General features: G+C 41.2%; 2 pseudogenes across 1 annotated transcript; both read right to left on the bottom strand.

Annotated features, from left to right (window-relative positions):
- Positions 1-48,523: 48,523 nt before the first annotated feature.
- Positions 48,524-49,464, bottom strand: LOC134756942 (olfactory receptor 7E24-like; annotated as a pseudogene). The gene has a single exon (XR_010130436.1). The product of XR_010130436.1 is annotated as an olfactory receptor 7E24-like (transcript).
- A 15,294-nt stretch (positions 49,465-64,758) lies between these two features.
- On the bottom strand, positions 64,759-65,592 carry LOC101136302 (olfactory receptor 7E24-like; annotated as a pseudogene).
- Positions 65,593-72,089: the final 6,497 nt, after the last annotated feature.

The following is a 72,089-nucleotide window of genomic DNA, read 5'->3' as shown; positions in this document are numbered from 1 at the left end:
ATTGTTTTGGCAGTACAAGATATTTTGGAATCCTTCAGATTCCTTAAGAATTTTTTGATGATGTTTTTCCTTTCTTCAAAAACACCTCTGGGATGTTAACAGGGATTGCTTTGAATCTGCAGATCACTTTGGGTGGTATTGCCATCTTAACAAAATTAAGTCTTCCAGTCCATAAATACAGAATATCTTTCCACTTATTTGTGTCTTCTTTAATTTCATCAGCAATGTTGTATAGTTTTCAGTGTACAACTCTGTAGCTACCTTAGAGTTCATTCTAGTTTTATGTTGCTGTAAACAGAATCATTTTCTTAATTTTCTTTTCTGTTCCTTGTTAGTATATTAAAGCAAAACTGCTTTTATGTGTTGATTTTATATCCTGTAGCTCTGATGATTCTGTTTATTAGTTTCAACAAGTCTTTTGTGGAATTTTTAGTGTTTTCTATATGTAAGATCATGTCATCTGCAAACAGAGATAATTTTACTGTTTCTGGCTGGGGCTTACAGTACTGTGTTGAATACAAGTGCTAAAAGCAGGCATCCTTGTCTTGTTTCTGATCTTAGAGGAAAGACTTCCAGTTCTTCACAACTGAGTATGATGTTAGCTGTGGGTTTTTTTGCATAGCCTTTATTATGCTGAGATAGGTTCCTTTTATTCCTAGTTTCTTAAGTTTTTTCATCATTAAAGGATGTTGAATGTTGTCAAATACTTTTTCCATATCATTTTAGGTGATCGTGTGTTTTGTTTTGTTTCTCTCCTTGACTCTGTTTTTCTCATGATTCTGTATTATGTTGACTAATTTTCATATGTTAAACCATTTTTGCATTCCAGAAATAAATCCCACTTAGTTATGATGTATAATTTTTTTATACGTTGCTAGATTCAGTTGGTTAATATTTTATAGATAATTTTTGCATTTACATTCATGAATGATATTGATCTGTAATTTTCCTTTCTCAAAATGTGTATCTAGTTTTGGTACTAAGGTACTAAGTTGCCCCATACAATGTGCTAGGAAGTTCCTCTCTACTTCTATTTTCTGGAAAATATTGTAGATAATTTGATGTCTTTTTTTAAGTAAGTGTTTGGTAGAATTTACCAGTAAAACCACTGGACCTGGTGCTTTCTTTTCTGAAGTGTTATTAATTATTGACTCATTTCTTAAACAGATATAGGCTTACTATGATTATCTGTTTCTCCTTGTATCAGTTTAAGTGCATTGCATTTTTCATGGAATTGCATCTTTTACCTAAGGGTTGTGGGAATAGTGTTGTTCATGATATTTTTATTATCCTTTTAACAGTTATGGGATCTGTAGTAAGGGTCCCTCTTGTATTTATGATATTAGTTATTTGAGTCTTCTATTTTTTTTCTTGTTAGCCTAACTGGAGGTTTATCAATTTTATTTATCTTTGCAAAGAACAAGCTTTTAGTTTCATTGGTTTTCTCTAGTGTTTACCTCTATTTCATTGATTTCAGCTCAAATTTATATTATTTATTTTCTTCTTGCTTGCTTTAGGTTTATATTATTTGTCTTCCTCTAGGTTCCTAAGTCTGAAGCTTAATTTATCAATTTTTGAAATTATTCTTATTTTCTTTCTTTTTTTTTTTTTTGGAGATGGAGTCTCACTTTGTCGCTCTGGCTGGAGTGCAGTGGTGCAGCCTCGGCTCACTGCAACCTCCACCTCCTGAGTTCAAGCAAGTCTTCTGCCTCAGCCTCCTGAGTAGCTAGGACTACAGGTGTGTACCACCGCACTTGGCTAATTTTTGAAGTTTTAGTAGAGATGGGGCTTCACCATGTTGGCCAGGCTGGTCTCGAACTCCTGACCTCAGGTGATCCACCCACCTTGGCCTCCCAAAGTGCTAGGATTACAGGTGTGAGCCATTGTGCCAGGACTAAAATTATTTTTCTTTTCTGATGTATGCATTCAATGATATGTTTCCCTCCAAACACTGCTTTCTGTGATGCAAAATTTTGACAAATTGTATTTTCACTTTCATTTAGTTTAAAATATTTTTTAAAAATTCTTCTGCCACTACTTGACTGTGTGTTATTTACTAGTGTGTTATTTAATCTCTAAATATTTTTTGAATTTTTCAACTGTCTTTCTATTACTGTTTTCTAATTTTATGCCATTGTGGTCTTAGAGCATACTTTATATGATGTCTAGTCTTTTAAAACTTTTAAGATGTATTTTGTGGCCCAGAATACGTTCTATTTTGGTGACTATTTCATATGTATTTGAGAAGAATGTATATTCTGCTATTATTGCATAAAGAATTATATCAATGTCAATTAAATCCAGTTGATTGACGGCCATAATTTTAAATCTATTTACATTTTGGGGTATTTTTTAAAATAAAATCTGTGATTATCTATCTTTTAATGAATGCCTTAGATCATTCACATTAAAGTGATTGTTGATGTAGTTGTGTTAATGTATACCATACTTATAACTGTTTTCTATTTGTTGTTTCTGTTCCTTTTTTTCTTTTTCTTTTGTCTTCCCTGTTTTTTTTTTTTTTTTGGCTTTTTTTAATTCAATTTTAACTCCTCTTAATGTATCAATTATATTTGTTTTATTTTTAAGTATTTACCCTAGAGTTTGCAATATGTATTTACATCTAATCTAAATGTAATAATTCTCAACATTATACTGCTTCACAGGTAGTGCAGGTAACTTCCAACAGAGTATTCCCAAGTCCTCCTTTCTACCCCCTCTAGCAGGGGTGTCCAATCTTTTGGTTTCTCTGGGCCACACTGGAAGAAGAATTGTCTTGGGCCACACATAAGATACACTGATACTAACAATAGCTGATAAACAAAAAATCTCATAATGTTTTAAGAAAGTTTACAGATTTGTGTTGGGCCACTTCAAAGCTGTCCTGGGCCACAGGTTGGACAAACTTGCCCTACGGTATTGCTGTCATTCATTTTATTTACACATAAGCGATAATTACCCAATGTATTGTTGATACTATAATGTTGAACAAACCACTATCTATTAGATCAGTTAAGAATGAGAAAAACTAAAGATCTTTATTTTACCTTGTTTCTTCTTCAATTCTCTTTCTCTCTTTATGTAGATATGAGTTCTGACCTATATCATTTTTCTTCTTTCCAAAGAATTTAACATTTCTTCCAAGGTAGATCTTTAGTGACAAATTCTTTCAGCATTTGTTTGTCTTGGGATGTCTTTTTCCTTTACTTTTTATTTTTATGTTATTTTTCATTTTACTTTCCTTTTGAAGAACAATTATACCAGATACAGAATTCTCGGTTGATAGTTTTTCCCTCAAATCTTGAAATATTTCACTCCACTCTCTTCTTGCTTGCATGGCTTCTGATATCATTCTTATTTTTGTTGCTCTGTAGGTAAGGTTCTTTATCTCACTTCTGGTTTCTTTCAATATTTTCTTTTTCTCTTTGGCTTACTTCAGTTTAAATGTAATATACCTAAATGTAGATTTTCTTGCTATGAATCCTTCTTGGTGTTCTCTGACCATCCTAGACCCTGAGTGCCCTGTTTTGGTGTCTGTCATTGATTTTGGAAAACTCTCAGCCATTATTCTTACTTCAAAAATTCTTATGCTCCTTACTTTCATTCTTCTCTTTCTGATATCCCCATTATGCATGTTATAATTGTCCCACAGTTCTTGGATATACTGTGTGTTATCTTATTGCTGTTCATCTTTTTTTTTTTCTCTTTGCACTTTAGTTTGGGAAGTTTCCATTGGCATATCTTCAAGCTCACTGATTCTTTCTTTGATCTTCTCAAGTGTACTGATGAGCCCATCAAAGGCATTCTCCATTTCTTTGACATTGTTTTTGATATCTAGCATTCTTTTGATTCCTTAGTGTCTTCACCCAACTGCTTGCACTACAAGTCTGTTTTTACATGATGCTCACTTCTTTTTATTAGAGTCCTTAGCATATTAATGATAGTTATATTTCTCGTCTGATAATTCTAAAATCTCTCCTAGCTGTAAGTTTGGTTTTGATATTTGCTTTGGGTCTTCACAGTTTTTTCTTATGTTGAAGCTGGAAATGATGGATACAGTAATAGGAGCTCAGGTTAACAGGCCATTATTGTGAGGTTTTATGTTTATCTGGGTAGGAGTTAGGCTGTGTTTAATGTTTGCTTTAGATATAGACGTAAGAGGCTTCCATTTCCTTTAGTTTCCCTGTTTTGATCTCCTCTGTTGCCTTTGGGTTTTCCTAAAAATTCTATCTTAAGTAGAGTTCGTGTCTTGCAGCTCTCTCATTTGTAACCCGCAGTTACTTTATTGGAGTTCTGTTGATATGATGGTAAGATGTTGGAAAGGTTAAGAAAGATTCTGTAATCTCCTCATTAAATGTCTGTTTTTTTAGTATGCCTAAGTCCCTGGATTGTGACCTTCAGAGACATTTCCTAGTCTTTTTATCCCCTTATGTAAACTAGAAAGGCCAAGGCCAGAGAGGGCTTGAGACATCCCTTCCCACTGCACTCCCCCTAGGTGAGTAAGGTTCCAGCAAAGTATTTTCCCGGTGGGCAAACTCCCGCCTTTGAGAATAGGAAGCTCTGGTGCTATCTCAGAATGGTTGCTTTTCCCCGTGCCCTGCCTGAAGCATAAGAGGATTTTTCTGCCACCTTTACCATGAGAGCTTGGTCACAACAGTGCGGTGCCCCTCCCTATCCCAGGAATGTTTTAACTCTCAAGCTAGTATTTATTTCAGCCTCTTGCAATTTTCCAGTTGCTGTTTAAGTGCCCTTTGCAGTTTCTGGCTCCAGTGATGTCTGTGGTCCTGGTAAGCTATGACTCTCCATATCACCTGTCTTTTCATCTTTTGACATGCAGTAGACCTTCTAGTTTCTAGACCATTTATGGAGAATTGTTGTTAATCCATTTTGGAAGTTTTTTCTTGATGTGAGGATTGGAGTGAGAACTTCCAAACTCATATTGGAGTGGAAAGAGGATGATAATTTTAAACAATTCTATTTCCTGATGTACAAGAGTAAATCTCGTTCAAAATTACGATCTTTATGTTAATTATTTACCCCATAAGTAAATTAAAGGTAGCCTGGTGTTCAGCCTCCACTTCGCTCTTTCTGTTGTTCTTTCTTGAACTGCAGAGGGTGAAAAACCAAAAAATGTTATTTTCTAGGCTTCCTTGCAGTTAGGGTGCTGTAGGTGATTTCAGTTCAGCTAAAAAGCTGTGCTCACTTCAGATCTGGAAGGGGAAAGTGAAGCTGTATTTCCACTGATTCTACTGTTTTGACTGCATTTGGTCATGAAGACATCTGTTTTTTGTTTGTGTGTGTATGTGTGTCCTTTTTTCCCTGTGTTAGCAATACCATCATGCCCTGCATAGTAACATTTTAGTCAACAATGGACTACATATATGACTGTAACCCTGTAAGATTATATAGTAGAGATAAAAAAAATTCCTATCATCTGGTAACATTTTGATGATCCTGACAATGTATAGGCCTACGCTAAGGTAAGAACTTATCTTGTAGGGTTTTTCTTAAGTTTAAAAACTAAAATGAAAAAATTCAAAAATAGGGAAAAGATTATAGAAAACAATACAAGGAAAAAAGATATTTTTGTATAGCTGTAAAATGTGTTTGTGTTTCTAGTTAAATGTTATTACAAGGGTCAAAAAATTAAAAACATAGTGTATAAAGTTAAAAAGTTACAGTAAGGTTAATTGGTTATTGAAAAATTTTTTTTTATTAATTTAGTGTAGCCCAAATATCTAGTTTCTATAAAGTCTACAGTAGTGCACAGTAATGCCCTAGGCCTTCACATTCACTCACCACTCACTTACTGACTCACCCAGAGCATCTTCCAATCCTGCAAGCTCCAGTCATGGCATGTGACCTATATGGGTGGACCATTTTTTAATTTTTTTTTTTTTTTGAGATGGAGTCTCGCTCTGTTGCCCAGGCTGGAGTGCAGTGGTGTGATCTTGGCTCTCTGCAACCTCTGCCTCCCGGGTTCAAGTGATTCTTCTGCCTCAGCTTCCCAAGTAGCTGGGACTACAGGCACCCGCCACCATGCCCAGCTAATTTTTGTATTTTTAGTAGAGACGGGGTTTCACCATGTTGGCCAAGCTGGTCTCTAACGCCTGACCTCGTGATCCGCTCACCTCAGCCTCCCCAAATGCTGGGATTACAGGCATTAGCCACCGCACCTGGCCTTTTAAATCTTTTATACTATATTTTTACTGTACCTTTTCTAGGTTTAGATATGTTTTGATACACATATAGTTACTATGGTGTTACAGTTGCCTACAGTATTCAGTGCAGCAGCATGCTGTACAGGTTTAACCTAGGAGCCATATATAGGCTCTATAGCCATATAGGAGCCAGGTTTAGCCATATAGCCTAGGTGTGTAGTAGTCTACACCATCCAGGTTTGTATGAATACACTCTACGATGCTCATACAAGGACAAAATGGCTTAAGGGTGCATTTCTCAGAATGTATCCCCATCCTTAAGCTATGCATGACTGTAATTGAGTTCTACTATCCATTCACTAGCTTTCAGATGTCAAGACACAAGAAATCTACTTTGTTAGTTCAGTTCATGCTGGAGCTGGTGGTAGGATCAAAGGCTGAGATCTGCGTGAGGCTGCTCATGATGATAGCATGATATGGAACCAGCAATGCCCTCGTGTGGAAGCCGCAGCAGCTCCCCTGCTGGCCTGACTTGAGTGTGGTTCTTGGAGTCCTGAATGTTCAACCTAGAGCAGTAGTTCTCAGCCTGACTACAAACCAGAGTTGCCTGGAGGGATTGTATGAATCCTGCCATCTGTGCCCCAGGTGGTTACTATTTTACACTTTGGGAGTGAATTCAGCACCTCTCTTTGGTGGATACTCATGCAGAGGGATGGAGGGCTTCTGATCTAGAATCTGTCTCTTGGGCCCTCCCAACAAACCTGTAAGCTATTTGCTTTCCCGTAATACTTATTTTCTTACTGAAACTAGCTGAAGTAGATTCTGTCTTCTGCAACTAAACCCTGACTAATACACGTATTTGGCAGACTTCCAGGTTTTATATAATGACTTATTTTCTCATCTAGACAATTGCTGATTTAAATAATGTTTCAAGCTACAAACTTAAAGAACTTAAAACATGAGAAGTTACAAGAAGGCATTAATATGAAGAAACAGAGTGTTGTCATTTTTCCCCTTGTCAAGGATAGGACTTACATTATAATTTTATATCATCGTGTTTCCTGCAGTTTCACTCTGGTGTAGCTTAAGGATAATGGCACACTGCGGTATTAAATAACAGCACTACAAGGCATTTTCAGTGCAACGATACAGTTCCCACCATAAACAAGAGCAATCAAGCCTGGTCCTCGGTCAAACTGAAGAGTGGTCCCAATGTCTCTATGTCATTCCTCAGTGGTCCTTCCTGACTCCAGGAGTTAATTTGCTTTCCTTCAGGAGTCATCGATTTATCCACTAAGTTGTTAGCTAATGATGCTCTCTGAGTCTTGGCCCTGCTGAAGGCATTGAGGGAACATTTATAGAAATAAAGTAAAAAAAGAATGACTCTTGACTTAATAGAATTTTATACCTTGGCAAGCCAATGAAGGAAATTATTTTGTGTGATTGAGGGTGAAGACAATATGTCAACATTTCCAATCCCTTTTCAGAGTCTGTTTTGACAGGAGCTTCTTCTTCTAGCCATTAATTAAGTTGCCCCTAACATGAGTGGTCCTTATAACATGCTGAGAAGTTTTGGATACATGACATGAATTTTCCAAAAGAGTAGTTCATAGGATGCAACTCCTTTGCGCAGCATAGAGTCTATGTAGTAAAGGACCTTTGCCACCTGTCACTTGCCTACATTTCTAGGATTAATTATCAATATTATCTTAGTTAAAGCTTAATGAAAATGTAAGTATTGTTGCTCTTTTACCCCTTTGTATGATTGCACATGCTATTCTCACTCCTTGAAATACATATATATTTTTAATATTTGAACACTCAGGACATTCTTGCATGGTTGAAGTTCTAGTCAAATGTGACCAACGTTGGGTGGCTCCTCCAGAATGTCCATCTTTCATGGTGGCAGCTATTAGATTGTAAGGTTGGTTGGATGCTGAGTACACTTGTGCAGAGCAGACATAGAGAAAGATGGGCAGAGATGACAGGCAGCTGGTGTCTCCTAGATTTTCCTGAGAGCCTTCTCCAAAGCGCTGGCTTTGTGGTGGCCGGTAGGCATGTGCACACCGGGAGGCACAGCTTCCCAACCCAGGCCTGCCTTCATCAGCCTTTCTGGGGGCCTCCAGCCAGTTAGTGAACAGCCTTCAAAGAATGTACTGATGACCTGAGTGGCTTGCAAAATTCCATCGCTGCTGCCAGGGAGCCACATTGCCTTCCCTGTCGGCCATCCTGCATTCATAACCAGTGGGCCTTTCAAAACAAAAAGAAATAATGTGGTAGCAGCTCAGCTTGCAGTGGTGATGAATCTGCATCTCATACCAAGCAGCAGATGCCAAGTGAACTATGCTAAATTTCACTTGTTTTTCTACACTATGCTGCAGCAGAACAGAAAGCTTGGGTTTGCGAATTACTCTCTGTTCCTCGGTTACATAACTCACTTGAATAAGGTAATGTAGGCAGAATAATTGTCTCTTTAACATTAAATACTTTTTAATGCATTTTTAGTGTCAGCATGGACCAGCTTCTCCCCCACAAGGATGCAGGGAAGAGGGACAGAGGTGTGTGTGAGGCTGGGATCCCCCACTGATGACATGGAATACCTCATCAGCAGTGCAGGGACTGTCCTCGTACAGTTCCACTGGGATGCTTCCCTCCACTTTCCTCTCACATCCACTCCATCCCATCTATGTTGAAAGTGTCTTCCAGGAAGCATCCCCAAGACAGAGTCACACACGCACACACACATGACTGGTAAAGGGTAGGGAGTGGGAGAGGCAGGGAGAGCCATTGGCATGATGTGGGTTGGACAGCCCTGAAAGGAGAATAAGAAGGAAGGAAGATGGGAAAAACCTCAGCCCACAGCGGAGCTCTGAGAAAATCCTGGCCGGCTCGGTGGTGAGCTCCAATGCAAAGGTTGTCTAGAGAAGAATCCCACATTGCATAGAAATAACCAGACCCAAGGACACAGCCATGCTAAGTCACCAGGCTCCTTTGGTACAGTATGTTCTCAGCTCCAGTGCTGCAGCCAACAGCTCTCCTAACAGCTGAATGGCAGGTCACTTCTTGATGGTGAACCCACATGGCACATGCCTGGGGCTGCACAGCCTCCTGTGGAGTCCCCCGTGGAGTGAATGCAGCACTTTCTACCTGCTTCCTGCTTCCCAGAGCACCTAGGATTCTCTAAAATACTATGCACTTGAAGTGTTTATTGTTTTTGCCCCTTTCCTTCACAAACACTAGAACAACATTTCCATGAAGGAAGAATTTTTTTCGGGGTTGCACTTTCCCCTGCATCAATAACTGTTCTTGGCAAACAATAGGTGCTCAAGAATTACTTGTTAAATAAATACAGAGAAAATGCCCGTTACTCAGTTCCTACAAGGTCCCTGGGCACGTGTTAGATTCTCCATACACATTTCTTATGATCACAAGTACCATGCAAGGAAAGCATTGTATCCATGAAACAGAGGAAAAGAGGAGGTCATAGAGTTTAAGTCCTCTGCCCGAGGCCACACAGTCCCGGATCACAGGTGAACATTGCCTCTGAAGCTGGCACATTTCCCATATTCCAGGCTGGCACACCATCAATCTGCATCAAGACAGCGATTTGGGAAGAGATTTTTCTCTTAATGGCACATTTCTTTGGGAGAGAAGCTATGTTATGTATTCCTCACATCACACATTGAGGAAGCACTCAGTTATTTTCTTTTCATTTTACAGGCTAGTATTTGCTCTCAATATATTCAGAAGCCATGGAAGCAGTTTGCCTGCTGAATCCAGAATGCTGTCTTGTGTTGTTATTTACTTGCCAATGGTCTAAGAACCACATTTAAGCAGTTTAATTTTCTGCCACAGTTTTAGTTTGCCTCTGGGTAAATCCTCTGGATTCTAAACATCAAGAGTTTTCCAATTTTCAGACCTGTCAAATCCACATGACTTATTTTCTTATCTAGACAATTGCTGATTTAAATAATGTTTCAAGCTACAAACAAGATAAAAAATGTATTTAATATTGATTTAAAACTTCAAATCTACAACGCTTGTGTCAATACCTACCTAAAGAGATTTTTCCTTAAACATATAACCATGTTCCACAGTTTCATAATAAAATGAACTTAAGAAGTAATTTAAGGCTAGTTACAGATATTAGCCTACACGTGACCACACAAGGTGAATGTGACTATATTCCAGCAAGTGTAATAATTCATGAATCGTCACCATGGTCTATGAAGGGCAATCTGGCATCAAGGAATATATTTATATATACTGGGAAGGAATCATTTGTTTTCTCTCAAGTCTTTTGGTAAAAAATTTTCAGTTAATGATTCCTCATCTTATTTCCTGCTTTCCCACATAAATTTCAATCTCCAGCTCCCCAAATATTTTTACCACCTTCTAGCAGCTTTTAAAGGTCTCTTACACAAAGAGGGAACACTAGCCACCTGCTGGAGGGTGGAGGTTGGAAGGAGGGAGAGGATGGAAAAACTGTCTATCGGGTACTATGCTTATTACCTGGGTGACAAAATAACCTGTACACCAAACCCCCAAGACACATAATTTACCCATGTCACAAACCTGCACATGTACCCTTGAACCTCAAATAAAAATTAAAAACAAATAAAGATTTCTTTATCACTATTCCTCAGATAACCAGCCGTTAGGGTCCTCTTGCTTCTATCAGACATTGGTCTGTTCAGCAGTAAGAGCCTGAATGACTATGTGCCCATGCTATGGCTTAGCATGCTCATCAACCATAAATCATAACAACACACGTTAGCCATAGTAGCCCAAAACTCAAAACCACTCAAATGTCAAACAAAACAAAAAAAAACCTAGGCAATAGACTGTGAAGTGTTCATACCATGGAATTCTATTCTGCAATGAAAACCAACAAGCCACTGCTGATACCACAACACAGTTGAATACAAAAAATACTGAGTGAGCAAAGGCAGACCAGAAGAATACACATTTTATGTTATCATTACAAAGTGTGTAAGAAGACAAAACTGAAATGCAGTGTTTAAAAATGCGTAAGTGGTACGAAGACTGTTGGTTTTAAAATGTGAACATTAACAGCACAACAGAGAGAGTGGTCACCTTTGGAAAGAGTAAATAGTCCTTTTTGTGTTGCTGCAGAGGAATACCTAAGACTCAGCAATTTATAAAGAAAAAAGTTTTACTTGGCTCACAATTCTATCTGGAAAAGTTCAGGATTGGGTGTCTGGTGAGGGCCTCGGGCTGCTTCCACTCCTGATGGGAAGCCGAGAAGAGTCAGCATGTGCAGAGATCACACAGCAAGAGAGGAAGCCAGAGAGAGGGGAGGTGCCAGGTTTTGTCTTTTGTCTTAAACAGCTAGCCTTCATGGAAACTGAGTGAGAACTCACTGACCCCAAGAAAGACCATCAATCTATTCATAAAGGATATGCCCCATGACCTAAACACCTCATATTAGGCCCCACCTCCCATATTGGGGATTGAATTTCAATAGGAGATTTGGTGGAAACAAACAAACCATATCCAAACTATAGTAGGGAGCAAGAGTGGCTTCTTCTGCAAGGCTGATGAAGCTTATTTCTGGACCAGAGGCTGTGGCTACGTGTGCACATTCACTCTGTGATAACTTGTGGAGGTGCGCATTGGCAGTTTGTGCAGTTTTAGGTATGCATGTTTTACTTTCTGTATGCAGAGTTTTACAAACTCTGACACTTGCAAACTCCACTGTGCTTACTCTCTCACTCTCCCTCCCTCCCCTCCCCTCCCTCTCCTTCCCCAGTTGTTTCTGTAACAATTTCCTCATCACGACATAAAGGAGGTGGATTAGATGATTTCTAAACCCAACTCCAGTTTTAGCGTTTTATGATTCCAATATGCTGACGATTATTTGTAAGATATTATTCTGCAAGAAAACTGCATCTGTTTCCTAATAGATATTTTAACTTTTCTGGGGATTTATTTTCTTGATTTTTGTCATGATACTGCTGAGGCAGTTATCAACTGCTCTTTCAGCTTGCTTGACAATTGGTGAGATCATGCACAAAGGGGGTGGTGGCAAGGGAGAAAAGCTATTTACTTCATTTTCTTCTAACAAAATGTCAATTGAGACAGAAACTGGTGGTGAGGAGAAAGTAAGAGGGTGCTTTCTCCTTTCAGTATCTCAAGTGCACCAGGACTGTTGGGAGACGGAGGAGGAACAAGGGTCAAGTTTAAAAGGTGTCCTGAAGAAAGTAGCTAACAAAAAACAGATGGGAAAGTAGTTTTAAATTTTGCTTTGTTCTTTAATTCATTCATTTATTTATTTTGAGCTCAAGAAAGGCTCTAGTTTTATTAAGGAAAGAGTCTGCTGCCATTTGATGAAGACAGAGAAAGGAATAGACTAGGGGCCATCAGGAACGTCTGAGGGTGCTGAGGCTGAGGATCCTTGGGAGGAGCCACAGTGCAGGATCCCAACCTTAGACTTGGTGGTACAGCACCAATGGTCTGCCTGGCTCCATCTCCAACAGTGGACTCACACTAACATGGCTTTCAGAGGCTGACAAGGCAAAACCGGAAACCTTCCCTTCCTTTCCAGTGAGAATTGCAAGTTGTCAAATGGACTGAATGGCCACATCTACAGATGCCACGTGGAAAATCCAACATCAGCACATTAGAGCACAGGGATTCAGGGAGACATCAGCAGTTTTTCTCAGTTGTGCTACATGGAGGTCCTGCAGTGACCTTGGAGGCAGATAGGCAAGCTATTTAGGGAGGTGTCAGCTTTGTTGAGGGGCTTGCTTCAGAGACATTCTTGATTCTCTGCATCTCTTTCTCTTGACTGTTTCTTCCCAAACAAGAATAGTGCAATTGATCGGGCCTCCACTTAATCACAGCCAGATTCTGGTCTCGGCCCCTCAGCCTCCTCATTGGCATGATTGGACTTTGGGTCTCACCTTATAGTAGTGCCTTAGCTTGGGCTACCGAAAGAAAATATCTTAGACTGGGTGGGTTACACCACACACAATTTTTTTTTTTTTTCCACAACTCTGGAAGCTAGAATCTGACTTTAGTTTCTGGTGAGTCTTCTCTCGCTTATAGATAGCTTCCTTCTTGCTGTGCTCACATGACAGAGAAAGAAGGAGCAAGTCTTTCCTGTTTCTTTTCATAAGGGCACTAATCAGATCATATCAGCTCCACCCTTACAACTTCCTCTAACCCCATTGCCTCCCAAAATCTTTGTCTCCAAATACCATCCCACTGGGGATTAGGGCTTCAATACAGGAATCTGGAGGGGTGGATACAACTCACTCCTTAACAAGTAGTTTATTTTTCAGAAGGCCCTGGAAAGGAGAGTGGGAGGCACCTCGCTGGCCAGTTCCAGACCCCATCTTCCGGACCTTGATCTGGTCTTTGCAGACAGCTTGAGGAGCATGCTGGGGATACCGTCCAGGCCCAAGGAGATGGGTCCAAGGGCTCGGGCTGACATTTTAAAAAGGGATGGCCCTTCATGGAGAGAAGCCAGGGCTGACTTCTTTCTCCCAGCCAGAGATGTCAATGGGGTCCTGGTCTACCAGCCTGCCTGGGGGCCTCTCCTGAGGAGGACTCCTGGGGTCTTTCTCAGCTCATGCCTGAGGACAAGTCCAATGAAGAGGCACCTTGTCCAGTGAAGAGGCTGCCCCGCCATTGTCCTGGGCCTGCTGGAGAGTGGCCAGTGCAGCCACTGAGTCTGTGGTCTCCTACAAGGGGAGGGAGAGCAGGAGTGGGGAGAAAAAGCACAGATGAGGAATTTCTCTTATGTTTTTCTATAAGTTTTACAGTTTTGTGTTTCATATTTAAGCCCTTGATTCATTTTGAGATTGTGTGTGTGTGTGTGTGTGTATGTATGTGTATAAGATGTGAGAATTAAGTGAAGGTGTTTACTCTGCTTGTTTTTTGCCTGAGTATGTCCACTTCCTCCAGCACCATTTGTCAGCAATGTTATCTTTTCCTCTGTGAATTCCCCTACCAATTCATGTGTACCTCTGTCAAAAATCAGTTGCCTACGTTACTGACTACCCTAACTCTACCCTAAATCCTATTTCTGGATTTTCTTTTCTGTCCTTTTGGTCTATGTGTCTCTCACTCTTCTTTTTTTTATTATTATTTTTTATTATACTCCAAGTACCCACAAAAGGGAAGCCCATCAGACTAACAGCAGATCTCTCTGCAGAAACCCTACAAGCCAGAAGAGAGTAGGGGGCAATATTCAGCGTTCTCAAAGAAAGAATTTTCAACCCAGAATTTCATATCCAGCCAAACTAAGCTTCATAAGCAAAGGAGAAATAAAATCCTTTACAGACAAGCAAATGCTGAGGATTTTGTCAGCACGAGACCTGCCTTACAAGAGCTCCTGAAGGAAGCACTAAACATGGAAAGGAACAACCGGTACCAGCCACTGCAAAAACTCTCACTCTTCTAATAGCCACACCTTCTTGGTTGCTGTAGTTAAATAATAAGTGCTGAAATTGCTGCACTTATTGACTGGTTTCTTCCACTTTATTCTTTTTCAAAAACATGCTTTAGCTATTCCAAGTCATCTGCCTTTCCATGTAAATTTTAGAATAATCTTGTCTATATCTACAAAAAATTTTGCAGGCATGTGTATAAGAATCACATGAAATCTATTTATCTGTTTGAGGGAATTGGCACTAGAGGAGAGTCACTACGTTGACTTCCAATGCATGAACACTTAGTTTGGCCTCCTCTGATACAGCTCCAGTGGGAGTGTTAGGCACCTCCTTCTGGCCTGGCTAGGCTGAAAATCTCTTTGCTGGGGCAGGCAGCATTGGGGGCCATAGATTATACATTATTTTGTGTTGTATTTGGCTGGAGTAGAGTGGTTACCATATAAAAGTGTTCTGTCTTGCTGGGCTGCCCCTTTCCTGGTCCTTTGGCTAGAGAGAGAGCGGACTTTTCTTGCCTGCATCCAGTAACATTTATAGGTTGCTGGATTCTCTATTATCCAATCTAGAACATATGAAGCAAAAGAAAAAGAAAAGAAGGAAGGAAGGAAGGAAGGAACGAAAAATGGAGGGAAGGAGGGAGGGAATGAGGGAAGGAGGAAAAGAAGGAAGGAAAGAGGAAGGAAGGAAGAAAGAAGGAAAGGAAGAAGGGAGGAAGGAAGGAAGGAAAGAAAAAAGGAAGGAAGGAAAGGATGGAGGGAGGGGAGGAGGAGGGAGGGGAGAAGGGACGGAATGAGGGAAGGAAGGAAAGAAGGAAGGAAGGAAGGAGAGGAGGGAGGACCCAGTGAACTTATCACCAAGTCGTTCCTCAGGTCCCAATGTCCTTAGCTGGTCTGCTGTCTTTTCTCCACCTTTCAGAGTCTTCTTAAGTTGATTAAAATACCCAGGTTATTTATTTGTACTTAGTAGGAGCATGAGGGAAAAGTACATCTACCTCATCTTCTTGTGTAGTTAAATTTTATTGTTTAAATGGGATGTATATGATTTAGCTCAAAGACAGAGACTGAAATAAAACTTGCTTAAGATAGGCAAAGATGTACAGAAAGAACTGCAAATAATTTATCCAAATTAACAGGCAATCATAATGCATATTAAAATCTATGATAACTTTCTCTGGTCTGAGTCACTTTTCTCCTTGAATGTGCTTGATGTTTCCTACTCTAATGAATTTGACAACTGTAAATCGTTAACTGGATATGATATACACTGTTGAAAAATCACACAATGAAAACCTGATCACAATTGTGTTTTAAATGGAATGCAATTAGCTTCACCACTAATATGTTTTGGTTTGTTTAGAAAAGGACATTTACAAACAGAAATATGAACTTGAAAGCAAACCTGTCTTGAAATCAAGAATTGTGTTCATTTAAAAGCTATGGTTTATGTGTTCAGAGGCGAGTTTTATTACAAGCCAAGAATGGAGAATGTGGCATGAGGAACATTTCCACCACACAGGAAGAGGGGACACAAAGGGTAGAATTGCATGGGGGATATTTGGAGGTTTATTAGGGTAAGGATGGAAACTGGGTCCCTGAAGAGGGATCACAGACTCAGTCATCCTCCAGATTTTATTGAAAGCAGGGGTGGTGAAAAGCAAAAGCTCTGATAGAAACCTCAGAGAGATTAAAAAAGAACCCAAGAATCCTGGCCAAAGGATTGTGCTTCATTGCTATATCTAGCCTGGAGCAGGAATAAGACAGTAAATAAGGGAAAAGCTAGTTCCTGTTGTCATGAAACTCATGTTCTAGTGAGGAGCGAATCCACAAATGACTAATAATAGATGTAAAACATTTTAAGACACATGATAACATACACTACTGAAAAAAATAAATTATAATGATTAGAAGGTAATGAGGAGTGTGGCAGGGGGAACAGGTCAAATTTGAGCAAAAGACCTGACAAAAGTGTATAAATAAGCTAAGTGAAGACCCGCAGGAAGTACAGCAATTGTAAAGGTGATGTGGTAGGAACATTCTTAGACATTGGAGGAATAGCAAAAAGACCAAGGTAATGGGTGCAGTATAAGTGATGGGAAGAAGGACAGGAGATGGGGCTGGAAAGATTAGCAGGAGTAAGTCACATCGGGCTGAGTGGATCGCAGTGAGAAGGCTGATGATTTTTGTTTCACTATAATGGGAAATAATTGCAAGGTTTTGGGGGAGGAAGTGGATAATCATATTTGCTCTTTTAAAAGGCCACTCTTTCAAGAATATAGAGTGAATCAAAAGGTGTAAGGAGGGCCGGGCGTGGTGGCTCATGCCTGTAATCCCAGCACTTTGGGAGGCGGAGGTGGGTGGATCACGAGGTCAGGAGATCGAGACCATCCTGGCTAACATGGTAAAACTCCGTCTCTACTGAAAAATACAAAAAATTAGCCGGGCATGGTGGCGGGCGCCTGTAGTCCCAGCTACTCAGGAGGCTGAGGCAGGAGAATGGCGTGAACCCGGGAGGCGGAGCTTGCAGTGAGCCAAGATCACACCACTGCACTCCAGCCTGGGTGACAGAGCAAGACTCCAACTCAAAAAAAAAAAAAAAAATATGGTGTAAGAAGTGCCCTTTGGAGACTATTTCCAAGCCCAAGTGAGACAAAATGTAGGCTGGTTAGGGTGAGAACAGTAAAGTTGGTGAATGGTAGTTGGGTTTGAGACATATTTTGAAAGTGGAGCTACTAAGACTTGCTGTTGGATTGGATGAGTGTGAGCCTGGATAGCCAAGTGAAGATGATGCCATTAACCAAGATATAAAGAAATGGGGTGTGGATAAACCAAGAAACCATCTAGATGGAGCTGTTGAGTGATCACTTGGCAAAATGAGGAGAGGTAGGGTGGTGATAAAATTTGGGAGTCATTAGGGCATTGTTGGTTTTTAAAGGCATGAGACTGGATAAGATCACCAGGGAATGTATGTCAAGGAAAAGAGAAGAAGACAAAGGGCTGAGCCCTGGGGCCCTCCAACATTCAGATGTCAGATGAGGAAATGTGTACGCAGCAAAAGAAGCCGCTAAGGAGTTCTACTTCAGAAGCCAAGAGCGAAAATATGTCCAGGAGAAAAGCATGGTCCATTTGCTCCAGGTCTCATGGTACAGCTTATGTAAGGTGAGACCTAATAACTCACCACCCAGGAGTCGTGGGCCACTGGCAAGGGGTGATTTCAGTGATCTGGTGGGAATTCCTTACTGGAGTGAATTTAACAGAGACTGAGAGCAGACAATGGGTATGTGGAAAAACGGACAACTCCTTTGAGAAGTTTTGTTGTAAATATGAGTATAAAGAAAGTGTGGTGGCCAGGAGGAGATATGGAAATCTAGGAAAAGTTAGAGAGAACTACTGCATGGGAGAACTACTGCATATTTTATGTTAAAGTCTCCAGTGGAGACTGAATAACTTATTTCAAGTAAATAAGGAGAAGATGCAAGAGCAGAGGGTCCTTGAAAAGGCAGGAGGGGTTAGAGCCATTCCCATGGGTAATGGGGCTGGCCTCAGAGCTAAGGTTTATCTGTCTGCATGGGAGGAGAGGTGGCACATAGGAGTGCAAATGGAGAGGAAATGTGAAAATGAGAGATGATTCTGCTCTGATTGCTCCTAATTTCTCAGCAAAGTAGGAAACAATGCAGAGAGAGATGAGGGGAGCAGTCATTGGAGATGTGAGCAAAGGAGAGAAGGCATGAAATACTTATTTCAGCGGGGTAGCAGGGAGAGGAAAATGTTTAGGGAAATGTAAGTCTGTTGCTGGACAGCACCATGCTTTCTTAACATTTGGTGATAAACAGAATGTGAATTTGATCAGCATGGGGTTTGTGCTTGTCTTTCATTATATTCACTTGCTTGAGTGTAGACTAAAGTGGGTGGGAAATTGCATCTAATCAGGGTTGAAATTATGTCAGGGAAGTTTAACAGAGGTTTGGAGGATCTTGAGATTTGAGAGTATATTTAAAGGAATGATTAACAAAATAGATAAAAGAATCTCCTGTGGTTAAAAAATTGAAGGTGTAGTGGCAGAGATGAACAGTCAAAAGTAGAAGGAGGCCTATGAATTGGAAGTGTGAGTGTTTTTGAAAATTGTTGGAGTAGAGGTTTTAGAAACAGTGAACTTGAATACATTGAGATTTTTTAGATGATTAGATGACTGTAATGACAAGTTTTTGTGGCATTTCTAAGGGAGTGGATGGTTAAGGTGGTGTAGAGGGGAAAATTCTTAAAAATAAAGAAATCAAAGTGTTTGGTGAATTGTCCATTGGATTTTTAAGGCACCAAAAATGATTTTCAAGAAGAGTCCTGACCATGATGATATTTTTATAGATGACTCATGAAATAGCAAATATTTATAAAATAATTTGCAAAGTATTAATTATATAGTATTGGAGCTTTCTTACACTTGCCATTTAATAAAATGCTTCTATCATTTTGGATAACATAATTGCCCCAAGTGAAACCACCTTTGCAAAATTACAACAGTAAGAGAAATCTAACATAAATGACTCCATTTTGCTTCTAGCCTCACAAGCTAACTGTACTTGCTCATTCTTGGGCACAGGCCAACCTAACTATGGGAGACATTTTGTTCATAGTTTAACTCTAAAGCAAGGATGATAATAGATTTTCCTGAAATTCACACACTCCTTGTTTGGGGACAGAAACTACCTTTGTAAAACAAGTGAAAGACCAGAAGGTTAGAAATACGGCAGGGGCCTGAGTTCTGCTAAGATATAGACATAGTTGAGTAATAACCAGCCATTGTTTCCTAGCTTGCTTTTCTATAATCACTTACTGCTCAGGAGTCATGTACCTGGAGGTCACAAGATTTGTAACTTCCCCAATTGTTCCCATAGGTAACATCAGTACTGTGAAACCTAAGATTGGTCTTTGAGCTATTTTTCAGACTATTGCATTCTGGCAGACCAACAGACAGTACCCAGGCCTGTGACTCATACTGAACAACAGACTCAGCCCATCCTGTGCCCCACCACACCCCACCTAGAAACCGACTCAGCACACAAAGACAATTTAGACACTTGTATAATTTCATCCCCAACCAATCAGCAGCACCATTACCTAGTCCCTGCCTTAGCTTCCAAGCTCTTAGAGGGGTGGATTTGAGAAATATCTCCTGCATTTCCACTTAGCTGCCTTGTGCTAATTAAACTCTTTCTCTGTTGCAACACTGCTGCCTCAGTGTATTAGCTTTTCTGTGCAGCAGGCAAGAAGAACCTGTTAGGTTGTAATGCAAGTAAATACTGAAACCGTAGGTCATGTTTTATTTTTATTTCCAGTCAATCTTCTCTATGATCCCAAAAAAGAGTTTCTCATATAAAATTAAGGAGGATATAAACACATAAATTATTCACTACTATTCTAACAAGAGCCACAATATTGATATTATTGAGCATCCTTTCATCATCATAACCAGCATGGGCTCACATAGGAGAGATTCTCCAGAGAAGACAAATGCTGAAACACCACTGAGATGTTCAGAACTGAACAAAGTGGATATAGAAAGATTTCATGAGAAGGGATCATATGAAGACCTTTCTCAGGGACTAGAAAAAAGCAAAAAAAGAGGGAAGAAGAGAAACAACAAAGTTGAAGATTCTATAAAACCACTGCCAAAAACCCCCTGAGTGTTGGCAAAGGCACCTTCTTGTTCTTAGTACTTTCATATTTCCTTTTGTGGATTTATGGGTAGATTTTTGTTACTCTTATTTTCTTGCTCTGTGGAAAGTCTTCTGTGTTCAGGAACTATGTCCAGCTATGCAGAGAGCATGTGGGTGCTGTCCAGATTTCTATAGATGTGGAATAAATGTTATAGAGTGATAACATCTCACATCCTGTGCACCCAGTTCCTGGACAGTAGTTCACAATCTCCTTCTTCTGGAATGCTGGCCTCATGGGCTAGAAACACCTAACTGAGAAAAGAGGCAGAGATGGTTAGCATAACAAAAGACCTCAGTCATGTGAGAACAGGGAACCCTGGCGATAGAAAGGTACCATTGTCTTTTAGCTTCTCCACTTTGAAGCTGGCCTTGAAAGGACTACTTCCTTTATCCCTTATGCACTGGACTTGAGGACTCATCTTTTCTACACCTCCAACCCTTACTTCATTAAGGAGCAAACCATGCACCTAAATGATCTTGTTTCTCTCTACTTTTCCAGGTAGCCAATGCTGACCTTCAATTTACTAGAACAGGTCAAGCTATTTGCCACTTTCGGGCCTTTGCTGATTTTCTTTCCTCTTCCTAAAACATTCTTCCTGGTGCTTTTTGCTTATCCTCCAGCTTCTTCTCACTTTCTGATCTCATTCTCAATCTCAGCTTCCATGTCGCTTCTTAGAGGAGTCTTCCCTCACCCCCCAGTGTAATGAAGATAGCCCTGTGTTAGCCTTTTCTCCAGCACACAGTTTGTTTCCCTCATTGTCACTCACTGCTTCTGCAATTGTTTCCTTGTGTATAGTCCTTCTAACCAACTGGAATACCATAGCCATGAGGGTCAGGCTCACATCTGTTTTTCTCATGTTAGGATCTCACTTGAAACAGAGCCTGTCACACAAAGTCAACAGTTGATAAATATGAATAAGTTATAGGTTTCTAAAAGAAGCTCCTTCTTTTAGTGATATTATACCCACATACTAACTCAGTTTTTCCAAGGCAGAAACCTTTTCCTCCCCAAGCCACTTCACTTTATTTATAGCTGAATTCTACAGTCCACAACAAATCTCAGTATTTACAGTGTGACTTCCTAATCTGTCCAATCCTTCACAGTCTTCTTTCATTTCACATCACATACATCCACCCCCAGAGAAATCCTAAAATATCAAGAAAGCTACATGCTATATACTGTAGACTTAAAACCCATGTCTGTGGTGACAATGACTGTAGAAGTGCATGCTTTGAATAAGTGCCTTGCATGGTTAGCGATCAACACTGGTATGGCTTTCAGTGTGTTTCTCTATGTCACACCCCTGTAAAGAAACAAATGAAAGAGAATGCAAAAATCAAAAGCTTTCCCTTTCCAGATGTTCAAGAACTACTTTTTGTTCTCTTTCGATTCAAGACAGAAACTGCGTTTTAAAAATACTCTTTATTACTCTCTATTTCAATGCTCTATGTTCTTCACATGGTTCTTAGAATAAGCCAGTGTCGTACATAAAATTATCCTGTTTTTGGCAGGAAGGAAACTAAAACTCAGAAGTTAAGTAAATTACTCGAGATCAGAAAACCAGTAAGTGACATAAGATTTGAAACAGACCGCATCTGATTCTAGTTTTGAGACTCTAAACCTGCAATGCACTTTGTTTTAGTCACTTCATCTGTCCCATATCGCCTGCCCCTAGTACTTTAGGCTACTTTGAATGAATTACCCCATCATATTATTTACACCGATAATGTTCAGGAAGATCATGTCTAACACTTATGAAAATCCCAACCACCAATGTCAAACTTACTGCTTTTGCTCTCTTAATCATCTAGTTTGGAATCATCTTGACAAAAAGTCAAGATGCTCAATGTGAGTCACTTTTGGGGTCAAGTGAAAGGAGACATTCCCATAAGCCAGTGCACATCACAGTCTCTCTGCTCGCTAGTGTGCATGTGATCTCTGACATCTTCCAAGCCCACGTGGTATATTTCAAAAATGGTTGGTTAAGTGAGGCCCTATTGCCTCTGTTCCAAACTGGAGCACAGAAACCTTTAGCTCAGGCTACTTGACAATGATGTTTATAGGGTTCAGCCCTCCCTGGGCAGCTCACACAACTATCCTTCCATCTAGATTGCTGGGAGGCAATGATGCTGAGGTCTAAACTTTTCTGGTCTTGGGCAGGCAGCACAGCCCCTTACCGTACTTTGGGCCATTGCCATCTCTTATCCTCTAAACATTTACATCTATCACATTCTTATTTGGAATGATCCATAAATTTTTTCCCAGGAGAATGGAATGCAAAAAGCTAAAAGGGGAGGAACATAAAGAACTCCCAATATTTTCAGGCATTGCACGGTGGCTCATACCTCTAATCCCAGCACTTTGGGAGGCTGAAGTGAGCAGATCATGAGGTCAGGGGATTGAGACCATCCTGGCTAACATGGTGAAACCCCGTCTCTACTAAAAATACAAAAAATTAGCTGGGCATAGTGGCGTGCACCTGTAGTCCCAGCTACTCAGGAGGCTGAGGCAGGAGAATCGCTTGAACCCGGGAGGTGGAGGTTGCAGTGAGCCAAGATCGCACCACTGCACTCCAGCCTGGGCGACAGGGTGAGTCTGTCTCAAAAAAAAAAAAAAAAAAAAAAAAAGAACTCCAATATTTTCAAAGAATGTAGGTGTTCTGTTCTGGAAAAAGTGTGGGAAAAGATGTGCTTTATTTTGACATAATAAAGACACCGTATTAAAACTTGCAGTAATAACAGCAAAGGTCTCAGATTACCGTAATAGGTACAATAATGATGAAAAAGTTTAAAATATTGCCCAAATTACCAAAATGTGACACAGAGACACAAAGTGAGCACATGCTGTTGGAAAATGGTGCTGATAGACTTGCTTGACACAGGATTGCCACAAACATTCAATCTGTAAATAACACAGCATCTTCAAAGTGCAATAAAGTGAAGTGCAATAAAACAAGATGTGTCTGTATCTGCCCAAAGTTCCTGTACTTCTTTTCCTTTTAATCATTTCTCAGCTCACCCCAAATAAGTTTCTATTTCCACCGCTCAACCTAGAAGAAATTACTCTTGTCTGAAGAATATATCTGTGTCACAAATGATGTCCATGCAGCTAAGTGCAATGGGCCTTTCTCCATTGTTATTTTATTTGACCCTCAGAGACATTTGTCACACTGACTAGTCCCTCCTTATTAAACTTTCATTATATCCCCAGGAAGCTACCAATTCCAAGGTGTCTGATTTCCCCAGCTCCCTCTATTTAATATGTAAAGCTGTATCATTAGGACTCACTATATATGTGAGTCTGAAAAATATAAAACAGAGAGATTTTATTTTTCTATTGTTTTATGTTATGGTGAGCATATCACTAACTTGAGAGGACTTTTGGCCATAAATACTACCCTTGTAATACATATTTCTTCACCATCTTAAGGAAAACCTTATTACACATCCATAAATGCCCAGCTCCAGTCTGGGTTCAAATCCCAGGCCTATACCACTTTTTCCTCATGTAAGAAATAATAGTAATAATTATCTACATCTTAAGGTTGTTTGAAAATGGAATGCATCCATAGCAGTGTCTCTTGATTTCATGATTATATGAGGAATGCACAACCATAGTTTTCTCCATTGGAACCAGGTTCTCATAACTTAAAAAAAAAAAGGAGATTATGGTGAACTCCAATTTCCTCAGTTAGTAAAAAGATAAATCAAAGAAGAAATTAAAAGAGATTAAAAGTGCTCGCCAGTATTGTTAGGTGGGTATCACAAGTCACCTTTATTCATGCACATTTACTACCAGGCAGTGATGACTTTTTGATGTTTAAAGAGGTCTATAGATATAGCAGCACAGAAATCAAGATCATCAAAGAAACTGGGCATGGTGGCTCACGCCTGTAACCCTAGCACTTTGGGAGGCCGAGGAGGGAGGATCACCTGAGGTCAGGATTTCGAGACCAGCCTGGCCAACATGGTGAAACTCCATCTCTACTAAAAATACAAAAATTAGCCAGGCATGGTGTCATGAGCCTGTAATCTCAGCTACTCAGTAGGCTGAGGCAGGAGAGTTGCCTGAACCCAGAAGGTGGAGGTTGCGTGAGCCGAGATCATGCCACTGCACTCCAGCCTGGGCAACAGATCAAGAGTCTGTCAAAAAAAGAAAAAAATCAAAGACTCTCTTCCATACATAACAATATATCCGTTGATACATCATATATTAGGTGTACAGCTGCATCAAAGAGAAAATCTAATTGCTGCATATATAAAGTTTTAACGTAGCCATAAAAAGGAAATGCATATCTTCTTATATTTTGATGATAATAAAACAATAAAAGGCTGGGTGTGGTGGCTCACACCTGTAATCCCAGCACTTTGGGAGGCCAAGGCGGCAGACCCCCTGAGGTCGGGAGTTCAAGACCAGCCTGACTAACATGGAGAAACCCTGTCTCTACTAAAAATACAAAATTAGCCGGGCATGGTGGCACGTGCCTGTAATCCCAGCTACTTGGGAGGCTGAGGCAGGAGAATTGCTTGAACCTGGCAGGTGGAGGTTGCAGTGAGCTGAGATCGTGCCATTGCACTCCAGCCTGAGAAACAGGAGTGAAACTCCATCTAAAAAAATAAAATAAAATAAAATATACTGAATACTGTCTGCATAAATAATAAGGAGAAATGAGCTGATGAGAAGCAAGTACTGGCAGAGTGGGCTGTAACACATATTACACATCAGTGGGTTATCTACGGTTGGTGTCAAGTTAAGAATTCTGCAATAAGTACGAAACAGCAGAAAGTGTCTCACAGGCCCATAAGCCCTCAAGCTGCACTGCACTGTTTCTGGTGGGAAGTCTGACTTAGTGTTTGCTGTGGAAACAGATGCCTGAGCTCTGCCCTCCTCCTCCTTCACCTCCTCTTCACTATTTCACCATGTTCTGCTTGTCAATGTGATTCTCTCAGATAAATGAAGCCACAGAGAATACAGAGGGCACAATTTCATGTTGACATTGAGAAAGTAATCTTCCTTATGATTAAATAATAAAGGCTTTAATTGTAAAGCTAAATGAAAATAACAACTCTTGGGACAGAAAACCCAAAGTTCATTTCTTAAACTTATAGATGGCTAGATTCAAAATAATAAACATTTCAGACTGGGTGCTGTGGCTCATGCCTGGAATCCCAGCACTCTGGGAGGCTGAGGCAGGTGGATCACTTGAGGTCAGGAGTCTGAGACCAATCTGGCCAACATGGTGAAATCCCATCTCTACTAAAAATACAAAAAAATAGCCAGGCGTGGTGGCGCATGCCTGTAATCCCAGCTACTTGGGAAGCTGAGGCAGGAGAATCACTGGAACCCAGGAGGCGGAGGTTGCAGTGAGCCAAGATCGCACCACTGCACTCCAGCCTGGGTCGCACCACTGCACTCCAGCCTGGGTGACAGAGCAAGACTCCATCTCAAAACAAAACAAAACAAAAACATTTCAAGTCATTTTTTTTTTTTTTTGCCATGAACACACATTTTTTTAAACAAGAGGGAAAACTTTGCTTCTTCCTCTCAGAAGCTGCAATGTGTGAGGACTGTGACCTGAGAGTCCACCACCAGCTACCTATTTAGCAATGGGATAAACAGTGACCCAGTTCCTTCCTGTGTGATACCCTTTGAGGAAGAAAGTAAAGTTAAAGTAAGGTACTAGTTAAAGTAAGGACTAGTTGAGACTGTGCGTTATTAATGCCAATAAATTTTAGACCCCACAAAGTCTGGAGCCATCTCTACTGAAAACACACTTCTCTACAACCACATGAAAGTTCAAATGCCATTGAAATGTCTTTGATATTGAAGATGTTATCCTCCACATAAGAACTGTGCCCCTTGCCTATCTATCTATAAGTAAATTTAAGTATTGTTTGTATACAATAAAAAGTGATAATAATGATATCTAATCCATGGAAATTAAAAGTACAGAACTAAGCACTAGGAAAATAGTATGCATGTGAGGAAGTAGTTGGAATCAATTTTTGTCTAATTTTCTAGTGCTTTAGGGCAGGGTTTATGGTACTGATTAATTTTAGAATAGCTAAGAATGCCTGATACGATTTGAAAGATAAGCACTAAAGAATATAAATAATATTGGGTTAACTTCCAAATGAGAAAAGGGAAAATAAACTAAAACACAATTCTGGTTGTATTAAAGACTTAACGGTTAATACTTTAAAACTTGCCAATATTTAGTGGAAAGCATAGGAGAATATGATAGTGGGGTAAGGAAGAATTTCTTAAATAAAATACCAATAATAAAAACTATTTATAAAATTGATTGAATTCAATTTAAAACTTATCTTCCTAAAAGACAGAATGGGATGGGTGCGGTGGCTCACTCCTGTAATCCCAGCACTTTGGGAGGCTGAGGCGGGTGGATCATCTGAGGCCAGGAGTTCAAGACCAGCCTGGCTAAGATGGTGAAACCCCATCACTACTAAAAATACAACAATTAGCCGGGCGTGGTGGTGGGTGCCTGTAATCCCAGCTACTCGGGAGGCTAAGGCAGAGAACCGCTTGAACCCGGGAGGCGGAGATTGCAGTGAGCCGAGATCATGCCACTGCACTCCAGCCTGGGCGACAGAGCGAGACTCTGTCAAAAAAAAAAAAAAAAAAGAATATGAAAAAGAAAAGTCACAAATAGTGATATGTTTGCAACATGATAATTCAAAAAGAACATTTTAGAAAGTTTACGACTCAATAAAGAAAAGAGAAACCCAATAAAAATTGCACAACCATGACCAGTGATACAAATGATGAAGAAACATATCAAAAAATGCCTAGCCTCATTTTTACTCAAAGTCTTACTAACGTAAATTACAGTGAGATGCCATTTCTCATCTGTCAGAGCAGCTAGATCAAAAGGCCAGTTAATAAACCTGAGAATGATAGTGAAGCAATAGAAACCCTTGGGCCTAGGTGGTAGATGTAAAAAGGCCTGATCCCTTTGGAAAACAATTTGCATTGCATAATCATCCCACTCCCGAGTTTTTGTCTTGGCAAACCCTTGCACATTCCCACTAAGATTAAGAACAAAAATGCTCATATATCTGCATATCTTCTGAAGAAAAACAGAATCTGCTCTGGGTAATTTTGACTGAAGGAAGATAAATCACAGAATATTTCGAAGCTTGGTGAACCTAGGAAAGGCCTTCAGAAGCAGACTAAATCAAACTTCCAAAAATGTTGGAGAGAGACATACTGCAGAAACAGTCTGCAGAACCAGCCAAGGCAGAAGCTGAACCGGCTGCCACAAGCTCCAGAAACCCACAGCAAATGGCCTGGGGAAGGGCTGCTGCAACCTGCGCTCAGCTCCAACAGTGACAGCAGAAACGGCTACCTTCTGCAGAACCTGCACATTTCCGAGCTCACTTCCTCACGGAAAACTGCATGGATGCCTTCTTGACCTGCACTGTAGCTGCAAGACATATTTGCGGAAAACAAAGCTAGCAACGTGAGAAATTTCCAAAATATGAAAAAGGAAGAATGTTATTAACAACATTAACAAAATGAGAAAAAATCATATGATCATCTTAATAGATGGAAGGAAACATTTGACATAATCCAATACCCATTTATGATAAAAACTTTCAGCAAAGTAGGACTAGAAGGGAACTCTACCTGAAAAAGGGCATCTAGATGAAAAGCCCAGAGCTAAAAATCATATTTAAAAGTAAAAGGGTGAATGCCTGCCCCTTGGGACTGAGGCATGGATATTGGCTGCCACTGCTTTTATTCAGTCAATGAAAAGAGTCAAACTCTGTAAAATATTTGAAGAGATTTATTCTAAGCCAAATATGAATGGCTGATGGCCTGTGGCACAGCCCCAGGAGACCCTGAGAACATGGGCCCAAGGTGGGCAGGCCACAGCTTGGTTTTATACATTTTAGGGAGATATAAGACATCAATCAGTACATGTAAGATGTACCTTGGTTCGGTCCAGAAAGGCAGGACAACTCAAAGCAGTGATGAGGGGGCTTCCAGGTCATAGATGGATTCAATAATTTTCTAATTGCCAAGTGGTTGAAAGAGTTACATTATTGTCTATGGACCTAGAATCAATAGACGGGAATGTCTCAGCTAAGATAAGGGGTTGGGGAGGCCAAGTTTCCCATTATGCAGATAGAATCAATAGAAGGGAATGTTTCTTATCAGACTTAAAGAATCTGTTCTACCAGTCTTCAGATCTCCATTTTAAATGTTAATGCAGGCCAGCTGTGCCTAAATTTCAAAGAAAGGTGGGTATAATGAGGCATGTCTGACCCTCACTTCCCATCATGACCTGAACTAGTTTATCAGGTTAACTTTAGAATGTCCTTGGCCAAGGGGAGGGTCCATCAGTTGGTTTGGGGTGCTTAGAATTGTATTTTTGGTTTTTATCAGTATTGTGCTGAAAGTTCTGACCACTGCAATAAAGCAAGAAAAAAAAAAAGACAAAAAGATTGAAAAGGATAAGTTAAAATGTTTCTATTTGTGAATGGCTTAATTGAGTACGTAGAAAACTCTAAGGACTCTTTGTGGCAGCTGCTAGAACTAATATGCGAATGTATCAAGGTTACAGGATACAAAATATACATACGAATAATTATATTTCTACCTACTAGCAACAATGAACAGAAATTGAAATTGTAAGAAATACCATTTACAATAACAACAACAACAACAGCAAAAGCCCTAGGATTCAATTTAACAAAACATTTGCAAGACCTGTACAATAAACACCACAAAGTATTGTTCAGAGACATTAAAGACACATAAATGGAAAGATATAGTATGTTTCTAGTTTGGAAGATACAACTTTATTAACAGGGGTTTCAATGATAATTGGGGTTTCAATCACCCCAAATCAATCAATAGATTCTTCACAGTAGGCATTTTTTGGTAGAAATTGGCAAACTGATATACAAATTTGTATTGCAGATGACCTAGAATAGCCAAGACAATCTTGAAAAGTAAGAACAAAGTTGGAGAATATGCACTACCTGATTTCAGACTTACTGTAATGATAAAGCAACCATGACAGTGTGGCATTGGTGAAAGGATAGGCAAGTAGGTCAACAGAATAGAATAGAAAATTGAGATATACAGGATAGCCAGCAAGTCTTGGAAAAATAAGTAAACATATAATAAATTAGTACTCCATAACTATACATGATAAAATAATTATACATGTCAAAATTTTATGGAAACCCTATAAGTCTACACATGTGCAATGACTAGATTTTCAACAAATATGACAAGCTAGCTAACTAAAAGAGAAAAATATTTTCAAAAACTCATGCTGGAAAAATTAGATATCCACAAGGAACAAAAGAACCTTAAACTAAAAACCAAAGATAACTTCAGATCAATCATAGATTAAATGTTAAATCAAAAAATATACAGTTGTTAAAAAATAGAAAATATAACTTTGTAATCCTTTATGAAGTAAAGATTTCTCAGATGAGAAAACACTAATCATAACATTAAAAATAGAATTTAAAATATTGCTTTGCAATCTTTTATGAATTAAGGATTTCTCAGATATAAAAAACACTAATCATAACATTAAATATAATAGAATTTAATAAAATTAAAAATTACTGCTCATCAAAAAAATCATCATTGAAAGAATTGAAATACAAACCAAAGAGTTGGAGAAAATACTTGCAATACATACATGCACTAGGAATTTTATCCAGAAAATATATTCTTATAAAGCGATAATCAAATTAAAAACAACCCAACTGAAAAAAAAAAGGCAGGGGGAAGTGTGGGCAAAAAACTTAGACATTTCACAATATAATCAACATCATTAGTCATCAGTAAGACAACAATTAACATTACAATGAATAACCACTTCAAGGTACTAGAATGGCTTTTGTCTGTGACAGACAATGACTAAATAGTGGTGTGCACAACTAATGGAATCATTCATCAATGAAGATGAACTATTTGAAGTACACACACCAACATGAATGGATCTCTCAAACATAAAGAGCCAAACAAAAAAACAATTTCAGAAGAATACATGTGCTGTGAATCCACACTTTTTGTTTACAATTAAACAAGAAGTAAGCAAATCAAATCAGTTTGTTTGAGGATATATGACAAAAGTATAATAGACTTAAACTGTAAGAGTGTGGTTTCCCTGTTATGTGGAGGAAGACGATGGGGTATGAGCACATCCTTCAAGGAGCTCCAAAACTATTGGTAATAACCCATTTCTTCAGCTGAATAGTGAATACACTGGTGTTTTTGTCACTTCCTTTCCTTTACAGATTATTACTCATATACAATATCTTGTTATTATGAAGTACACAATAAAAAGGTAGCTTAGAAAAATTAAGTATGAGAGTACCTATACAGCATATGCATAACAATGGCATACATATCCATAGGACCAAAAAGTAGGGTGCATGTAGATTTTGATGAATCTCATAGTATCTGTGGAAGATTCTATTTTCTAGAGGTGGCATTATCTTTCTTTTCTTTTTTTTTTTTTTTTTGAGCTGGAGTCTCACTCTGTTGCCCAGGCTGGGGTGCAGTGGTGTAATCTTGGCTCACTGCAACCTCCGCCTCCCGGGTTCCAGGGATTCTCCTGTCTCAGCCTCCCAAGTAGCTGGGACTACAGGCACACACCACTACACCTGGCTAATTTTCGTATTTTTTAGTAGAGACGGGTTTCACCATATTGGCCAGGCTGGTCTCGAACTCCTGACCTCATGATCCACCCACCTCGGCCTCCCAAAGTGCTGGGATTACAGGCATGAGTCACTGTGCCCGGTACATTATCTTTCATCTTACACATTCTTTTGTCATTATGTCTGGTCATTTAATGCTCATGTGGAGGATCCATTCAAGTCAACAAACCTGCATCTCAATACCTCAATTTTCTTAATGCCAAATATATATTCTATCTTCAGAGCTACTAACTACTAACTACTAAATCAGTCAATAACTTTCAAAAACCTCAATTTCAGGCCTGCAATTTTTCTGATCACCTTCTCTATGCTTTCCAGCTCACTCTCTCCAAGACTGAGGCACCAGCTATCCTTTGAACTCACTGCACCCTCTCCACGCCTATGAGCCCTCTCACAGCCATTCTCTCCATATTGTGTCTACATTCTGAGATCTTTCATTATAATAAATCTTGTATTTACCTTGCTAATATCTTCAACTTATTTGCCTAGCAAAATGATTACTTTGTTCTTCATTGACTTCTCACTCACACTCAAGCAGCTAAATATAATTGGAATATGTGTGTGTGTGTATATATATATATGTATGCTAATTTATCTCCATTTAAATATATGACCCTAAACTTAAGGGGATCTTAATGCTACCCTACATCATATTTGATCACCACCAACCCCCCCAGTTTCATTTCACCTGCATCTTCCCTTCCCTCCTGGAAAAATAGATGAGCTCTCTTGCTTTGTCCTGAGGCCAATGGCCCATTTGTTTAATGGGGCCCATCCCTATTGCCTTCTTGTGACATTGGCTCCAGCAATTACCTGCCCTCCCTCTGGCATCATTATTTTTCTCTCCGTATTGGATCATTACTGTGGACATACAAGTGGACTTTAATATATCACATATTTTTAAAAATAACCTATTGTCTTAACATCTCTTATCAGCTACTGACCCATTTCTTGGAACTCTGGAAAAATGAACCCTTTCCCATGAGTCCTCTGTAGCTGCTGTTTTTAATTCCTCTTCTCACATTGTCTCCTGAATCTGGAACATTTGGACATCTGTGCCAATGCTCAGCAGAAAACACTCTTTTCAAGATATACTATAATTTTTACATGGCCAAACTTCAGTGAATATCCCATATCCTTATCTTACTGAACATCTCAGGAGGCTTTGAAACAGAGTGCTAAACAGATTTCTCCACAAATATTCAATACTGCCTTCTTGAAACACTTTTCTCCACTGGCTTCTGAAACAACAGACTCCTAATTTTCCTTCTACATCAGCAGCCATTCCTCATTCTCCTTTGCTGGACCATCCAATTCTTCATAACCTCTAAATGATGTTGTGTCCAATAGCCCAATCTCTGGATCTCTCCTCTGTTTACTCTTCCTTTCTGTGTGATTTCATCATGTCCCTTGGCTCCAAACACCTATAGAATTGCATCACACAGAAATAGTTATCTCTAGCTCTGATTCCTCCCTCTGAGACACCTCTGGGATGGCTTTATTCAAAATAAGCCCTCTATCACTTTCTATTATCTTTTTATTTTAATTTTAGTTTTTCTTATAGCCCTTATAACTGTCAGATAGTATGTGTGTGTCTGTGTATATGTGTGTGTGTCTGTGTATGTGTGTGTGACTGTGTGTGTGTGTGTGTGTGTAAGGGTTTAATATCTGCCCCTACCCTGCAAATATATGCTGCATGAGAGTAAACCTGTATTCATCATGGTATGTTCCTAATGCCTAAAATAATGACTATTAACTACATAGAATAAATACAAACACATATTGAGTGAATGAATAAATAAATAAATGATTGAATCTATAAATGACCAGAAAAATGATCTGGAAAAATAGCCTTGATGAGAGTAGTTACATCTCCCAAGGGGAATCAAACTTAGCCCAAGTTAAAGTTGGAATTGGGGAATGTTCAAAAAAGACATGGTGCTGTACCTCTAAGGCTGAACTTTACATAGTGGTTACATTTTCATGTAGCTATTATATTACAAAAAAGTGACTCTATAATATAAAAGAATGTATTAGTTAAAACTCTTCAAAGTTCTGAGAGTAAATATCTTTGATATTAGATTCTCTGAGCAACCAAATCATCTTTCAGGATGGGAAATTATTGTTATTTTTTAATACAAGAAGTCAGAAATGGTAACCAATTTGAAAACTGCATGGTAGTAAAACTGAAAATAAATCTCATAGGTAGATTTGAAATACAAGTAACAGTGGTAAAGCAAAAAGGAAGTAAAACTGAAGTTTAAGTAAATGTGAATTTAAATGCTGGTGAGTAAGAACCAAAATCAATAAAAATCGGAAACTGGTTAACAGAACTTTATGGTCCTTAAGATAGCTTTAGGAGAAGTGGCTCTTGTAGAAGTGAAGGATTCCCTGGCTCTTTTCTCTTAAAGGAAGGGATTATAAATACTGAAGAGCTAGAGAATTTTAGAAAAAAATGACAAGTTAAATATGTGCTAAAATTTGATTATCATGACTATAAAATGAAATACTATATGACATGTCCAAGATTTTAAGAAAAGAGTAAAACTCAGAAAACTTTAATAATTCAATAAAGTTCAGTCAAGGAAAAAAAAAAAGACAGAAAAGAACAAGAAAGCATGGTAAATAGAAAATATAAAATAAGATGATGGGAATAAATTATATATAGCTACAGTCTAAATAAACACACTTGGGTGAAGAATATTTCTCAAAAGACAGATATTCTATGATTAAATATTTTTAAAAATAGCTATTTCATTTACAAAAGACAGGCCTACAACAAAACGACAAATGCATGTCTAAAGAAGGGGATTGAAAAAAGCCACTAAAAAGATAAAAAGATATTTCATATTGATAAAAAGCTACACTCTACTAGTAGATATAGGAGCTATAATATATCTGCACCTAATATATAGCTTCAGAATATATTTTAAAAATTAAGTTCAGAGTGAAAATAAAAAATGTGTAATTCTAGTGAGATAACCCTTTTAGTCTGAAATGAACAGACGAGATAAAGTAATTATAAAGTACAGAGATGTTAATAATACAATTAAAATACTTGAACATAAGTACTGTGTTGATAAACCGTATGCATACTTATAGTCATCAATTAACTGGAATACACATTATTTTCAAACACAAAATTATAACTACATGCTAGGTTGCAAATTTAAAAATCAGAAAATTATGTAATATAAATAAATTGTGGCAAAAGCAATGCTTTGCATCAATGTCGACTATGTAGATGATGAATGAGTTAGTGTCAAGTTCATGCTCATGTAGGGGAAGAGTTATATTCCTACATTACACTCTGTACAAAATTAAAATCAAATGGAAATAGAGTAAAATGTAAAAATATGATATTAGTAGAAAATACAGGAAAAATTTTACACTCTTGGTGTAAGAAATGCCTTCTTAAGCAAGATACACACATACAACAACATAAGTAGTTAATGGAAAGATTTAAATTCAAAACTCCCTTATGGGAAGACATGATATACATAAGAATAAAAGAAGAGCCACATGTCACAGACATTAAAATATTTACAACAAATAAACTATCAAAATATGAACACTGAAAATTTGTTTAAAATTTCATTCATTCAACAAATAGTGGGAGATTTCCATATGCAAAGCAATGTCTGAGGAGCTGAGCATTAGTAGTCAATGGGAAAGCAAACTTCTTGCTTTACTGCACCTTTCATGCAAGTGGGAGAAATAAGAACCAAACAGAAAAGCAAATTATTATAGTATATTATTAGGAAGTTGTGAGTGATGTAAAAGTAATAAAGTGGCTGGGCACAGTGGCTCTCACGCCTGCAATCCCAGCACTTTGGGAGGCCAAGGCGGGTGGATCACCTGAGGTCAGGAGTTCACGACCAGCCTGGCCAACATGGTGAAACTCTATCCCTACTAAAAATACAAAAAATTAGCCGGGTGTGGTGGTGGGCACCTGTAGTCCCAGCTACTTGGGAGGCTGAGGCAGGAGAATCGCTTGAACCTGGGAGGCAGAGATTGCAGTGAGCTGAGATCATGCCATTGCACTCCAGCGTGGGCAACAAGAGCAAAAATCTGTCTCAAAAAAAAAAAAAAAAAAAGAAAGAGAAAAAAGTATTAAAGTAGGGCAGGACAAGACAATAGCAACTGAGAAGAGATACAATTTTAGATAAAATGCGTCTCTAAGTATTGATAAAAAAATAAAAAAAGCAGAGCCACCGAATGATTTGTAATAAGAGGCCTTTATAGGATTGGACCCTGTGCAATTGTGCAAGCTGGAGGAGAAGCCTAGACAAGACCTGTGGCTCTGGTGTCAGGACTAAAATCACCAGAGGTCAGTTGGGATAACCCGGACATGGAGTGGGAGAGGACAAGGTTAGACTAGAATCCCTGAGGACAAAGTGAGACCCAGGAGGAAAAGCAAGTTTCATTACCCCCAACCTCAATGAGGCAGATGGCTTGCAGGAGAAGCTGAAGCTCCTCACCGTAGAACTGCAGAGTTACAAAGTCCAGGACCTGCAAGAACTAAAGCACCGGCAGTGTGGACACTGCCTCACCAATGACATCAGAGACAATGTGCAAAACCTGCAGTAGCACCTGGGGTCTTACCTCAATCTTCAGAGCATTGAAATGGCCTCTGCTTCCCTTCAGCCTTCCACACTTCGCATACATTTCTAATGTATGTAACCACAGCCTGGAAGGATACAGGGAAGAGAATCTGGAAAATATAGCTCCTGCTTATCTAAGGTGACACAGTGCACAGTCACCGTGCAGGGTATCTTCCTTCCTGGGAAATCTGATATGCAAGCAGAAACCTGGATGAACAGAGAGTAATTCATTCTGAGGTCTGAGAGAAGAGAGCAGACAGAGGGTGAAGGCCTGAGATGAGGCATGCTGATAAAGTATCCAGGACAGGAAGGAGGCCAGTGTAGCGGCAGTAGGATGAGTGGGAGAGAAAGAGGTCATCAAAAAGGTGCCCCGGGGATCAATTATTTGGAAACTTTGATCAACATCAAACTCCAGTTTCTGTGCACAGAAGACATCCAATAAATACAGGTAAGTAACTAATACATAAATAAATATTTTTCTTCAATAACATTGGGAGCTAAAGAAATTCAGTTGGTTTAGAGCAAAGCTCTAATGTAGAATATTCAAGTTCTTGAACTGTGACTTCAGGTGTTTGTATGTGGCAGCTACAATATCTTTATATTGTATATATCTTTATCATTGTAATATGAGGGTTGCCTTATTTGTTTTTCCACAAAACTTAGAGAGACAAGGGTGCAGATGACAGGGCCAACTTCTGTACAGTAATCCTATCCAAGACCAACATCTTAGACGATATAGACAAGGACTATATGAGAAGGGTTAACATCAGATGATAGATTCAATTCAGACCTAATGCAAATCCCAGGTAGTTTCTGAGATGGATATTTACAGGATGGAGAGGCAGAAGTTAACCCCAGACAACAGCTCAATGGCTAAACCATGAGAAGACTATAAAGAAGCAAAATAACCTATGTAGTTAAGAATGAGAGCAAGGGCCTATACTGATTCACATACAGAATGTAAACAATTATCTGACTTATGTGTGGGTGATATTCTTGTTAGAACCCATATAAAGGCAGCAGCTCTCCAGGAAAGAGCTACACTGATTGGGGAACCCAAGACTGCCATTAAATAAACTACTTGAAGCAGTCAAAACCCTAGAGGAATATTCATTACATAGAAAATATAAATTAAAAGTACAGGTGAGGTTGGGTGTGGTGGCTCACGGCTGTAATCCCAGCACTTTGGGAGGCCAAGGCGAGCAGATCACCTGAGGTCAGGAGTTCGAGACCATCCTAGCCAACATGGTGAAACCCGATCTTTACTAAAAATACAAAAAATTAGCCGGGCGTGGTGGCATGCCCCTGTAGTCTCAGCTACTCAGGAGGCTGAAGCAGGAGAATTGCTTGAACCCAGGAGGTGGTGGTTGTAGTGGGCCGAGATCATGCCACTGTACTCCAGCCTGGGTGACAGAGCGAGACTCCTTCTCAAAAAAAAAAAAGTCCAGGTGGGAAACTATCATATTCCAAGCACTGTAAACCAGGATAAATTTCTACTTTTAGGTCCTTAAAAACCTGATCCTAAATGGCTGAGGATTCAGTGAGCTACAAAGAAAACTCTTCACTGATAAAATAAGTGATAAAATAAGCTCTTCACTGATAAAATAAGTAAATAAGTAGGACAGCCCACTACCCTTATTTGAACAATGGAAACACCTGCCATGTGGACAGGTAAGCCCCATGAGACAGAAACACAGACCACACCTGGATAAATAGCACAATTCAGGTCACACACTAAGTAACCTCCAAAACAGAGGCAAAGGAAGGAAAAGAGACTCTGTTCACCAAAGAGAAAGTTCCCAGGCGGGTAACTGAGAATCTAGGACTTTGGATGAGCAGGTAGATGGCAGATATCCTTGATGGACTGAGGAGGGCAGGCAAGTCAGTTATGTCAAAAGTAACACAACCAGGAAAGAGGCATCACATGCAGAAAGGCACTCTGAAATGATCAATTCTTGTTCACGTGAATAACATTCAATGCCCTAACAATTTGGTCCTCAAAGTGAAAAATAAATAATAGACTAATGGACAACTAATGTGGAAAAAGCTAACAGGAACGGAAATACACCAAATAGAACTAAATAACCTACCAATCAGATATGTTTCAATGCCCCAGAAAGATGACCCAAAAATCAAAATAAAGAACTAATGAAACTAACTAGAGTTATAATATAAATTAACCAATTGGTAGAAATGCTAACTAGATAGGTCCATCCAAAATTGGACATTTGCAACAAACTTACCCATTGCATGGTCAAGGGAGAGAAGTATTCATAACAACAAAGCATGTCATAGAAACAGTGTGAGATATATCCACTATCCAAGGAATATGTAATAGAAAAGGTACCACAAGGAAGATACACTGGGGAAATATGACAGATAGACTAATTTTAACCTGTGATTGAACCACAAAGACAAAAGTATATGCTATGACTTAAGACTAGGATTTGCACACCCAATTGCACCCCAAAACACTATAGTCCTTGCTTAGAACATCAAAGAAGCAGACCAGGAAACATTTTTATAGCTAGAGAAATGGAGGAATGAGCCCATTAGAAGGTATATTATGGAAATTTCATAGTCTTTAATCCAGCTACAAGAGAATAAATCATTGAAAGGCTTAATGGCTATAAAAGAAACAACTACCCAAAAAACCAGGAATTGAAATAAATGGAAAATGGAACAGTGCCAGAGCCTCTCCACAATCATAAAACTATTAACACAGTCAAAATATAGTCCCATAACTTTGTTGTATGACATCAAAATTGCTTATAAAGGTAAAAGGGTAGGGATTCATTAACCCAAACAAAGTTCAAAAAATGGGCAGAAATGTATAGAAATGAGGGATAAAATTTTCTTGTTACCTCACAAATATCTCAAACTAAAGAGACTTGGAGGAGAATAATAATGTATGCAGTGACAAATTGTTAGCAACTATCTTGATAAGTCAAGATATCATCAATTTTTATTGTAAATTGAATTTAAAAAACATAGTATGGAAAGGAAGTTTAGTGCTATGACCCACTCTCTTGACAGTAGAGGACACCATGAGGATTATAGGGACCCAGCTATCCTGACATGGCAGGTCACTGCACTAGCAGTAGACCCAATAAGAATGATAAGACCTTTTAACGTCCCAAGGACATGAAAGCCCCGCTAAAGCAACATTGCTGAGAGCCATTGTAAAAGCAGAAGAAAAGAACAGAGGTAACAAAGAATATCTAAATCTTCATAAACATTGAACATGGACTCATCGAGCTGACAAGACACTTGGAATGATTGAAACAGAGATGCAATGTATAAAGTTAATGCATTTTTTCAGGTTTAGGGACTGGATTGGGTATATATGGGTCTCTTTTCTCTTCTCCTTCCCTCCCCTCCCCTCCCCTCTTCTCCTCTCATCTTCTCTTCTCTTCTCTTCTCTTCTCTTCTCTTCTCTTCTTTCTCTTTTCTTTTCTTTGAGACAGAATCTTGCTCTGTCGCCCAAGCTGCAGTGCCGTGGCACAATCTTAGCTCACTGTAGCCTCCGCCTCTAGGGTTCAAGCAATTCTCCTGCCTCAGCCTCCCGAGTAACTGGGATTATAGGCACATGCCACCATGCTCAGCTAATTTTTGTTATTTTTAGTAGAGATGGGGTTTTACCATGTTGGCCAGGCTGGTCTTGAACTTCTGGCCTCAAGTGATCCACCTATCTTGGCCTCCCAAAATGCTGGGACTACAGGCGTGAGCCACCGGGGCCCGGCCATATGGGTCTCTTAATAGGAATTGAGTTGAGTCCCTGGACAGGTTAGAAAATTAGACACACCTAAAAAATATGTGATTATGACAATATGAATTTGGGTCTAGGGTATGGCATAGTATACTGGATTGACTGTGAGGCAGGATTGAGTTTTAGATTGAGTTTTAATTGTGAGTCTGAGTCCCAGTGTGTGGCAACCACAATACTTTCTCAGCATCAACATCTGGGAGCTGTCTAATTTTTATTTCTGTAAAAGCTAAAGCCAGTTTGGTGAGAGAGGCAGAACTTTGCAGTAATCATATCTAGAGTTGATGCCAGAGGCTCACTAGATTGCATATTGCCAGTCACAGTGAGGGCATGGAAGGTAAGGTGATCAGAGAAACAAATCCCCAGTAAAGGAGTTCACCACACAGCCTAGAAGGACCTAAGCCTTTATAACTCAAAACTACTTGCCCAGCTGCAAGAAGAAATGCAGCCCCTCACCTCTAATGCCTGAAGGTTGGATTTATGGCCCGAAGCTGTCTAGATGTTGCTCTTGACAAGTGCTCTTATAATAGAATCCGATCTGGAGCGATGCCTTTGGCAGACCACCAGGAGAGTGTCAACCAATGGACAATTACAGACACCACCAAGAAAATACAGCATTACAGCTTAAAGAGGCGCATGTGTGTTGTATGTATTAGTAGTTTCTATTCAAACCATCTTTTTATTGGGTCCTTTTTTTTCTTTTTGGTTCCATTTACATTTAGGTATATTTACTTTAGAGAGCAAACATATTGATAAAGACCTGACTTATTCTTCACAGTCCTGCTTCAGACCACATTGTTTGGGACTGCATGATTTATGTGATGGAGCCTGATAGGACTCACCTTTCAAAGATAAAGCAAAGATCTCACAAAGTTTTCTAGAGAAACAGGAGGCTGATGAAGCTTTTACTAAAATGAGAATTCAATATGAAGATAAATTATTTGAAAAGTATCAAATTATTCAGACTGAAAAAAAAACTTACATAAAAAAGTGCCTCTAACATATATTTCAGGATTAGCTCTAACATCTCTGAAACTTTTAATAAAGATGGAAGTTTCCTGCCATGTCATCTGATTGCCGTTGATTGCCTTATGTTTACAGAAGAGCAAGGTCTCTCTGTAGAGGAAAATGAACCTTTAATTTTATTCACACTTCATCAAACTCAGTGGGGATTCTAAAATCCTTTCAAGTTTCCTGCCAGTAGGAATTACTTTTTATGCTAGAAACATCTTCTTAATACAAGTTATAGGCTACAGAGAAAGAAAAGGCATGAACATAAAGTAAGGCCATGAGAAAAAAATATGTTTCATCAAAGGAGTGAACATCACTTTGAATGATGAAAGAAATAGAGAGTACATAGACCATGGCCAGAAAGGAGAGAGAAAAGAAAAATAAGACAGAGGAACAGGCATTTTGGAAGACTATTGAAAAAAATAGCATGTGAGTGTGACTGTGTTTGTATACCCATGTGTGTGTGAGGTTTGTCATGTTTCAGCAGCCAGATGCAAGAGATGAGGCTGGAAATCCCTCACCGTGAACGTCCAGTGTTTCCATGCTGGATACATTTGCATAATACACTCTGATTGTTCCAAAGGGAAAAGGATCTTATAATGACAAGTATGCCTGAATCAGAACAGTGAGAACAGACACGCAGTCACAATAGACACACCCTTAGGGCTACGGAGGCAGTTATATGAGAATGTCAGCAGGATGGCGAGGTGGGAGAAATCTCCAGTGGAGGCAAGACTCAAAAATGGTTCTTGCCATTGTAGGGCCGTCTTCGTGAGGGAGGCTCTACTAGACACGGTGGACATGGAATTATACTTGGAAGCAGAATGGGAACAAAATGCACAGGAAGGCTCTCACAGCCATGGATTTATTCACATACTCTCAGCAGTGCCATTACTTTATCGACTAACAGATGCCGTTCTCATGCTGCTTGAGGTCCATTTCCATAAGAGTCGACATCTGTCCTTTACATTTGGTACTTGTTGGGTTAAACACTATAGATAAAAATTCTACATGGACTCTGCAACTAAAATATCAGGCAGGGAAAAGAAATGAGAAACATGCAATAAAGTCTGACGGCAAACAACTCAACTCCCAATCTTTTTAGTACTTTGATGTTACAAAATTTATATTAACAGACATGTACTATCCTGGGTGGATTCACCTACTGTGAAAGTGTGGCAATGGGTGGAATTCAAAAGCTGCCTTTACAAGTATGTGGCATGCGTACCAGTCCTGTTTCCTACATCTCATAAAGACAGCAGTGATAGCTGCGGTGTGTGCTTCATAACAGACTCAGGGATTCCTCAAACTCCAAGCAGCTCTGATCTGCCCTGGGCAGTACTTCAGACACTCTGCCCAAAGAATCATGCAGATCATTTCTGTGAAATATCTGAAATCTACTTTCTTAAAATCTACAGAACATGAGAAGACAGTCCAAAATGTCCCTATTTTTTTCTGATGTGTTGTAAGATCCAAAGTGCAAAATCACTGTGAACTCCAGAAATTCCTCAGTACTCTGTAACTCTTCATATGAGAATTAAGCACAAGATAGAAATTTTCCTTATTTTTCAGCTACTTCATGCAAAAAAAAAAAAAAATTATTGTCACCTTAAGGAGTAAAGACTATAATAGATTTTTCTGGCCGGGCATGGTGGCTCAAGCCTGTAATCCCAGCACTTTGAGAGGCTGAGGCGGGCAGATCACTTGAGGTAAGGAGTTCAAGACCAGCCTGGCCAATATGGTGGATTCCTGTCTTTACTAAAAATACAAATGTTAGCCAGGCATGGTGGCAGGCACCTGTAGTCCTAGCTACTCTGAAGGCTGAGGCAGGAGAATCTCTTGAGTCCGAGAGGCAGAGGTTGTACTAAGCCAAGATCGTGCCATTGCACTCCAGCCTAGGAGACAGAGAGAGACTCTGTCTCAAAAAAAAAAAAGTAAAATAAATTTTTCTGCCAAATGACTATTCCACTATTTCTTCCTCTTTGAAACCCCCCTCTTTCATTACCTAATCGTGTTTCAAAGTCAGGTTTATAATCTGTAAAGAAGGCATTATCCATCATGCTTGGCCTTCTCTTACCAAGAAACCAGCTCCTCATTCTTCACTCTAATAACTCTTTTCCCTTTCTACCCTCAAGAATGGGATTAAATAAAAGTTAAATATTTGGAAGACTATATATTCCAAATATATAGTACTACTTTCACTATCCTTTGATGAGAAGTGCATTTTTCTATTGTCTATACTTCTAGTGTAATATTCAGTGTAAATCCAATTTTGTCGGATATTAGAGATCTTAGATTTTATTTACTTCTTTGAGTTACCATATTGATTTCACTTTATTACTCTCCACTCAACACCAGTACATAGAGACCTAAAGCCAAAATCAATGTGTTTGGTCGACATTCCTATGATTTTCTACTGATGGTTACTGACAAACTAAATAAGAATTAAAAAAAAAAAAAAAAGAGGATAGCTTTGAGCAACAAGGATCCCTTTTATGAACTTTTCCCAAACATCCCTATAAAGGCCCCAGAATGAAAGCATCAACCTCATGACAACATGTTCTGACCAATTTTTGTGATGCACTGTCCTCCTCATGAGAATCTGTTATTCTAACATGGTAAACTGTCAATCAGAAAAGGAAATCCCGTTCTAGACAATCTGGTAGCTGTGGAATCATTTTCTACATCCTCCTTTCACTCATCCAAAAACAACACTTCCAATTTTGAAAGAGAAAAAAAACTACAACTTTTCAGTTCCTGGGGAGATTGAAAAATATCTAGAAATATACTTTAAACTATTATTATTGTGCTTATTCTCATTGAAATTTCCAGAAATGAGTAGCGATGAATTTGTCCCTCTTTGTCAATATAATGTGGAGGCTATTCGGGATAATTTTAAGGGGAACATAATAAAGCATCCAATAGTATTTGTTGAAAAAACGCGTCAGTCCCATAAAAGAAAAGAAGTAGAATCATACCCTTAATGAGGCGTCCAACAACTAGGCCTGTAGGCACGCAATTTGTTATAAAAACTTTAGGCACTATTATAATCTAGCATAAGTCACAGTGTTATGACACATATGTTAAAAGAATGTTGTCTGTAACAGAGGCTCAGAAAATGGAGTGAATTTTTTTTTTTTTTTTTTGAGATGGAGTCTCGCTCTGCCGCCCAGGTTGGAGTGCAGTGTCGCAATCTCGGCTCACTGCAAGCTCCGCTTCCCACGTTCAACGCCATTCTCCCGCCTCAGCCTCCTGAGTAGCTGGGACTACAGGCGCCTGCCACCAGGCCCGGCTAATTTTTTTTTTTTTTTTTTTTTTTTGTATTTTTAGTGGAGAGGGAGTTTCACCGTGTTAGCCAGGATGGTCTGTATCTCCTGACCTCGTGATCCGCCCGTCTTGGCCTCACAAAGTGCTGGGATTACAGGAGTGGGCCACCGCACCCGGCCGGAAATTTTTTCTCTATAAGGACAATACATAAAATTCAAATGTGTAGTTCAAATGGAAGCAGAAATGTGAACTCATGCTCTTGTAGAAAAAAACAAAAAAAGAAAGAAACTCAATTTCTAGCTTTGCCTCTATTAACTTAAAAAAATTAATAAATACAATTTACAAATTTAGAAAAAGAGAGGAGACATTATTTCTTGTAAAAGGTGACCATCCCTCAGGCTAGAAAGTGGGCCTCCAGCCAAGCCCAGAGACAGGCACTCTGAAGGAGGAGGGGTTAGGGCAGGAGCTTTATGCCAAATAGGTTGGATAAATATAAATACTCAACAGGTTACAGGAGGAGCTATGAATATTCATGAAGGTGGTCCTGACACATGCTTATCGAGCAAACATGCATGTAACATGCATGTTCACTTTGGGGTGGTGACTTAACATTGAAATGTATTATAGTAAGGCCCTGCACATCAGAAGGTCTTTTAAGAACACGAATGCACGCAAGAGCACAGCCAGCCAGGGCCAGTCCATGGTCAGTGGTCTTCTTATCAGGAGAAAGTTACTGAAATCAGTCTCTTGTCCAATCAAAGCTGTAGCTATGGCTAGTGGAACAGGCGGTAAGTTAGTCAGCATCTGGTGGAGCTGCAAATTGTTTTAATATTACTTATCTCAAGAGCAGTGCTTATTTACCTGCTGGAGAAAAAGAAAAACCTGTGGCAGCTAGAACATAGTTTGTTCATTAGGTGTAGAGATGTGTAATTTAACCCTTGCCTGGTATGGTCTTAGATCTTGTTTATAATTTGGTATCTTATTGTCACAAAGAGTCTGTTCTGTCAGTCTTATGATCTCTATTTTAACATTAAGGCTGGTTACTTGTGTCCAAACCATAAAAGAGAAGGGGTAAAAAAAGGGCCTGTATGACCTCCCATCCCACTGTGGCTGGGAACTAAGTTTTTAAGTTTTTCCTGGGGTCCCCTTGGCCAACTGGGGGTCTGTTCAGTCAGTGTGGGCTTAGAATTTTATTTTTAGTTTACATCTCTAAAATTACTGAAAAGTGATTTCAGCTATTACTTGTGCTCAGGAAAAACAATCAGATCGTTGTTTCCACTAAATGAAAAGTGTAGCTCTGTGAAAAGACTATAGGCATTTCCACAGGCAGAAAACATCAAGTTGAGGCTACACATCTTTTTATTGGAAGAGTGAGAATAGTTTGAAATATATCCTACATAATGCTGGAGCAAAGATGCTCCTTGAAGGGGCTCCGCCACCAAGTTCAAACCATTTCAGCAACACAAAGAGAATAATAATCCCATGAAAATCCATGGGCTCATAAGATTTTAAAAGATCAACTGCTATAAAATATCCCAAAGGGTGAGTATAGAAGGATTTTTAATGCACAGAAATAAGGCATAATGATCAACACAATCATGTGTATATTGCATAAAGTTTTTAGTAAATAACTAATACACCAATGAAAATCAATCATTAAGAGATTTGCTGACTTACAAGAAACTCTGGGACACAGCTAAGGCAGTGTTAAAAGGGAAAGTAATAGCACTAAACGTCCATATCAAAAAGTTAGCAGGATCTCAAATTAACAACCTAATATCACAACTGAAAGAATTACAGAAGCAAGAGCAAACCAACTCCAAGGCTAGCAGCGGACAAGAAATAACAAAATTCAGAGCTGAACTGAAGGAAATTGAGACACACAAAAAAAAATTCAAAAAACCAATAAATTCAGGAGTTAGATTTTTGAAAAAATTAATAAGATACATAGACCACTAGCTAGACTAACAAAGAAGAAAGAAGATCCAAATAAACACAATTAGAAATGACAAAGGGGATGTTACCACTGACCCCACAGACAGAAAACTAACTATCCAAAACTACTACAAACACCTCTATGTACAAGAATTTGAAAACCTAGAAGAGATGGGTATGTTCCTGGACATATAAACCCTCCCAAGACTGAACCATGAAGAAATTGATTCCCTGAATAGAACAATAATGAGCTCTGAAATTCAATCAGTAAGAAAGCCCAGGACCACATGGATTCACATCCAAATTCTACCAGATGTACAAAGAAGAGCTGATACCATTCCTATAGAAACTATTACAAAACATTGAGGAGGAAGGACTCCTCCCTAACTCATTCTGTGAGGCCAGCATCATCTTGATACCAAAACCTGGCAGAGGCACAATAAAAAGCAAAAACTTCAGGCCAATATCCTTGACAAACATTGATGCAGTAATCTTCAACAAAATACTTGCTAACTGAATCCAGTAGCACATCAAAAAGTTAACCCACCACAAACAAGTAGGCTTCATCCTACTTGGTTGAAGGTTGGTTCAACACATGCAAATCAGCAAACATAATTCACCACATAAACAGAGCTAAAGACAAAAACCACATGATTATGTCAATAGACTCAGAAAAGGCCTTCGATAAAATTCAGCATCCCTTCATGCTAAAAGTTCTCAATAAACTAGGTATTGAAGGAATGTACCTCAAAATAATGAGAGTCATCTATGACATCAGCCAATATCATACTGAATGGGAATGGGCAAAAGCTGGAAGCATTCCCTTTAAAAACCAGTAGAAGACAGGGATGCCCTCTCTCACCACTCCTATTCAACATAGTATTGGAAGCCCTGGCCAGAGCAATCAGGGAAGAGAAAGAAATAAAAGGTGTCCAAATATGAAGAGAGGAAGTCAAACTATCCCTGTTTGCAGATGACATGATTCTACATACAGAAAACCTCGGAGTCTCAGCCCAAAAGTTCCTTCAGCTGATAAACAACTCCAGCAAAGTTGCAGGATACAAAATCAATGTGCAAAAATCAGTGGCATTTCTAAAAACCAGCAACAGCCAGGCCGAGAGCCAAATCACGAACCCGATCTTGGCTCACTAGGTTGGAGTATACAGGCACAATCCGGGCTCGCTGCAACCTCTGCCTCCCGAGTTCAAGTGCTTCTTGGGCCTCAGCCCTCCGAGTAGCTGAGACTACAGGCATGCATCACCACGCCCGGCTAATTGTTTGTGTTTTCAGTAGAGACAGGGTTTCACCATGTTGGCCAGGTGGGTCTCGAACTCCTGACCTCAAGTGATCCGTGCGACTCGGCCTCCCACAGTGCTGGGATTACAGGCCTGAGCCACCACACCTGGCCAAGATTTTCTTTTTTGTTCCTACATGGAAGTGAGGATAGGAAATATTTGTCATTCTGTGCCTGGCTTATTTCACTTAATAATACAGACCTGCAATCTCATCCATTTTGTCTGCAGTGGAGAGGATTTTGTTTATTCCTTTTTAGGCTGAATAATACTTCATTGTGTGTGTATACCAGTTTCTCAACTGAAACAAATTTCTAAAAAGCAAATATTTTTAACATGTCTCGGAATGTGAAACTTCAGGGATACTGTGCCCGTTTTATTCTTCTCTATTTCCCGTCTTATGTATATGCAAGTGTATAACAAAGCAGCATCAAAGTGTGTATAAATCTATAATTTCAACAAATGTAAAATGAAAATGCTAAGTGGTGGCTGGGCGCGGTCGCTCACGCCTGTAATCCCAGAATATTGGGAGGTGGAAGTGGGTGGATCACTTGAGGTTGGGAGTTCAAGACCAGCCTGACCAATACAGAGAACCACTGTCTGTACTAAAAATACCAAAAAAAAAAAAAAAAAAAAGCCAGGCATGGTAGCACATGCCTGTAATCCCAGCTACTTGGAAGGCTGAGACAGGAGAATCGCTTGAATATGGGAGGCAGAAGTTGCAGTGAGCCGAGATCATGCCATTGCACTCCAGCCTGGGCAACAAGAGTGAAACTCTGCCTCAAAAAAAAAAAAAAAAGAAAAGAAAAGAAAAAGAAAAAATAGAAAATGCTAAATGGTAAGAAACAACAGCATAATAAACATTTGTATGGTGTTGATGGACAATGCATTTGAAGATAATATTTGAAGAAATCATACTACAATTAACTTCTGTTCTTACTCATTGGAGCTTGATGCCTCTAAAAACTTCATCATTGCAACCACCTCTGGTGTTTAAAAAAAAAAAAAACCACATACACAGGTGCAGGGAAATCAGAATCTCAGGTAATGAGACCCAGGCCTCATCATTTGTAAGCTCCCCAGGTGATTTGACTCAAAGTCAAGATTGAGGACCGGTGACATGGATCTCTACACATAACCTGCCTAAATAGATTCTCTAGAAGCAGTTTATAAAGAAATTCCACATGAACTCTGGAAGAGGATATGAATTTGATGTACAGTATGTCCTCACTTAACATCTTTGAAAGTCTCTTGGAAACTTCACCTTTAAGCAAGATTAGGTATAGTGAAACCACTTATTCCTCACCAACATTACAACTACACAACTTTGAACGCACCAGTGGTGTTGGAGGACCTGCCGTACATTGCTTCCATAAAGTCAATTTTCAGGGAATTCCAAAACGAAGTGAGGACTTCCCGTATATAAAAAGATGGTTGTGATTCCACCTGGATGACAGGGTTATTGCTCAGAAACTAAAGGAGGCCGCCTAGGTATAGAGGATTCAGTCATGAGGTTTCTGCTAAACAAAGGATCCCAGAATCCTCACCCACTCCAGTTAAAGGCATAACGAAGAAAACAATATTCACATAGGAAATGCGGAAAGGAATAAAGCCATCAAGCCACAAAAATAATGTGACTAAGGGGCAGGATTTGCAGATGTAGGGATTTAATGTGGTTGCCCTTTCTAACCCACACAAGAAAAAGGATGGAAGAGATCATGAGATTCGACTGTTCTGCTGCGCAGCCTCCACAGGGCGCTTTGAATGTCCCTGTTTCTCAGGCTGTAGATGAAAGGGTTCAGCATGGGGGTGACCACAGCGTACATCACTGACGCCACCACACCATTCCTGGGGGGTGGTGCCACAGCTGAAGTCAGGTACAAGCCAATGCCTGTTCCATAAAATAAGCAAACAACTGCCAGGTGAGAGCCACAGGTGGAGAAGGCTTTATACTTCCCATCTGACGATGAAATCCTTAGAATGGAGGGGACAATTTTATAGTAAGACAAAAGGATCCCTGAAATGGGAAGAAAACCAAACATAGTACTATCAAAATACATGAATATGCTATTGATGACGCTGTCAGAACAGGCAAGGTTGAGAAGTTGAGATGGCTCACAGACAAAATGAGAGATTTCCACATTCTTGAAGAAGGCGAATTGTAACACAATCTAACTGTGCAGCTGGGAATCCAACAGGCTAAGGAAAAAGGACACCAAAACTAAGAAGCCACAGAGGTGAGGATTCACGATGACTGGGTAGTGCAGAGGGCGACAGATGGCTACAAAGCAGTCCTAGGCCATCACAGTCAGGAGCATGTCTTCTATACATGCAAAAAGGACCAAGAAAGACATCCGTGTCAGGCAGCCCGCATAAGAGATGACTCTGCTATGCGACTGCATGTCCACAGTCATCTTGGGAACCGTGGCTGAGGTGAAACTGATGTCAGCCCAGCACAGGTTGGAGAGGAAGAAGTGCATGGGGGTGTGGAGGTGGGAGTCAGAGCTGACAGCCAGGATGATGAGCAGGTTCCTCAGCACCGTGACCAGATACATGGACAGGGATAGCCCAGCAAGGATGGGCTGCAGTTCTGGATCCTCTGAGAGTCCCAAGAGGAAGAATTCTCAGACACCTGTGAGATGCCGTGGCTCTGTGTGACTTGGACACCTTGGGAAGAAAAGAGGATTGGAAAAATAAAAGATAAAAACCAGCCCTTAATGCTGTGTGTATATTTTGGATGCAAGCAATTCACAAGGAACATTTTCACACTTGAGGACCACACACCGTCAGCAATATTTCTCAGTTGTAACAAACCCAAAAATCTCAGAATTATTACATGATTTACATTTTGCTATTCAACTCCTTCTGTACATACTACTTTAGAGAAAATCCACTGAAGAATGTTAGAAGAACAAAACGTAATATATAACAAATCTGTGATGTCAGTAAAATACGGCCTACTCTTTTCAGAAAAAATGAAATGCAATGAAGATGCTCTTCTCTCTTTAAGGAAAAGATCTCAGTCTAATTGAAAGAAATTAAGAAGCAGTGAAATACACTCTGTTTTATTCTGACACCGTGCGACAAATTCCTTTGATGTAGAATATGTAAAAGGATGATACAAGAGCTGGGACCGCATTATCTAAAAACGAAATCGAACCTTAGAGTTCTTAATCGGAAGACCTTTTAACATGCCACTTACTTTTCATATTTATTATCATCCTTAGGTTTTCTGACATCATTTCTTCATAAAAGTACATGCACAATCAAATATGGGAGCTGTGTTTCCAAATTAATTGAATATATAACTCTTGGCCGAGTGCCATGGCTCACACCTGTAATCCCAGCACTTTGGGCGGCCGAGGCCGACGGATCACCTGAGGTCAGGAGTTCCAGACCAGCCTGGCCAACGTGGTGAAACCCCGTCTCTAGTGAAAAAAAAAAAAAAAAAAATTAGCCGGGCGTGGTGGCGGATAACCCTAGCTACTCGGGATGCTGAAGCAGGAGAATCCCTTAGAACCTGGAAGGCAGAGGTTGTACACCCTGTGGTATGATTTTGGATATCCTAGGGAGATATTGCTCCTGACATCAGAGTGGGCGTACACCCTGTGATATTGTCTGTAATATCCAAGAAAGATGTTGCTCCTAATATCACAGTGGCTGCACACCCTGTGATATTAATTGTAATATCCTACAGAGATATCACTCCTAATAATACAGTGGGTGTACACCCTGTGATATTATTCATAATATCTTAAGGAGATACGACTCCTGATATCGCAGTGAGTGTACACCCTGTTTGTACACCCTGTGATATTATTTGTAACAACTTAGAAAAATATTACAGCTAATATCAAAGTCGGTGTACACCCTGTGATGTTCTTTGTTATCTACTCGGTAGATATTTCTCCTAATATCACAGTGAGTGTATGCCATTTGTGTACACACTGTGAAATTATTCATAATACCCTAGGAAGATATTACTCCTAATATCACAGTGGGTGTACACCCTGTGATATTATTTGTAATCACCTAGAGAGATACGATTCCTAATATTCCAGTGGGTGTACACTCTGCGATGTTCTTTGTAATGTCCTAGGAAGATATTACTCCTAATATCAAAGGGGATGTACACAATGTGTGTACACTCTGTGATATTATTCGTAATATCCCAGAGGGATATTTCTCCTAATATCACAGTGGGTGTACACTCTGTGATATTCTTCGTACTATCCTAGAGAGATCTTCCTCCCAGTATCTCAGTGGGTGTACACCCTGTGATATTATTCATCATATCCTAGAGAGACATTACCTCTAATATCACAGTTTCTGTACACCCTGTGGTATTATTCATAATATCCTAGGGAGATATTATTCCTAACATCACAGTGTGTGTACACCATGGATGAACACCCTGTGATGTTTCTCGTCATATCCTAGGGGGATATTACCCTTAATGTCACAGTGGGTGTACACCACGTTTGTACACACTGAGATGTTACTCGTAATATCCTAGGGAGAAATTACGCCTAAAGTTACACTGGGTGTACACCATGTGTTTATGTTCTCTGATGCTATTCGTGATATCTTAGAAAGTTATTAGTCCTAGTGCCACAGTGGGTGTATACCATGTGTGTACACTCTGTGATGTTATTGGTATTATCCTAGGGAGATAGTTCTCATAACATCACCGTGGGTGTACATCATGTCTCTACTCCCTGTGGTGTTATTGGTTATGTCCTGGGTTGATATTACTCCTAATATCACCGTGGGTGCACACCATGGGTGTACATTCTGTGATGTTATTCGTAATATCCTAGGGAGATATCACTCCCTGTGTCATAGTGGGTGTACGGCCTTGTGATATTATTGGTAGTATCCTTGGGATGTATTACTCCTGTTATCACAGTGGGTGTACACCCTGTGATAGTATTTGTCATATCCTAGGGAGATATTACTGTATACCCTGTGATATTATTTGTGACATTTTAGGGAGCTATTTCTCCTAAAGTCAGAGTGGGTGTACACCCTGTAATATTCTTCCTAATATCACAGTGGGTGTACACCATGAGTGATATTTTTTCTAATATCCAGCGGGGAAGAGGATGATATTGCTTCCAGTATCACAGAAGGTGTACAGACCCTGTGATATTGTTCCTAATATCCAGGGAAGGAGAGGATGACATTATGCCCAATATCACTGGGGGTGTACCACCTCCCGCCGGGATATTGTTCTTAATATCTGGAGGTGGAGAGAATGATGTTACTCCCAATATCACAGGGGGTGTACACCACCCCTGTTTGTAAACACCCCCTGTGATATTGTTCCAAATGGCCTGTGAAAGAGTAAATATGACTCCCATTATCGCGGGGGGTGTTCAGCCCTGATGATATTGTTTTCTAACATCCAGGGAAGGAGAGTATGCTATTACTCCCAATATCACAGGGGTTGTACACCCTTTTGTGCTTTTGTGCCCAATATCCAGGAAAATAGAGGATGATATTACTCCCAATATCGAAGTAATTGTACAGCACCCCTGTGATATTCTTCATAATATCCAGAAAGGAAAAGAATGATATTACTCCCAAGAGCTTAGTAAATGTATACCCGCGCTTTGATATCTTTCCCAATATCCAGGTGGGGAGAGGATCATATTACTTCCGATGTCGCAGGGTGTGTACACCCCCTCTGTGATCTTGTTGCTAACATCCAGCTTTGGGGAGGACGACATTACTCCCAATATCGCAGGGGGAGTACACTCCCCCGTGACCTTGTTAGTCATTTCCTGGCTGGAGAGGATGATATTACTCCCAATATCCCAGGGAGTGTACACACCCCTGTGAAAATCTTCCTAATATCCAGAGGGAGAGAGGATGATATTACTCCCAGTACTGGAGGGGGTTTACACAGCCCAGTGATACTCTTCCTAATATCCACAGGGAGAGAGGATGATATTACTCCCAGTACCACAGGGGGTGTACACAACCCTGTGACATTGTTCCTAATATCCAGCGCAAAAGAGGATGATATGACTCTCAATATCGCAGGGGGTGTACACCCCTCCTGTCTTATTGTTCTGAATACCCTGGGAGGGAGAGGATAAGGTTACATTGAATATGGCAGGGAATGTACACCCTCCCCCTCTGATACCCTTCCTAATGTCCAGGGGAAGAGAGGAAAATTTTACTCCCAATATCACAGAGGCAGTACACCCCACCTGTGATGTTGTTCCCAATATGCAAGGGGAGAGAGGATGATACTACTCCCAATATCGCAAGGCTGTTCACATCCCCAGTGACATTTTTCCTAATATCTAGGGGAGAGACAATTATATGACACCAAAGGTCACAGGGTCTGTACATCCTGATATTGTTCCTAATATCCAGGGGGGAAGAGGATGATATTGCTCTTAATATTCATGAGGGGAGACGATGATATTCCTCCAAATATCGCAGGGGTTGTTGACACCCCCCTGTGATATTGTTTCTGATATCCGGGGGGGAGAAAATCATATTACTTCCAATATTGCAGGTGGTGTATACCCCACCTGAAATATGGCACCGAATATCGAAAGAGGGAGACGATGATGGTATTAATACCAATATCGAAGTGTGTGTACACGTCCCTTGTGATATGGTTTTTAATATCCAGTGGGCGGGAGGATGATATTAGTCCCAACATCCCAGAAGGTGCACACTACCCCTGTGATGTTGTCCCTAACTTCCAGAGGGGAGAGGATGATATCACTCCCAATATCTCGGAAGTTGTACATCCCCCGTGATATTGTTCATCATATCCAGGGAGGCACAGGATGACATTCCATTGAATTTCACGACAGGTGTACACGCACAGTGTGATATTGTTCCTAATATCCAAGAAGGGAGAGGATGATATTACTCCCAATAAAGCAGTGGGTGTACATTACCCCTGTGTTATTGTCTCTAATATCCGGGGCCGGGGGAGGCGGGGAGAGGATAACATTCCCTCAAATTTAGCAGGTGGTTTGACGCCCCTTGTGGTGTTGTTTTAAATATCCAGCGGGGAAGACAGTAGTACTATTTTTGATACTCCGATTCATCCGCTCCACCTTTCTGGAACTCTGAGGCTGGGAGGCGGCACGCAGTTTCTGTGTGATCCCCAATACCTTTGCCGTCTTCTGTACCAAGGCAGCCAAAAACGCAGGCCCATTATCTGAGCCGATCTGTAAGGGCAGTCGAAATCTAGGAATCAGATCTCGAAGAAGCACAGAGTTTACTTCACCAGCTTTCTCAGTTTGTGTTGGATAGGCCTCCACCCACCCAGAGTAGGTATGCCCAAGAACTAGTAAATACTTGGTACCTCCACACTTTGGCATCTCTGTGAAGTCTACCTGGAGATCTTCAAAGGGGACTGCTCCATAAGCTTGTATGCCGGGCAGAACGGCTGGACCTTGCCTCGCATTATGCTGTCGGCAGGTAACACACTGCTGCCTCACCATTTTGGCAAGGGCTGACAAATGTGAGATGTGGAAATACCGGCCTAACAACTTTTCCAGTGACTCCTGACCTACATGGGTGGTTTCTTGCACAGGCAGTACAACTGCAGCTCCTAGCAACTGTGGCACAGCTACTCTCACATCTGGTAACCGAATCCATCCTCCCTCCATCACTTGTCCTTCCCTCTACCTGGAGAAAGTCCTTTTCTTCTTTAGAAGAAGTAGGTCCAAGATCAGGTGCTTGAGGGAGCACTGATGCCCGGAAGGGGGCAGATGCTGCTTTTCGAGCCTCTGAGTCAGTGCGGGAATTCCCCAAACCCAGCAAGGTGGAAGCTCGCTGGTGTCCTCTGCAATGCATACTGCCACCTTGTGGGGTTCCCATACTGCTTCTAATAATTGCAAGAATTCTTGTTGATATTTTCTATGTTTTCCCCCAGAGTTCAATAGGCCCTTTTCTTTCTATCATGCTCCATGCACTTGAAGGGTTAAAAAGACATACCGAGAATCAGTGTAAATGTTTACAATCTCACCTTCACTGAGTTCTAAGGCCCGAATGAAAGCAATGAGTTCCGCTTTCTGGGCTGAAGTGGCCTGGGGCAACGATCTGGCTTCAACAACAGTGTCCAGGGTTACCACTGCATACCCTGCACCTCTCTCTCCTTGGGGGTTGAAGAAGCTGCTCCCATCCACGTATAGTTCCCAGACTACTGATGCCCAAGCCTGGTCCTGGAGGTGAGGTCTGCTAGAGTCAACTGAATCCAACACTTCTACACAATCAGGCTCGACAGGGCTCTCTGATACCGGGAGCAAGGTGGCGGGGTGTAGGGTGTTACAAACTTCAATGGTTATACAGGGATTTTCACAGAGCAAAATTTGGTGCTTGGTGAGTCTGGCATTCATTAGCGAATGATGTCCTTTAGTATTCATTAAAGTCACCACAGCATGGGGGGCCTTTATGTTCAGGTTTTGCCCAAGAGTCAGCTTATTTGCTTCTTGTACTAGCAGGGCAGTTGCTGCCAAGGCTCTCAAACAGGGGGGCCATCCTTTAGAAACCCCGTCTATTTGTTTAGAGAGGAAGGCCACCGGCCTCAGCCAGGGCCCCACAGTTTGGGTTAAAAGTCCAGCTACCATCTTTTCTCTCTCTGATGCATACAATGGAAAATGCTTTGTCAGATCGGCTAGCCCCAGGGCTGGGGCTGCCAGAAGGTTTTCCTTTAACTCATGAAAGACTTGCTTTTGTTGGGATCCCCATTCCAAAGGTTCCCGATCCCCGCCCCTTTTGTGACCTCATACAAAGGCTTGGCTAATACTGCAAAGTTTGGGATCCACAGTCTCCAAAACCCCACAGCTCCTAAGAATTCTCTCACCTGCCTTCTGCCCTTAGGCTCCGGTAGATTGCAAATGACCTGCCTTCTTTCTGATCCCGGTCTTCGTTCAGACCCCTGTGGGATAGTAAATCCCAAGTAAGGTACCTGCCATCGGCAGATCTGAGCTTTCTTCTTGGACACCTAATACCCACAGTCCTCCAGGTGCCGGTGTAGGGCATCTGTTCCCCTTGCGCACCTGACCGCCGTGGGGTGTCCCAGCAGAAGGTCACCAACCTACTGGAGCAACACGCAGCCTAGGTCTCTGGTGGGAAACTTCTGGAGGTCTCAAGCCAATGCCTCCCCGAAGATGGTGGGGGAGTTCTTGAACCCTTGGGGAAGTCCAGTCCAAGTGTACTGAGTAGTGACACCTGACTCCGGATCTTCCCACTGAAAGGCAAACATCTTCTGCCTCTCAGGGGTTAATCTTGATAGGAAAGAAAGCATCTTTCAGGTCCAAGCAGGTGAACCAGCTGTCCTCAGCTGGCAGCAACCCCAACAATGTGGACGGGTTAGGTACTGTTGGATGTAAAGTCAGTGTAGCTTGATTAAGCAAGTGCAAATCCTGTACCGGCTGGTAGTCCTTGGTCCGTGGCTTGGGAACAGGCAGGAGGGGAGTGTTCCATGGACACTGACAAGGAACAATAATTCCAAAATTTCTTAGGTGATCGAGACGGACCTGGATACCTTGAAGAGCTTCTCTGGGGACCGGGGCCTGTTTTTGCCTAACAGGCTGGGCCCCAGTCTTAACTGGCCAATCCCGAAGGGTTGTCTTCCGCCCGGACTCCTGGCCACCGCTTAGCCAGAGCTGGTCTTCACTCTTGGCCCGGCTCAGTTAAGAAAAGTCTCCATTCCTCCTCTCGGGGGACCGTAAGGGTCACAATGACTCCTGTTCCGGGCAACTTTAGCAGCAAAGAGCCATGCTCTGTCAAAGAGATAGTGGCTCTCAGCTTGCTGAGCAAGTCCCTTCCCAAAAAGGGCAAGGGACAGTCAGGCATGTACCAAAACTGATGAATGACTTTATGTCCTCCTACAGTGCAAGTCTGAGGCAAGCAGAAAGCTTGCTTTGCTGAAACCCCCGTGGCTCCGATGACGTCAATAGTCGTTTTGGATAAGGGGGCAACCGGGGCAGTTACTAGCGAATGTTCAGCACTGCTATTTACAAGAAAATCAATGTCTCTACCCCCGACTGTCATTCTGACCAGAGGCTCTTTGGGGACGCTTGAGCCCCGTCTCCCTCGTCCAATAACCCTTCTGCCAGGTTGAGCAGGGCTCCTTCCTCCTTGTCCAGGGCCTCCTGCTCTGAGTCACCTTGTTTTCTTTTGAGCTGAGGGCATTTGTTCTTCCACTGTCCTATTTCTTTACAATAAGCACACTGGTTACGCTGCAAACTCTGACAGCCAAGCTGAGTTTCTTTCCCAGGGCCAACCTTCCCTTGCCTCTTTGCGGGGGGGCCCTCTGATTGCTGCAGCTAACAAACAGGTCGGTGTTTTGCCGGGCCTGACCTCCATTCTCTTTGCCATTTTCCTTACTGCTTACTGCATCCCTGCTTACAAACACCTGGCTAGCTATTTCTAGTAATTGTGATGTATTCATCCCTGCAAGCCCAGCCTGTTTCTGCAGTTTTCTTCTCATGTCTTCTGCACTTTGACGGACTAAAGCCATGTTAATCATGCGCTGATTTCAGGGCTATCAGGATCAAAGGGAGCATACATACAATAGGCCTCACAGTCTCTCGTAGAATTGTGCTGGACTTTCTTCTTTTCCCTGAATGACCTCAGAGACCTTGTTAAAGTTTGTGGCCTTCTGAGCTCCCCTCATTAATCTTTCCAAGAGAGCTTCCATATCTCAGTTTAGCCTTTGCATATCCTCTCTTTCATGTGGGTCCAACTGGGGGTCAGTTCCTGGTAACTGGGTCCTTACATACTCTTGGAGGTTTTGATAATCAGCTGGTGCATGTTCCTCTAGCCACTTAGTTGCTGCTTGGAGGACTCTCTGCCTTTCTTCGCTGTTAAAGAGGAACATGAGCAACAGGTGCCAATCAGCCCAGGTGTGGTTGTGGGTCTGGATAACAGTTTGGAGCAAATCAATTAGGGCTTGTGGCTTTTCGGTATAGGGCGGTGTATTGGTTTTCCAGTTGAGAAGGTCGACTCAGGTGAAGGGCTGGTACCCAAAAACACGCCTCTCCACCACGTGACCATGCTCATCTATCCCAGTATACCACTGCTCTCTCAGGGGCATTTGTATCCCCGTTTTGGGTCGTAAACGAGCTGCCGAGGGAGGGGTGGAATGGCGCAATGTGACTTACCGCAATTAATAATCTCAATTATTAATTGACACTAATAATTATCAATATTAATAACTGATAATATAATTTTTAAAATCAATACCGATAATAATGATAATTAATATTAAATAGTTATACTAATGATAACAATAAATGATTAATAGTAAAGATTAATGATGCCTGATATTAATAACTGATATTGATCTTATTCATTAGAACAAAGTAATATTAGCTTCTAATAATTAATATTAATAATCATCTGAAAACTTTATTAGCAATTATTTCTTAATATTAATATGAATGTCAGTCATTCATATTCATGTTAATAATAAATGAGGAATAATTCATTCTACTATTAAGCCTAATACCTCAGTGGGTGTACACCCACCTGTGATATTGCTCCTAATGTCCAGGGAGGGAGAGAGCATGATATTATGTTCAATATCGCAGTAGGTGTACACCCAGCCGGTGATATTGATCCGAATATAATCTCCAGGGGGTGGAGTATGACGTTACTCCCAATATAGCACTGGGTGTGCATCCACCCAGTGATTTTGCTCCTAATAGTCACGGAAGAAGAGAATGCTATTACTCTCAGTATCGCAGGAAGTGTACACCCCTTCTGTGACATTGTTCCTAATATCCGGAGGGGGAGAGGGTGATATTACTCACAATATCGCAGGCTGTGTACACCCACCCTCTGATACTGTTCCTAGTAGCCAGGAAGGGAGAGGACGATATGACTCCCCATACAGCAGGAGGTGTACACCCATCCTGGGATATTATTCCTAATATCCATGGAGAGGAGAGGCTGATATGACTCCCAGTATCGCAGGGGGTGTACATCCAGTCTGTGATATTGTTCTTAATATTCAAAGGTGGAGAGGTTGATATTACTCCCAATATCACAGAAAGTGTACAAACCCGTGTACTATTGTTGCCATTATCCAGAAGAAGAGAAGATGATATCACCACCCCACCCCCCCCCATCGCAGGAGGTGTACACCCACTCTATATATTTTTTGCAATGTGCAGGGCAGGGGAGGATAATATTCTTCTTAATAGCACAGGGTGTGTACAGCCCCACTGTGATATGGTCCTTAATATTCCAAGGTGGAGAGGATGATCTTACTCCCAATACCGCAGAAAGTGTACACCACCCCAGTGATATGGTTCCCATGATCCAGGAGAGAAGAGGATGATGTTACTTTCAATATCGCACGGGGTGGAAACGGCCCCAGTGATATTGTTCCTAATTTCAACGTGGGAGAGGATGATACTACACGGAATGCCCCTAGGGGTAAAAACACTCCTGTGATATTGTTCTTAATATCAAGGGAAAAGAGGATGCTATTACTCCAAAGAGTGCAGAGGATGTGCACCCGTCTGTGACATAGTTGGTAATTTCCAGAGGCGGAGAAGATATTACTGACAATAACGTGAACACGCTGTGTGACCACCGTGGATCGTCATATCCGAGGGGGGAGAGGGGGGTGATATGACTTCCCCCATCGCGGGGGGCGCCCGCCCCCCCGCAATGTGGATCGTCATAGCCAGGGTGGGAGAGGGGGGTGATATGAGTCCCCGCATCGCAGGGGCCTCACCCCCTTGCGATGGGGGTCCTAAGATCCAGGGGCGGAGAGGGGCTGGCTCTTACTCCCCGTATCGCAGGAGGTGTGTACAACCCCTGCGATATTGGGACTAATATTATCCTCTACCCCTGAATATAAGAAACAATATCACAGGAGGAGGTACTCCCCCTGCGATATTGGAGGTAACATCATTTTCTCCCCCTCGGGATATTCGGAACAATATCACAGTGGGTGTGTACAGCCCCTGCGACATTGCCGCTAGTATTTTCCTCTCCCTCCCAGGATATAAGGAAGAATGTCACAAGAGGGTGTACACCCCCTGCGATATTGGCTATAATATCTTCCTCTCCCCCGCTGCCCTTTAGGAGCAACATCACAGAAGGGGTGTTCCCCCCCTGCTATATTGGGAGTGATATCATCCTCTCCGTCCCTGGATATTAGGAACAATATCCCTAGGGAGTGTACACCTCCTGCAATATTCAGACTAATATCATCCTCTCGCCACCTGGATATTAGGAGCGATATCACAAACGTGGTGTGCACCCCCGGCGAAATTGGAAGAAATATCATCCTCTCCACCTTTGGATATTAGGGACAGTATCACGGGGGAGGTCTCCGCCCCCTGCGATATTGGGAGTCATATCATCCGCTCCCACCCAGGATATTAGGAAAAAGATGACCGAAGGGATGTACACCCACTGCCATATTTCCAATAATGTCATCCTCTACCCCCTGGCTATTAGGAGTAACATCATAGAGGGGTGTACACTTTCTGCGATATTCGGAGTAATATCCTCTCCCCCACGGATATCGGGAACAGTTATATTAATTATTAATATTAATAAATATAATAACAGTAATCATTGATATTAATAATTACAGTAGAGACAGTAAAACAGTACGGATTAAAAATATTAACGGTTACTATTAATAATAGCAATATCACTATTAATAATAAAATGATATCAGTAATTAATGTTACTTCAATCAATCATAAGAGATGTTGGTAATAAAACAATAATTAATATTAAGATTAACAACTAATATTAAAAATGACATTAATATTAATTATTTTAATCATGCATAATCATATCTTGAAAATAAGCATTAATGGTTAATAATGTTATTCCATTAATTAATATTACCATTGATGTAATTAATATTAACAAGACTGATGTTTAATAATTCATAATATTATTAGTGCTAATACTGCAGGGGGTGTACACCTACCTGTGATATTGTTCCTAATATCCAGGAATGGAGAGCATGATACTAGTTTTCATATCGCAGTAGGTGTACACTCACCCTGTGACACCGATCCTAATACCCAGCGGGTAGAGAGTGCCATGACTGCCAACAGAGCAATCAATGTACAGCCACCCGGTGATATTGCTCCTAATATTCACGGAGGAAGCGTATATTACACCCAATATGGCAGGGAGTGTACACCTCTTCTGTGATATTGTTCCTAGTAGGCCGAGAGGGAGAGGATGACAATAATTCCAGCATCGCAGGCTTTGTTCACCCAGCCTGTGAAATTGTTATTAATATCCTGAAAAGGAGAGGATGATATTACTCCCCATAAGAGATAGATGTGACTCCCCATTATAGAGCAGGAGGTGAACACCCACCCTGTGATATTCTTCCTAATATTCAGAGGCCGAGAGGTTGATGTTACTCCCAACATCGCAGGACGTGTACACCCGCGTGTGAGATGGTCCTTAATAATATTCCAAGGCGGAGGGGGTGATATGACTACATATATGACAGTAAGTGGACACCCCCCCAGGGATATTGTTCCCAATATTCTGGAGGGAAAAGGATGATATTACGTTCAATACGACAGAAGGTTGACACGCCCCCACTGATATTGTTTCTAATTGCAATGTGGGAGAGGGGGATATGACATGCGATACTGCAGGGAGTAGAAACACACCTGTGGTACTGTTCTTAATATTCAGGGAGGAAGAGGATGATATTACTCCCAGTACTGACGGGTGTACATTCTCTGTACACTGACGGTGTACACCCATCTGTGAACCAGTTCATAATCTCCAGAGGGGGAGATGATATTACTCACAATATGTTAAACAGGCTGTGAGACCACCGCGGATCCTAAGAGCCAGGGGGGCGAGAGGGGCTGGCCCTCAGTGCCTGCATCGCGGGGGGCGCCTCGCCCCCCTGCGATGGGGGTCCTAAGAGCCAGGGGGGCGAGAGGGGCTGGCTCTCAGTGCCCGCATCGCGGGGGGCGCCTCGCTTCCCTGCGATGGGGGTCCTAAGAGCCAGGGGGGCGAGAAGGGGGTGATATGTCTGTTCGTATCGCGGGGGGCACTCGCCCCCCTGGAACGTGGACGGTCCTATCCAGAGTGTGGGAGGGAGGTGTTATTACTCCCCGCATGGCAGGGGGCGCCCGCTCCTGTGCGATGTGAATCGTCTTATCCAGGGGCCGAGTCGGGGGTGATATTAGTCCCCGCAAGGGGAGAGGTCACACGCCCGCCTGTGATGTGGATCGTAATATCCAATGGGGCAGAGTCGGGTGACATTAGTCCCCGATTTTTCCTTGGATCCTTTCTGTACTGCCACCCTCAGTTCCCACCCTGGGACATTATCTTCCATATTCTAGCAAGATGCGGCTGCTAAAGTCGCAGGGGGTATACACCCTTCATTATTATTCGTAATTTTGTAGGGGAATGTTAAACGTGATGTCACAGGACTCTGTACACTGTGATGTTATTCCCAATATCCTAGCTTTACCTGAATAATCATGTCACTTTGTATACACCTTGTGGTATTATTATTATTCTCCTAAGGGGAAGTTGCTTTTATTATCACACGGGGTATGTTCCTGTTAATATTATTCATAATGTTCTAGAGGGATGTCACTCCTTATGTCACAGGGTTCGTACACCTTGTCAATTTACTCTTATTATCCTCATAAGATGTCACTCCTCATATCACAGAGGGTGTACACTCTGTGATATTGTCGTCATATTCTAGGGAAATGTTACTTTTAATGTCACAGAGGGTGCACACCTTGTGAAATTATTCGTTATAATTTTGTGGGATGTTACCCCTAATGTCACACGGCGTGTACACACAGTGATGTTACGTGCAATATGCTATGGAAATGTTACTCGTAATTCACACTTCCTGTACACCCTTTAATATTCTTCATAATCTTCTAGGAAAATGTTACTGCTAATGTCACAGGGCCTGTAGACCCTGTCATAAAATTCCTAATATCCTAGCGGGAGTTCACTACTAATTTCACAATGCGTGTACACCCTTTGATATTATTCGTATTGTCCTGAAGAGATGTTACTACTGATGTCCCAATGCAGGTACATTCTCTGATCTTATTGGTTATATCCTCGGGGGATGTTACTTCTAATGTCACACGGGGTGTACTCCCTGTGTTCTATTTCGTAATATCCTAGGGCAATTTTACTTTTAATGACACAGAGGTTGTACACATTGTGATATTATTCGTGATATTCTAGAAAGATGTTACTCCTAATGTCACAGGTCTGTACACCCTGTGATAGTATTCATAATTTCCCAGGGGTCTATACTCCTATTGGCACAGACGATAACACCCTGTGACATTATTCGTGATATTCTAGCGAGATGATTCTCCTCATGTCACAGCGGGTGTACACCCCGTGTTATTATCCTTACTATTCTAGGGGGATGTTACTCCTAATGTCACAGAGATGTACACCCTGTGATATCATTCATAGTGTACCAGAGGGATATTAGCACTAACGTCACGATGCGTGTACACCTTGTGATATTATTTGTCATATCCTAATGTCACAGGGGGTGTGTTCTGTGTGATAGTCTTCCTAACATCATAGACGGATATTGCTCCTAACGTCACAGGGTGTGTACACCTTGTCACATCATTCATAATACCCTAAAACTACGTTATTCCTCAGGTCACGGGGCGTTCACCGTGTGATAATTTTTGTCATAGTTTTGTGGGATGTTACTTCTAAAGTCACACGGGGTGTACACAGAGTCACACAGTGATATGAGTTGTAATATTCTATAGACATGCTACTCGTAAATCACAGGGGCTGTACCTCCTGTGATATTATTCGTAATATTCTAGGGGAATGTTGCTACTATTGTCACAGGGGTGTACACCGTGTGATATAACTCATCATATCCAAGCGGGATGTTACTACTAAAGTCACAATGCCTGTACACTCTGTGATATTATTTGTAATATCCTAAAGAGATGTTACTACTAAGGTCGCAATGCATGTACACCCTCTGATATTATTCGTTATATCCTCGGGGGATGTTACTCCTAATGTCACACGGAGTGTACTCCCTGTCATATTATTCGTAATATCCAAGGGGGATGTTATTTTTAATGTCACCGGGGGTGACATTACGCATTAAAGATGCGTATTTAACGTCTGTGATACTATTCCTAATATCCTAGGGGCATGCTCTTCCGAATGTCACATGGGGTGTACACCATGTGTGTACACCTGCTGTGATATTATTCGTAATATCCTAGGGGAATGTTACTCCTGATGACACAGGTGGTGTACACCATGTGTGTACCCCTCCTGTGTTATTATTCGTAATATTCTAGGGGGATGTTTCTTTTAATGTCACAAAGAGTGTACAAAACGTCACAGAAGGTGTACACGTTGTGACGTTATCTGTAATACCCTAGAAGGATGTTACTCCTAATATGTCACAGGGGTGTACACGCTTTGATGTTATTTATAATGTCATAGAGAGACATTACTTCAAATATCACAGTGGATGTACACACATAGTGTATACCCTGTGATAGTATTCGTAATATCCTAGGGAGATACAACTCCTGATATCACAGTGCATGTACCCCTTGTGTGTACACCCTTGATATTATTCGTAATATCCAGGGTAAATATTACTCCTCATATCACACAGTGTGCACACCCTGTGATATTTTTCCTCATACTTTAGGGAGATATTGCTTCTAATATCACAGTGGGTGTACCCCATGTGTGTATACTCTGTGACAGTATATTCTATATCCTAGGGAGGTATTACTCCTAATATCACAGTGGGTGTTCACCCTGTGATATCATTCTTATTTGACCTTGCTGCCTTTTTTAACACACACTGCAAAAGGAATGGAACAGATAAGAAGATATCGAGATTAGACCGTGCTGCCGTGCAGCCGCCGCAGGACATTTTTAATATCCCTGTTTCTCAGGCTGTAGGTGAAGGGGTTCAGCATGGGGGTGACCACCGTGTACATCACTGAGGCCACCGCAGCCTTTCTCGAGGAAGATGACACATCTGAACTGAGGTACCCTCCAACGCCTGTTCCATCAAATCAGCAAACAACTGATTATACTTCCCACCTGATGATGAAACCCTCAGAATGGAGGAAACAATTTCATAGTAAGAGAAAAGGGTCCCCGAGATGGGAAGAAAACCAAATATGGCAGCAGGGAAATACATGAGTATGTTATTGGTGAAGGTGTCACAACATGCAAGATGGGGGAGTTGAGAAGGGTCACAGAAGAAATTAGGAATTTCCACATCCTTGAAGCAGGTCATTTGTAAGGCAATGATGTTGTACAGCTGGGCGTCTAAAAGACTGAGAAAAAAAAAGACAACAAAACTAGAAAGCCACAGAAACATGAGTTCATGACTGCTGAATGATATAGAGGGTGACAGATGGCTACAAACCGGTCATAGACCATCACACTCAGTAGCATGTCTCTCTTCCATGCCTCCAAAAATGGCAAAGAGAGACGTCTGAGTCAGGCAGCCTGCATAGGAGATGACTCTGCTGTAAGACTGGATGTCCACAATCATCTTGGGGACCGTGGTGGAGGTGAAACCGATGTCAGGCAAGGACAGGTTGGAGAGGAAGAAGTACATGGGGGTGTGGAGGTGGGAGTCAAGGCTGATGGCCAGGATGATGAGCAGGTTCCCCAGCACCGTGACCAGGCACATGGACAGGAACAGCCCAGCAAGGACCAGCTGCCGTTCTGGATCCTCTGAGGTTCCAGGAGGAGGAATATAGAGACATCTGTTAGATTCTGTGGGTCTGTAGAGATTGGACACCTTTTGCCTAGAAAAGAGGGTTGAGAAATCGGAAACAAGTAAACCAACACCCAGCATCGTGTCTGCATTTTGGATAGAAGCAACTCACAAGTAATGTTTTCAGATTTCAGAGCAATCCACACTCAGCAATATTTTGCAGTTCTGACAAACTCAATTCTCTTCTAATGCTTTCATCATGGATTTCTGTGTTATTCACTTCTTGCTCTACACACCTGCCTCAGAGACACTAGATTCAAGAATGTTCCAAGAACCAGATCATCATATATAACAAATTCGTAATTGCTAGAAAAGACAGCCTATCTTTACCGAAGGAAACTATGTGATAAAACCATTCTCTTCACTTTAAGAAAAAGGTTATCCTAATTAAAGGAAATTAAGAACTCAAATATTTTATTTTATTCGAATAGATTGATACAAATTCCCTTGATTTAGAACATCTGTAAACACTGTATAACTGCTAAGACCATGCCATCTGGAAATGAAATTAAAGTTGATAGTTCATAAGCAGAAAATAGTTCCACAGGCCAGTTAGGTCCTAGTGATTTCATCATTATGTTTTCTGACTTTTCTCCTTCAAGAGAGTAATTGCTTACTCAAATCGGTGGGTCTTGTTTTAAAATTCATGTAAGCTATAACTCCTGTCCTTAGCTTCGGTGGATTTAGAGTTTTCATCAGAACGTTTGGCCGGACGCGGTGGCTCACGCCTGTGATCCCAGCATTTTGGGAGGCCGAGGAGGGCGGATCACGAGGTCAGGAGATCAAGACCATCCCGGCCAACATGGTGAAACTCCGCCTCTACTGAAAATACAAAAACTTTGCCCAGTATGGCGGCACGCACCTGTAGTCCCAGCTACTCGGGAGGCTGAGGCAGGAGAATGGCTTGAACCTGGGAGGCCAGAGGCTACAGTGAGCCGAGATCACACCACTGCACTCCAGCCTGGGCAACAAGAGCAAAACTCCCTCTCAAAAAACAAAAAACCAAAAACACACGCTCTGTCACACTGACGTCACACTGATGACAGCCGATTTTTGTGAACCAAGGAAGTGTCAATTCAATAATTCACATAGATGTTTACTTTTGCTATCTCCTTTGTGCCAAGCAAGATATAGGCTCTGGGGAATCAGAAACAAAAGAGACTCACTTGTTCCTCTCACAATACTCAGTACTTACTGAGATAAGGACAAAAGAAAATGTCCTGTCTGGAACGCAGGGAAACCAGAACTTCGGGTCAGGGGATATTTCCGTTGAACCGTATGGAGTTTAAGCTTAAAATATTAACGAGCGTATCTAAATTCACTTTGCCTTTACTTTACGCATCCATCACATAGAGATCACGCAGCGGGCACCCACGGTTGGTTTAATCATCGCTCACTTCCATTGGATCAACTAGAAATCAACTCAGATGAGAGTGCTGAGTCTCAGAGGATGGACGTCTCACCCCTTGCCATACAGATAAGTAGAAAGGGTGGTATTGAAAATTAATGGCCAGACTCTATAAGTCCCAGGCACTATACTTGATGGTCTCCCAACCCTCAAAATGTTGTGGGTTCTTTTTTGTTTTTGCTTTTGTTTTGTTTTTTTTGAGACGGAGTCTCGTTCTGTTACCCAGGCTGGAGTGCAGTGGAGTGATCTTGGCTCACTGCAACCTCCGCATCCCAGGTTCAAGCTATTCTCTTGCCTCAGCCTGCCGAGTAGCTCAGATGACAGGCGTCCACCACTACGCCTGGCTAATATTTTTCTCTTTTTAGGAAAGATGGGGTTTCACCATGTTGGCCAGGCTGGTCTCGAACACCTGACCTTATGATTCGACTGCCCCAGCCTCCCAAAGTGCTGGGATTACAGGCATGAGCCATCGCGCCCAGCTTCCAAAAGTTTTCAACAGAGCTCAGAGGTCTTAACCACGGGCACATCTGAGGAGCATTTTTGAAATGGTTTCCAGCTTCCTCAATAGGAATGGAAGCCAAACCCCAAATTTATGACTCCTTTGAGGAAGTCGAGAGCTGTAAGGAAAGCCAGGAACAGGGGCAAGGGAGAGATGCCTCCCAAATGAACCTGTGCCAATTCTTTCTGGAATCTTTGATGTGATCTCAGCTGCCCTTTCCATACTTGACACAGTGATTGTGGCACCCACTGGTCTAGCTGTGGTCTACAAGGAACCCCCAAAGGGAAGGGCACAGTGAGCAGGGGCATCGGCCTGAGTGACAAGGATTTGAGAGGGCAGGTTGGATGCAGGGAGAGGACTGGCCAAATGCCGTGTGTCTGGCCTTAGACTGCCTGGTTCAAATTGGGCTTCACCCTTTTTGACTTCATGATCTGGTGCAAGTTATATGAAAATGTGTTGCTCCTTTTCTAGTCTGTAAAATAATCATGAAATGTGCACTAATAACTGGGAGACTAAGCAGATGAAATGAAGCAAGCTGCATAGAGCACAGAGCTCAGAGCCTGGCCTTTAGGAAGCCCTCAGTAAGGGTTCATGATGCCATGGTGTCTGTCATCATCCTCTTTATCCTCATCATCACCTTCATCATCTTTTTGTTGTTCCGAGGGAATAGTTTAGAGGGACTCATTCCCTGCTATCGTGGGTGAGATGTCTATGAAAAGGACAACCAGTGGGGGAGGGAAGCAAAATTTCGAAGAAGATTTCTGAGAGAGACCCCCACACCACAACCAAGAACTGAAACTCCAGTCTGCTGAGCTGACAGTTTGCACATTGGTCTCCTCCCATCTGCCCACGGCACTCTCCTGTTTGTCCTGAGGATGAGGAAACAAACAAGGCTCCCGAGGGTCCCTCAGCACTCACTGAACTGCCCTTCCCCTCTGCTGGGCCATGACCATGGAGCACAGATCCACTGTCCTCCCTGCGTGGTGCACATTGGAGGCTCAGACTCTGTCCTCAAGGCCGGCCAGAAGACAGGGTGAGACATGAGCCTCCTGATACGGGTGACGGGGGTGGAGCCCACAGGACTGCAACCTCATACTGCAGGGCTGGAGGCACAGACTGAGTATTTACTATTCTATGGCCTGGGGGGCTCAAGCACAGAGCTCCTCATTAGCCAGAGTCCCCCAAGTTCCCCAAGCTCTAACGATTTCCTCATCATCATGCAAGAAGAAGAGGAAAGTGAGTGTCCATAGAAGCTCTGGGGCTCTTCCTCTAATCAGGAGAGAGCTTGTGTGTATTATTCGCTTCTTTCCTTTCTTTTACAAGATCCAAGTGCTTTAATTTTCATCTTTTATTATGGGAAAATATACCACGTATAAATGTTAAAAATTATAAATGTAGATTATTTCATATAGAATGGCCAGTATAAACATTTACAATTTCCACTCTTTTTCAGTTTACAGTTTAATCACATTAGGTACATTCACATTGTTTAGCAACCATCACCGCCATCATCTCCAGAACAGTTTTATGGTTGAAAATGGAAATTGCGCCCATTAAGCAAACTCCATTCCTCTCTCTCTCGCCCACCCCTGGGGGCCACCATTCTATTTTGCAACTCTATAAGTTTAACTACTCTAGACACGTGATATAAGTGGAATCATAGCGTGTTTAATTTTTCTGGTTTGTTTTGGAGACAGAGTCTTTCTCTGTCACCCAGGCTGGAGTGCAGTGGCGTGATCTCAGCTGACTGCAACCTCCACATCTTGGGTTCAAGCGATTCTTGTGTCTCAGTCTCCCGAGTAGCCGGGATTACAGGCGTGCGCCACCATGCCAAGCTAATTGTTGTATTTTTAATAGAGATCAGTTTTCACCATATTGGCCAGGCTGGTCTCAAACTCCTGACCTTCAGTGATCTGTCTGCCTCAGCCTCCCAAAGTGCTGGGGTTACAGGTGCGAGCCACTGAGCCTGGTCGTCTTTATCCTTTTGGGATTTATTTATTTCACTGACGAGAATGTCTTCAAGGTTCATCCGTGTTGCAGCCCGTGTCAGAAGTTCCTGTCTGGTTGTTTGGGTGTTTTTTGTTGTTGTTGTTGTTTTTGGTTTTGTTTTGTTTTGTGTTCACATGGAGTCTTACTCTGTCGCACAGGCTGGAGTGCAGTGGCACAATCTGGGCTCACTGCAACCTCCGCCTCCCGGGTTCCAGCGATTCTTGTGCCTCAGCCTCCCGAGTAGCTGGGACTATAGGCACGCGTCACCATGCTTGTCTAATTTTTTGCATTTTCAGTAGAGACGGTTTCACCAAGATGGACAGGCTAGTCTTGAATTCCTGACCTCAGGTGATCCGCCCACCTCAGTCTTCCAAGATGCTGGGATTACAGGCGTGAGCCACCGCACCGGCCAGAAGTGCCTGCCATTTTAAGGCTGAATAGTCTTCCATCGCATGAATGAACTGCAGTGTGCTTTTTCATTCATCTGTCCACGAACCCTTGGGTTGCTTCCACATTTTGGCTGTTGTGAATAATGCTGCTATGAATTTGGGTGTACGAATCTCTCTTCCACTCTTGGCTTCTAATTCTTTTTGGCAGGTACCCACAAGTGCAACTGCGGGAACATCCGCTAATCCTGTTTCTACTTTTTCCGGTACACGCCATACTATTTTTCCTGTTCCTTCATGGTTTTACATTCCCTCCAATCAGATTCGAGCATTCCTACTTCCCTCTAGTTTCACCAATGCTTGTTTGTTTATCATATCCATCCAAATGTGTGGTATCACAATTTTGGTTTGATTTGCGCTTCCTTATGATTAGTGATTTTGAACATCATTTTAGACGCTTACTGGCCGTTGCTATATCTTCTTTAGGGACACGTCTACTCGAGTCTTCTGACCATTGTCAGTGGGATGCTTTGGATTTCTTGTTGTTCAGTTCTAGCTGTTCTTTGTATACGATGCCTATCAGCCTCTTTTCAGAGATATGATTTGCAAATATTTTTCCTAATCCATGGGTTATCCTTTCACTCAGTTCACAGTGTTTGCTGATGCACAAAAGTGTCTGTCATGTAGATGTAATCCAAGGAATCTAATTTTCTTTTGTTGCCTATGCTTTTGGTGTCATATCCCAGAAAGCATTGCCCAATCTGATGTCATGAAAGTGTGGCCAATGTTTTCTTTTAGGCATATTATACTTTCAGCACTTGGGGTTAGGTCTTTGATCCAGTTTGTGTTAATTTTTGCACCTGGTGTGACATAGAGTCCACCTTCATTCTTCTGCATGTGGAAATCAAGTTTCTCCAACACCATTTCTTGAAAAGGCTGCTTTTCCACCAATGGACTTTCTTAGCACTCATGTGAAAAATCATTTGAACATATAGGTGAGAAGTTATTTCTGGGCTCAAAAACAAACAAACAACAGACAACAGATAAGGATGTAGCATGGGCCAGGCTCGGTTGCTCACGCCTGTAATCCAAGCACTTTGGGAGGCCGAGGCGGGCGGATCACCTGAGGTCAGGGGTTGAAGACCAGCCTGACAGACAGGAAGAAAACCCCATCTCTACTACAAATACAACATTAGCTGGGCGTGCTGGGGCATGCCTATAATCCCAGCTGCTTGGGATATGGAGGCAGGAGAATCGCTTGAACCCAGGAGGCAGAGGTTGTGGTGAGCCAAGATTGCACCATTACACTCCAGCCTAGGCAACAAGAGCGAAACTCTGTCTCTAAACAAAAAACCAAAGACAAAAAATCCAGCATAATTTCGAGAGCAGAAAGAGAATAGCTGAAAAACCAGCATGATGAGAAAGTTAGGAAGCTTCTTACCAAAGCATCTGGAAAAATGCAAGAAATTCTTGTGAACTAAAATTTTCATACTGTACTATCAAACACTAGAACTCACTTATTCCATCTTTCTGTATTTTGGGACCCAATTATCCACTTCTCTTCATTCCCCATCCCACCCCTTTTCTTCCTAGCGTCTGCTAACCACCATTATACTTTCCACCTTCCTGAGATTCCTTTTGTGTGTAGGTGTGTGATGGAGTCTCTTTCTGTTGCCAATCTCATTCACAATTGCCACAAAAAGATAAAATACCTAGCAATACAGCTAACCATAGAGGTGAGAGATCTCTACAATGAGAATTACAAAACACTGCTCAAAGAAATCAGAGATGATAGCCGGGTGCAGTGGCTCACTCCTGTAATCCCAGCACTTTGGGAGGCCAAGGTGGGTGGATTATGAAGTCAGGAGTTTGAGACCAGCCTGACCACCATGGTGAAACCTCAACTCTACCGAAAATACAAAAATTAGCTGGGCATAGTGGTGGGCCCCTGTAATGCCAGCTGCTCAGGAGGCTGAAGCAGGAGAATTTCTTGAACCCAGGAGGCAGAGGTTGCAGTGAGCTGAGATTGTGCCACTGCACTCCAGTCTGGGCGACAGAGTGACTTGGTCTCAAAAAAAAAAAAAAAAAAGGAAAGAAAAGGAAAGAAATCAGAGATGACACAAGCAAATGAAGAAAGAAAAAAACACACCATG

This window comes from Gorilla gorilla, chromosome 13, assembly GCF_029281585.2.
Source record: "Gorilla gorilla gorilla isolate KB3781 chromosome 13, NHGRI_mGorGor1-v2.1_pri, whole genome shotgun sequence".
In the NCBI taxonomy this organism is placed as follows: Eukaryota; Metazoa; Chordata; class Mammalia; order Primates; family Hominidae; genus Gorilla; species Gorilla gorilla.
Note: the sequence above shows the minus strand (reverse complement) of the source record. Positions and strands in the feature narration are given on the sequence as shown.